Below are 72,089 nucleotides of genomic sequence, written 5' to 3' on the forward strand. Positions count from 1 at the left end.
TGGAGCGTATAAAAAGAAAAAAGTTATGCAAAAGTACAGATCCGGAAAGCTAAAGTCGTGGCAGAGACATCGTTTTAGTTGGTGCGATCCGGACTTTTGACGCTAAGAGAAATGTGTCCAGACTATTATTGGCATTTTCGACATAAATATACAAGACGGCGACATATACGTTTTCTGACGCGCCACAAAATCCATGAATTTAAATTAGATTACTTGGAGTAGTAAGAATGTCTATTGATTTTGTGTTCTTTACGAAATTCTGCAAATTGTTAGTGTCATGGTTAGTGTCATCCCATTCATTTTGTCTAACCATATCTGCTGCATAATTAACTTAGCAACCGCTATTATTATTGCTAGTCATGGGTCGAAAAATTTGGCAACTATAGATAGAACGTCTCTCTTTTTATACCCTCCACAATAGTATGGAGGGTATATTAAGTTTGTCATATCGTTTGTAACACCTCGAAATATACATTTTCAAGATCCGTCCGTCAGTCCGTCTGTGGAAATCACTCTAGATTCCGAACGAAATGAAGTAGATCGATATAATTTTACTCGAATGTGTATAATGTCTGCAGGACTTTTGGTATTGAAAATGGGCCATGCAGGTCCACATATAACGGAACCTCCCGATATCCGGAATTGTTTCAAATTTGGTATTTGAAGTTCGAAATGGAACTAAAGCCTAAGACAGAAAATTGTCTGTGCAGGTGCACGTCTTCGTATAGCCCCCATATAATGATACATTCCGATATTCGGTACATTGATGATTTTAGCGACATTATTCACCGGAATTGTTTCAAATTTGGTAATTAAAGTTCGTAATGGATACTATAGCCTATGACAGGAGATTGTCTGTGCAGATCCACGTCTTCGTATAGCCCCCATATAACGGTACCTTTTTTAAAGCTTTTTACTTGTTTTAATTGAGTTGATGTTCAATAGAAGACGATGTAACCGAAAAACAATCTCTTGAGATGTTCGATCTGATACCAACAATTTTAGTGGAACATTTTCAGATTAATCTAGCCAATTGAGGTGTAAAAGTTGATCCTTTGGTAAATCTTCTCTTATTTTGGGTTCATTTGATGTCCGTTTTCTAAGTTGAAAACCTGCCGAGTCGAAGGCACCAATTAGTTCTTTACATGAGTCAACTGCTTCTTCAATGGAATGGCCTCCGCAAGGACGTCATCCACATATACATTTTGTAAATTAATTTAGCAGCCTTAGGGTATGTGTCTTTAATATCATCAACTAATTGCATGAGTGTGCGAAGTTCTAAGAAGGGTCCGCACTTCACTCCGAAAGTGACTGTCAAAAGTTCAAAATCTTCCACAGGGTCGGAAGAAAATTTCATAAAAAGAATTCTTTGATATCAAGACTGGTTTCTATTCTATTCTATTTAAAGAACATCAATTTAAAATTTTGTAGAAAAAGGTCTTGCTGCAATATTGATCCAGCAAAAAGATTATCATTCAGACTTATTTTCTTAGAAGAGGGGCTTGAAACATTAAAACAACACGAATTTGCGTATTTAACCAATCTAGTTTGATGACCGCATATTGTGGAAAATAATAATTTGGAGTCTGATTTATTTCCTCAAGTGAAAGTTTTCTCAACTGTCCCAAATCTAGGTATTTTAAAATCTTTTCGTCATATGAGTCTGTTTGTCTTTTGAGGCAATTTGCAAGTGTTAATAAAACTCCAAATTTATGAAATTTAATAAAAAAGTTATTAAAACTTTATTTGCTATTGCAAAAACTATACAAAATTTCGAATATGAATTGAATTGTTCGAAAACGCGAAAATCCAATCCCGATACTGGGTATGTCTTTATTTTCATCAATATACAGGAATTCTAAAGTTCTCAAATATTTCTGCAGCGTTCCCGATTTTTTCGATCTTGGCATTGTCAGCTACTGTTATTGTAGATGTTATAAAACAAATTTGCTATTTAATTGACAAAATGTTTGGTTATTGGATTTGCAAAGTATTGTGTATAATTTTTTGCATTGCAAAATTTAACACTGGAAATCTCCGGTGTTGGCAACATCCTTTTTTATGCAGCTTGGTCATAAACCAAAACAACACTTCGCAGGCCTGAAAATTATCTTTTAGCTTTTGTCTAGACGACATATTAAAACTATTTTTTCTAGGTTCTTTTAAATTCGTCGGGCGTGGCGTACAGTTTGACGTCCAATGGGTTATAATAATTAGTTTCTTTCACCGTTTCGGAAGATTTATATGTGGTGGATTCACAATACAAATTGAGATCGTAATTGCCCCAAAACTACCATGGTTTGTTTAGGCAGCCGTCGTTCTTCAATGGAATGGGTTGGACTTACGAGAACTGCATTCATACTGTATTTGTTAATGGCACCTGTGACTGCATCAGTATGAATGACGGCCACTCAGACCTGCCTGATAGGTTTCTTGATCTAGAGGCTCTCTCTTTTAGCGTTGGACCTCCCTCTCTAGATCATGTATGTCCTTCTTCACACGCCTGGGTGGGGGAGTTTTATTCACTATTTGACAATGATATGTGGATGCAGGTATCTTATGCTTTGTTGGCCAGGATTAGCGAAAATGCTTTTCCACCAGTTAGATTTTGTTGAACGAATTTTTCACCCACTCTGATACGAGCAAAGCATTCTCTTCCTTATTCGAGCTTAAACGAATATTACTATCAATGCTTCAAGGTGTCCGGCAATGATTAAGTTAGAATTGAATTTTGCCAAAGGATCATGAGATCCGCTAAAACTTTGCATGTAATTCCCCTCGGAACCTACGTTTGCTTGGCACGGACCGTAAAGAGAAAGCCTTCCTAGTCTAAAGATTTTCCCTACAACCATTGTCATTTATCTTAATCTTTCTATGGGTGCTCTCTCAGCCCGTGTAGCTGTTACAGGTTTCCTGGAAGCATCAGTGTTTCCAGCCACCTCTTTACATTGCGACTTTGTTTTGCAAATAACACTCTTTTGCTAGCTACGGAGCTAACCGCTTAAGAAAGGTAATCTGTCAACTCGGGTTGACAACAATTTATAATAAAATTAAAACTAATATCTTTTGGTTTATTAATTTCATACGGAGGGAAATATTTGAAACATTAATTTCATATGGAGAGAAACAGTTGCTTCCAACTCTTGCTGCGCTAAAACACTTATGTTATTGTTACTAACTTTTTTGCTCATCTGGCATTTGTTATGTTCGAGAAAAGAACACAATTTTTCTACTATATCATTGAAATCAGGGTAGCCCAGTAAGACATTTTCACATGATACAGCGTCATTAACTTACTGAAAACATCTATTGTGTCACCATTTATATTCACCACAATTTTCAACATATTTGTTGATATACGATCATCGTTAGAGCTTCACAATTTTTACACAGCATTTTATAGAGCGCCTATAGAAATTTCCAAATGCATGGAAAGTCCTAAAAGCTAAAACAGATATATCGTGACTTCGGCGTGAAAGTACAGCACTGTTTTCATTCTTGGCTGCACTAAATGTAAAAATACAACACTGTTGTCAGGTACAACTGGAAACAGTGTTGTGTTTTCAGCCAAAGAAACGCTTTAAGCTGTGCTAATATTTTTAGTAGTCTCTTCGACAGAATACAGTGTTCATAAAGAAAATATCATTGTCAGAGTGTGAGAATAAAATGAAGAAATCTCTGTTTTGGTATTTTGTTAGAACGATATTTAAAAAAAATAACATTTCAATCTTTTCAAATCTCTAGATTTGCTCTGCATTTAATATAATGGACCAAGATCCAGCACTGAAGATTACCAATTTATAAAATTTAAATATTTTACGGTGATTAAAGTACTTAAAGTAAGAGTACATAGAACAAGTTTTTACTGACCTAAGTCATCGGCTGGTTTCTTCGTAAGAAACAAAGGAGTTTTAGGCTGACTTAGTTGGATCTCGGCCCATAATTTCAGTCTATGCGAGTAACTTAAGCCAACAAAACAGTTGTTTTTCGAGGTGCTGAGTTTCCTGTAGATGTGTATTAAAAGATAAATTGTATATTGAATCTTGTCGACTGTTAACTATTTCAATTTCTTTGTTCGCATAGTATCATTTGTTATTTGCAGATATTCTACCAAATTTGAGGAAACTTTTACTTTAAATTGGGACAAGTCGACTTTAGTATGCCATTTAAAACAATACATTTACATTAAAAGTTGAGATTTATTAACCTTTTGCGAACTGATTTCAATATTGGGAGTGTTCGTTTATTTGATAATTTGTACAAATTTGTATATTTTTTTTCTGATTCGTTTTCCCAAAAGTATAGTAAGTTAGAACGAAATAAGAGAGAAATTTTGTCATTTGAGTTACTGAGAGTTGGGAAAATTTCCCTAGCAAGAATTATCCAGCTTTTCAATAATCAGTTGTTTTGCAAACAAATCAACCAATCTATTTTTAAAGAAAAAGCTATTACATACATTTACTAACGACAATATATAAGGAAAATATTAGTAAATATGAATTTAAGAGCGGCTGATGAGCTATTTTGATAATTAGATGTCAAATCCATTTAAAAAAAATTGTGCATCCGTAGAACGCAATTGACCATGCCTATATAAATATAAATAATCGGTATTTGTTGAGGACGGTATCTTTGCGTATGGAAACGATTTATGTTTTTTTCGTTATTATTATTTTTCTGTGTAATGAAAACTGATAACAAAGCTCATCAGTAAATGTATTTACTGTTAAGATTTGTGCCAATGTTGTCTTGTAGGATCAGCTGTTAGGTTACAAATATTTTGCAAAATGCTGTTCGCTTACTCTTTGTCAAGCATGGCAATTTATTCATTATTAATGAGTAGACAACTTGGTAAAATTCTCGAATCAAGGTATTTCCCTGTATAAGGAAAGTCATTTGTTTTTTTTAGAGTAGACAAATTAATCTTGTCTGCATGATGTTTAAGAACCCTACAATATATTGGTCTGGGTCATTTGGCGTAAATAAGTTAAGGATTTGTCCAAATTGTTGTTGGAACGCATTATTTGGTCGCGGACGGAATTTAATTATGTACAATTTAAAACACGTAGATGGATTAGAGGTCTTGCTGCTCATTTACTCGTAGTCAAGCATGAAAATTTATTCATTATAAATGTCAATTGTAAGTAGACAACTTGGTAAAATTCTTGAATCGATGCATTTTTCTGTATAAGGAAAGTCATTTGTTTTTTAGACAAGACAAATTAATATTGTCTGCATGATGTTTAAGAATCCTACAATGCCTTTGTCTGTGTCATTAGGATTTTCCCCGTAACTCTCTTCAATATTCAGGCATTGACCTTGTGATTGGATCATTTTTTACTAATAAAAATTAAATTTTTGTCTGTGAAGGCCCTCAGCATGAACGGAACAATCCAAGTTCTTAAGGAAAGTACAATAATAAAAGTACAATAAAGACGTCGAATCAGTTTAACTGAACAAAAATATAATATTTTAATAAGTTAATTTTTTTTATTATTAATTATCCTTACAAAAAATCGGTATGCTAGCTGTTAGAACATGTCATACCGACAATTTGCAAGTGGTACCGACTACTGACAGAAAAGCATTATTTTAATAAAACTCCAAATTTATGAAATGTAATAAAAATTTATTAAATCGTTATATATTATTGCAAGAACTGCACAACATTTCGAATCTGAATAAATTAACTTTGTAATAATTGAAATGTTCCACTCAGAATGTTGAACGATTGAAAACGCAATAATCTTAATAATGTCGACAACAGGTACACCTACCCTATGTCATTTTTATCATGGTAGTGCATCATAAGGTATGTCTTTATTTTCCTCAATATACAGGAATTCTAATGGTCTCAAATATGGCTTCAGCGTTCCCGATTATTTCGATCTTGCCATTTTCAGCAATTGTTATTGTAACAACTACAATAAAAAAATTGTTATTTAATCGACAAAATGTTTGCATATCGGGGTTGCAAAGTATTGTATGTGTATTGTATGTGTATAAATTTTTGTCATGAAAAATTTAACACTGGAAATCTCCGGTTTTGGTAACATCCTTTTTTCAGCAGCTTCGTCATAAACCGAAAGAACACCTCGCAGGCCTAGGACATTACTATTTGGCTTTTGTCTATATCATATATTAAAACAATGGGTTATAATAATTAGTTTTTTTTACCGTTTTGGAAGATTTATATGTAGTGTATTTCCAATACAAATTGAGACGACTGAACCCTCCTGATCGTAATTGCCCCAAAACTACCATGGTTTGTCTAGGCAGCCGTCGTTCTTCAATGGAATGGGTTGAATTCCGAGAACGGCATGCATACTGTATTTGTTAATGGCATCTGTGACTGCATCAGTATGAAATTAATTGTTGGCTGTTGGAAATTACTTTTTGGCTTTTGTCTAGATGATATATCAAAACTATTTTTTGTAGGTTCTTTAAAATTTGTCAGGCGTGGCGTTAAGTTTGACGTCCAATGGGTTATAATAATTAGTTTCTTTCGCCGTTTTGGAAGATTTATATGTGGTGTATTTCCAATACAAATTGAGACGACTGAACCCTCCTGATCGTAATTGCCCCAAAACTACCATGGTTTGTCTAGGCAGCCGTCGTTCTTCAATGGAATGGGTTGGACTCCGAGAACTGCATTCATACTGCATTTGTTAATGGCATCTATGACTGCATTAGTATGAATGAATGCCACTCAGACCCACCAGATAGGCTTCTTGATCTAGAGGCTTTCTCTTTTAGCGTTGGATTTCCCTCTTTGGATCATGTATGTCCTTCTTCACACTCCTGGGTGGGGGAGTTTTATTCACCATTTGACAATGGTATGTGGATACAGGTATCTTATGCTTTGTTGGCCCAGATTAGCGAAAATGCTTTTCAACACGTTAGATTTTGTTCAACGATTTTTTTTTTCTTCCTTATTTGAGCGTAAACAAATATTAGTTTCAATGCTTCAAGGTGCCCGGCAATGGTTAAGATAGAATTGAATTTTGCCAAAGAATCAAGAGAGCCTACGTTCGCTAAGTACGGACTGTAGAGAGATGTTTTCTTGCGCTAAAAGTTTGCCTGAAAATCCCCTTGGAACCTACGTTCGCTTGGCACGGACCGTAATGAGAAAGCCGTCCTAGTCTAAAGATTTTCCCTACAACCATTGTCATTTATCTTAATCTTTCTATGGGTGCCCTCTCAGCCCGTGTTGCTGTTAAAGGTTTCCTGGAAGCATCATATTTCCAGCCACCTCGGTACATTGGGACATTGTTTTGCAAATAACACTCTTTTACTAGCTACGGAGCTAACCGCTTAAGAAAGGTAATCTGTCAACTCGGGTTGACAACAATTTATAATAAAATTAAAACTATATCTTCTGGTTTACTAATTTCATACGGAGAGAAATATTTGAAACATTAATTTCATATGGAGAGAAACAGTTGCTTCGAACTCTTGCTGCGCTAAAACACTTATGTTATTGTTACTAACTTTTTTGCTCATCTGGCATTTGTTATGTTCGAGAAAAGAACACAATTTTTCTACTATATGATTAAAATCAGGGTAGGTCAATAAGACATTTTCACATGATACAGCGTCATTAACTTACTGAAAACATCTATTGTGTCACCATTTATATTCACCACAATTTTCTCGGCATATTTGTTGATATACAATCATCGTTAGAGCTTCACAATTTTTACACAGCATTTTATAGAGCGCCTATAGAAATTTCTAAATACATGGAAAGTTTGTGCCAAAGTTGTCTTGTTGGATCAGCTGTTATGTTACAAATATTTTGCAAAATGCTGTTCGTTTACTCTTTGTCAAGCATGACAATTTATTCATTATACTAGGTAGACAACTTGGTAAAATTGAATCGAGGTATTTCCCTGTATAAGGAAAGTCATTTGTTTTTTTTTTTTAATCTTGTCTGCATGATGTTTAAGAACCCTACAATATATTGGTCTGGGTCATTAGCATTTTCCCCATTACTCTCTTCAATATCCAGCCATTGGCCTTGTGTTTGGATAATTTTTTATCAATAAAAATTAAATTTTTGTCTGTGAAGGCCCTCAGCATGAACGGGACAATCCAAATTCTTAAGTACAATAAAGACGTCGAATCCTCCAATCGTCATCAGTTCCCTCCAATCCTCATCAGTTCCCCTGCCTTACCCCCTGGTAAACATTACCATCGTTCTCCACAAATAAACAAACGTTGTTTTTATAAAAACAACAATAAAGGGATTAAGCCTGACCATTTTGCAACAACAAATATTATGTTATCCCGATCAAACAAGCCAACACTGTTTTAGTAATAGACAAGGCACGGTCAACGAAGGAGTTTTTGTTGTAACAGACAAAACCAACTTCCATGGTTATGGTACTTCGTTCAGGTGGAACGAAAGCATAACAAGTGGAGAAAGATGTTAATGTTTATAAGTGCGGTTGTAAGATTTAGAAGATTTTCCAAAATAATTTTAGTTTTATTTAATTCTATGGTTCCTCTTCTATTGAGCTTACGATCTCGTCACTTGGGTAAAAAATGTTTTAATACCACCACCTAGGAAAGGAGGATATAGTAACTTTGTCATTCCGTTTGTAACATGTCTAAATATTCATCATAGACCCCATAATTTATATATATTCATAATCAGCATAAAATTCTAAGTCGATTTAACGACGTCCGTCTGTCTGTTGAAATCTCGATACAGGACACATTATTTGACGTAGAGCGTCAAAATTTAGAAGAACAATTTGTATTGTGTCTAGGATGGTTGGTATTGAAAATGACATATATCGGTCCACGTTTTGGTATAGTCCCCATATAACGGTACCTCCCGATATTCGGTATTTTGATGGTTTTGTCACATTTTTTCACGGATTTGTCTAAAAATTGGAATTAGTTGGTCATAATAGGTTCTAGCTCCATTGCCAAACATTGTATGTATAGGTCCACGTTATAGTATAGCCCCCATATAAAGGTACCTCCCGATATTCGGTATTTTGATGATTTTTGCCGCATTTTTTCATAGATTTGTCTAAAAATTAGTATTTGTTGGTCATAGTGGGTTTTAGCTTCGGTGGCGAAACATTGCATTTATAGGTCCACGTTTTGATATAGCCCCCATATAACGGTATCTCACGATACTCGGTATTTGATGATTTTTGCCACATTTTTTCACGGATTTGTCTAAAAATTGGTATTTGTTGGTCATAATGGGTTCTAGCTCCGGTGGCGAAACATTGCATGTATAAGTTCACGTTTTGGTATAGCCCCAAATATAGCGGTACCTTCCCATATTCGCTATTTTGATGATTTTTGCCACTTTTTTTCACGAATTTGTCTGAGAATTGGTATTTGTAGGTCATAATGGTTACTTGTTCGTGTGGCGAAACATTGTATGTATAGGTACACGCTTTGGTATAGCCCCCATATAACGGTATCTCCCGATATTCGGTATTTTGATGGTTTTGTCACATTTTTTCACGGATTTGTCTAAAAATTGGAATTAGTTGGTCATAATAGGTTCTAGCTCCGTTGCCAAACATTGTATGTATAGGTCCACGTTATAGTATAGCCCCCATATAACGGAATCTCACGAAATTCGTATTTTGATGATTTTTGCCACATTTTCCCACGAATATATCTAAAAATTGGATTTTGTGGGTCATAATTGGTTCTAATGTTTTTATTACCCTAAGGTGGAGGGTATTTAAAGTACGGCCCGGCCGAACTTAATGTTTTTTTACTAGTTTGTCATAGAAGTTATTTTTAATATAACTTCTGGGGAGAATATCCCAGACAAAAAACAAGGGAACTGATGAGGATTGGTGGCTCTATGACAAACGAATTAATTATAAAACCGATACAGACCATTGTGCTCTCACTTACAGAAGCCTAGTTCATAAACACCAACGAAAGATAACTTAGTTTGATAGTTTTTTCATTTAAACTGAAAGCTTTTACTTTAAAAATTTATGTTATTTATTGTGTTATATATTGTTAAAATCAGTTTGTAATTTGTGTTTTTTGTAAAACAGAGTCCTGAAGATGATTTCCGGAGGAAATCCAAATATTGGATGAATAAAAAGGAAAAATTCAAAAATAAAAAACACAGATTTTTAAAGACCTTAAGCCAAGCAAATAACTAAATAAGTAAAATAATTAAAACAGGTCAACAATATACAACAACAACGGTCTCAAATATTGCTTCAGCGTTCCCGATTATTTCAGCTATTGTTATTGTAGATGTTATAAAAACAAATTTGTTATTTAATCGACAAAATTTTTGCATATCGGATTTGCAAAGTATTGTGTATACATTTTTGTCATGAAAAATTTAACACTGGAAATCTCCGGTGTTGGCAACATCCTTTTTTAAGCAGCTTCGTCCTAAACCGAAACAACACCTCGCAGGCTTGGGAAATTACTTTTTGAATTTGGTGTAGATTTGTCTGTTTTAATATATGATAAAACTATTTTTTGTAAGTTATTTTAAATTCGTCAAGCGTGGCGTAAAGTTTGACGTCCAATGTGTTATAATAATTAGTTTCTTTCACCGTTTTGGAAGATTTATATGTGGTGTATTTCCAATACAAATTGAGACGACTGAACCCTCCTGATTGTAATTGCCCCAAAACTATAATGGTTTGTCTAGGCAGCCATCGTTCTTCAATGGAATGGGTTGCACTCCGAGAACTGCATTCATACTGCATTTGTTAATGACATCTATGACTGCATTAGTATGAATGAATGCCACTCAGACCCTCCTGGTAGGCTTCTTGATCTAGAGGCTCTCTCTCTTAGCGTTGGACCTCCCTCTCTAGATCATGTATGTCCCTCTTCACACGCCGGAGTGGGGGAGTTTTATTCACCATAGTTGTGTTCCAGAACCTGCAAATTAGTACTAATTAGCACTAATTCTGCTACAACGCGTTCCCGTACTCCAAAAACTAGCAAAACTTGCAGCTCTCTCGAGAACAAAATGGCGCTGAGTGGTGCACATTTCTGCTTGTTTTAGCTACATGAATTTGGCCGAGCAGAAATGTGCATATTGTAAATTTGACATTTAATTGGCAGGGCTAACAAGGTTGAAAAATGTATTGATACATTTCAATAAAGAAAATGATCAACTTGAAAACTAAAGGAAAAACTAATATTTGTCGTGCAAAAAACAAAAAGAGAAAATATGGAGCAACTGATGTATTCACTTTTGGATGATTCCAGCAGTGAAGAGGACTGGCTGAATGAGGAATCAGATTATTAATTATTATTATAATTTATTAATTTTAACTTATCGTCTTCAATACTCATTTTTTAAATGTTGGCGCTCTTTTCAGTAAGGTTTCACCAGTCCGATTTAGGCTGTTTACTTTTGGAATTTTGAATTTTGACATTTTATCGCATTTCTGCTAATTTTCCGTTCCCTTACTTTTTGAGCAAACCTAAATGAGAATGACATTTCTAACTGTTCTCTCTTCTGCTAGTTTTACTACTAAAAAAGTACTGGAACACAACTCATATGATAATGGAATGTGTATACAGGTATCATATGTCGGCCCAGAGGCTCAGTTCTTGTTCTATGTAAATGTGAAATGAAAACTTTTAAAAGGAGAAAATGTCAAATGAAACAAATTTTAAAGAAAATATTTTTCATTTTATATTTTCATAGAACAAGAATCCAGCCCAGGATTAGCGAAAATGCTTTTCGACATGTTATTTTTTCTTGAGCGAATTTTTCTCCCACTCTGATACGAGCAATGAATGCTCTTCCTTATTTGAAATCGTGAAAATACAACAACATAACATAATAGTATATTAGAATGAAGGCCGACGTAATTTTACAGGTATCATGACAACCCTCATCATTATGCATTAACCAGGTAGTATAATGACTTGACATTAATGAATGCCTGTTGTGTGTTATTTCAGTGTGTAGATGAGAAACTCTTTTGAACTATATATATATATATATATATATATATATATATATATATATATATATATATATATATGTATATATATATATATATATATATATATATATATATATATATATATATATATATATATATATATATATGTATATATATATATATATATATATATATATATATATATATATATATATATATATATATATATATATATATATATATATATATATATATAGACTAGAATTAAAAATTTATAATGATTTTTTTTTCACAATGGCATCTTCATTCTAGGTTGAAAATAATAAAAAAAAATTAATTTGTAAATAATTTCGTGAAATAAATTTATAATATAATAATATAAAATTAATGATTTGTGTTATCCATTTCTTTACTTAAATACATTTTGCTGTTATTGTCCTATTATCAATATAAAATATGGCAACATGAAATCAGTAAACTTTACGTTAAAAGATAAAGGGAAGATGGTATGGCCTTTTGCTTATCGGACAGTTTTTTTTAATGAGACTTTGTAATAACGGGAAACGATTTATGTGTTCGACAACACCACTTTTTTATCTATCGGAAAGATGTTATAACGGGCCATAGTGTAATAACCTCCGATTGAAATCCTATAAAAGTTTACTTATTTAAAAAGGAGCATTTTAAACATTTTGACATATCATTGTTCACAAGCGTTGATGGCGAAAAACGTCGACCAAGTGTATCGAATTTTAAGTAACGCGGTAATGCAAGCTGCTGCTGGGACAATGAACTGTCAAACCAATTTTGGATTTGAAAATGTTGAATGAAAAATTATTTAAATTTGTAAAAATGTTTGAAAAAAACACCAATTATAATAGCCTCTGAATGACGTAGTATAAGCACAATATAAAAATCTACTTATATTTGAAAAAACATTTAATTTTTTTTGACATAATGCTCCCAAGCGTTGATGCATCTACCTGTATTCTTCTGCCATGCCACGGATATTGCAGCTGGCTGTACAACTTGGAGAGGTTGTATTCAAGATTGTATCGTCTGTGTCCCGGTTGTACGATGTTGTGTCTCAGTTGTACAAAAAATAAAATTTTTTGATATTTGGCATGTTGTACCAACCGATTGTAACGTTTGTGGACAATTTCATTTTGTGTTTGTTTTTTTTTTTTGAAGGGGCAACACCATTGTTTCGCACATCAATACAATACAAAATCCAATCAAATGTGTGACTTTAATGTACATATAAAATGGAATTTCAATTTATAAAATGGAATTTAAAAAATTAATAATAAATAAAAGCTATTGAGTCAATTATAGAGCATGCATTTTTTCCGGTGTCCTCTTAACTCAAATAAACTTTACGAAAAGTGAAATTGTACAAAGAGGTTATACACTAAGTTGTATCGTTTGTGACCGAAACACAAAAGTTGTGTTCCAGTACTTTTTATACCCTCCACCTTGGAAAGGAGGGTATATTAACTTTGTCATTCCGTTTGTAACATCCTTAAATATTCATCGTAGATCCCATAAAGTATATATATTCATAATCAGCATAAAATCCTAAGTCGATTTAACGATGTCCGTCTGTCTGTCTGTTGAAATCACGATACAGCCCACATTATTTAACGTAGAGCGCCAAAATTTAGCAGAGCAATTGGTATTGTGTCTAGGATGGTTGGTATTGAAAATGAGATATATCGGTCCACGTTCTGGTATAGTTCCCATATAATGGTACCTCCCGACATTCGGTATTTTGATGATTTATGCCACATTTTTTCACGGATTTGTCTGAAAATTGGTATTTGTAGGTCATAACGGGTCCCTGTAGGTGTGGCAAAACATTGCATGTATAGGTCCACGTTTTGGTATAGCCCCCATATAATGGTACCTCCCGATATTCTTATTTTGATTATTTTTGCCACATTTTTTAACGGATTTGTCTGAAAATTGGTAATTGTAGGTCATAATGGGTTCTAGCTCCTTTGGCGGAACTTTGCATGTGTAGGTCCACGATTTGGTATAGCCCCCATATAACGGTACCTCCCGATATTCGGCATTTTAATGGTTATTGCCACATTTCTTCTAATGTTTCCTTTACCCTAAGGTGGGGGGTATTAAAAGTTTGGCCCGGCCGAACTTAATGTTTTTTTTTTTTTACTTGTTTAGTAGTAAAACTAGCAGAAGAGAGAACTGTTCGAAATGTCATTCTCATTTAAGTGTGCTCAAAAAATAAGGGAACGGAAAATTAACAGCCAGTTTCACGATATCGAAAGAACACGTTCGCACAACTTTTACACGACAAACAGCTGATTTCCGTTCCACTAAAATCCATCAGAACGAAAATTTGCACGAAAATCAAAGCGAACGAAAAAGGTAAGCGTTTCAGTGTAATTTTGCGTTCCACTATATTTTTTCTTTCGTACGCATGCGAACACAAATGTCAAAATCAGTCACTTGTGTGTTTGCTGTCGTATGATAACAATTAAGGAAAATTGTTTTAACATAAACATTGCTTGATTAAAAATGGAAACAAAAATGTAAGTAAAAATAATGAATGCAATTTAATATGTGAACAACAAATATATTTTTTTTATTTTCTCAATTCCAGCACGAAAAAATCATCAACTATACAGCTGCGGTCACTAGTTGAGTATATGGAGGAGAATCTGAGTTCGCCAGAGGAGTGCAAATTTTTGGAAGCAGCAGAAGAAGTTTTAAATCTGGGCGGATTTGGGTAGTTCTGCAACCGGGCACCCACTTCTCTTCCATCATATCCAAAAGAGTCCGAAAAGCTTCCTTCAACACACGAAAATTGGCCACAAACCTAGAAAAAATCATTTTTTATTATTTCAAAAATGTAAAAATACAATAATACTTACTGGTTGTTAGGTACTTCAAATAAATTCGAAGCATCTCTTAAATGCCTCCGTGGCACATTTTGAACCTCCTCCACATCATCCATAAAAAATAGGGCTACGGAAATATTCATTTTTTTTTATTTTTTAAGAAAAATCATTAGAAATTTTATTTTGTTTGTTTATTTACAATTTGTTTGTTTACAACTGAACTGTCAGTTGAGACAGAGCCACTGTTGCTTTTTCGCATTTAAATTAGACATTTGGCGCTTTTTTGCCTTATTTCGCGATTATTTTTTTCAAAAAATATTTAGCAACACTGAATCACGTAAGGCTATGCGAAAGAAAGAACGAAAGTTAGTGGAACGCATTCTTATACGAAAGTGAGTGAGTAGCCTTCGTTCGCACAAGTTTTCTTTCGAGATCGTGGAACAGGCTGTAAAGGAAAAACTAATATTTGTCGTGCAAAAAACAAAAAGAGAAAATATGGAGCAACTGATGTATTCACTTTTGGATGATTCCAGCAGTGAAGAGGATTGGCTGAATGAGGAATCAGATTATAAATTATTATTATAGATTATTACAGCCTGTTCCACGATCTCGTATTTAGCTTCTTCAGAAAATGTAAATCGCAACATTTTTTCGATTTAAAACCACTTTTGTTTTTATACTCTCCACCATACATAGTATGGAGGGTATATTAAGTTCGTCATTCCGTTTGTAACTCGTCGAAATAATCATTTTAGACCCAACAAAGTAAATATATTTTTGATCAGCGTAAATATCTAAGACGATTTAGCCCTGTCCGTCCGTCTGTCCGTCTGTATTAATCACGCTACAGTCTAAACTTATTAAGATAGGAAGCTAAAATTTTGCACAGATCTCTCTTTTGTCTGCTCGGCAGAGAATTACTTATATAGGTCCACGATATTCGGTATTTTGATGATGTTAGCCACATTTTTCAACGGAATTGTCTGAAAATCCACACAAGGAGTTCCTTGTGGGTACTTTATACCTCGACAGAGAATTATTTATATAGGTCCACAATATCGTATAGCCTCCATATAACGATACCCCCACGGTATTCGGTATTTAGATGATTTTAGCCACATTTTTCAATGGAATTGTCTGAAATTCCACAAAAGGAGTCCCTTGTGGGCATTTTACCCCCTCAAAAAGAATTGTCTATACAGGTCCACGATATCGTATATCTCCCATATAACGGTAGCCCCCGATATTCGGTATTTTGATGATTTTACCCACATTTTTCAATGGAATTGTCTGAAAATCCACACAAGGAGTTCCTTGTGGGTACTTTATACCTCGGCAGAGAATTATTTATATAGGTCCACAATATCGTATAGCCCTCATATAACGGTACCCTCGATATTCGGTATTTTGATGTTTTTAGCCACATTTATCAACGGAATGGCCACAAGGGGTTCTTTGTGAGCACTTTACCCCCCGACAGAGAATTCTCTATATAGGTTAACGATAACGTATAACAGAACAGTGTGGCTTGTTTTTTCGGGATACCGTAGTATTTTGTTGTTGCAAAATTTTTAGGCTTTATCCCTTTATTGTTGTTTTTATAAAAACAACGTTTGTTTATTAGTGGAGAACGATGGTAATGTTTACCAGGGGTAAGGCAGGGAATACCTAGGTTTCGGAAAGAGCCACCAATCCTCATCAGTTCCCTTGTTTTTTGTCCGGGATATTCTCCCCAGAAGTTATTTTAAAAAATAACTTCTATGACAAAAAACATTTTTTACCCAAGTGACGAGATCGTAAGCTCAATAGAAGAGGAACCAAAGAATTAAGTCTTCTAAATCTTACAACCGCACTTATAAACATTTACATCTTTCTCCACTTGTTATGCTTCCCTGCCTTACCCCCTGGTAAACATTACCATCGTTCTCCACTAATAAACAAACGTTGTTTTTATAAAAACAACAATAAAGGGATAAAGCCTAAAAATTTTGCAACAACAAGATAACGTATAACTCCCATATAACGGTACCCAGCGATATTCGGTATTTTGATGATTTTAGCCACATTTTCCAATCGTATTGTCTGAAAATCCACACAAGGAGTTCCTTGTGAGTACTTTACACGCAGACATAGATTTGTCTTTATAGGTCCACAATATCGTATACCACCCCATATATCGGCACCTTCCTATATTAGATATTTTAAAGATTTTAAAAGAATTTTTAATGGATTTTATTTTTTTGAAAATTTTCTAATTCGTTCCAAATGGTGGAGGGTATTCAAAATTCGGCCCGGCCGAACTTACTGCTTTTTTACTTGTTAACAATTGGATACGTCAGTTGAGGGACCATTAAAATAATATTTTTGAATAAAAAGATTAAATATGTAAATTTAATTGTGTAACTGTCATTAAGACAACATTTTTATTACTTCAAAGTAGTTTGAGAATGTTTCAAAGTCACAAGCTTCCATAAAAATACAATTTCATTTGTAACAAGTAAAAAAGCAGTAAGTTTGGCCGGGGCGAACTTTCTTTTAAAATCATTAAAATACCTAATATCGGATGGTGCCGATATATGAGGGGATATACGATATTGTGGACCTATATAGACAAATAGCTTTCAGGTGCTCACAAGGAACTAAAGTGCTCACAAAGAACTCCTTGTGTGGATTTTCAGACAATACCATTGGAAAATATAGCTAAAACCATCCAAATACCGAATATCGGGGCACCGTTATATAGGGGCTATACGATATCGTTAACCTATATAGAGAACTCTATGTCAGGGGATAAAGTGCTCACAAAGAACCTCTTGTGTGGAATTTCAGACAATTCCATTGAAAAATTTGGCTGAAATCATCAAAATATCGAATATCGGAGGGTACCGTTATATGGGGTATATACGATATCGTGGACCTATATAGACAATTCTCTTTCAGGGGGTGAAATACTCATAAAGGACTCCTTGTGTGTTACGTACCACCTGATACGGCGTTATGGTGGGGTTCCATCTAGCTCAGTCGGGGCACCGCTTTAGGGGTGAATTCCCAACCCTGCCACCATCAGCTCTAGGGGTCGAACAATCAAAAGGAACAACATGAAAATTAAAACATAAAACATAAAAACATAAAACATAAAGCCTAAAAATTTTGCAACAACAAGATAACGTATAACTCCCATATAACGGTACCCAGCGATATTCGGTATTTTGATGATTTTAGCCACATTTTCCAATCGTATTGTCTGAAAATCCACACAAGGAGTTCCTTGTGAGTACTTTACACGCAAACATAGATTTGTCTTTATAGGTCCACAATATCGTATACCACCCCATATATCGGCACCTTCCTATATTAGATATTTTAAAGATTTTAAAAGAATTTTTAATGGATTTTATTTTTTTGAAAATTTTCTAATTCGTTCCAAATGGTGGAGGGTATTCAAAATTCGGCCCGGCCGAACTTACTGCTTTTTTACTTGTTAACAATTGGATACGTCAGTTGAGGGACCATTAAAATAATATTTTTGAATAAAAAGATTAAATATGTAAATTTAATTGTGTAACTGTCATTAAGACAACATTTTTATTACTTCAAAGTAGTTTGAGAATGTTTCAAAGTCACAAGCTTCCATAAAAATACAATTTCATTTGTAACAAGTAAAAAAGCAGTAAGTTTGGCCGGGGCGAACTTTCTTTTAAAATCATTAAAATACCTAATATCGGATGGTGCCGATATATTGAGGGGATATACGATATTGTGGACCTATATAGACAAATAGCTTTCAGGTGCTCACAAGGAACTAAAGTGCTCACAAAGAACTCCTTGTGTGGATTTTCAGACAATACCATTGGAAAATATAGCTAAAACCATCCAAATACCGAATATCGGGGCACCGTTATATAGGGGCTATACGATATCGTTAACCTATATAGAGAACTCTATGTCAGGGGATAAAGTGCTCACAAAGAACCTCTTGTGTGGAATTTCAGACAATTCCATTGAAAAATTTGGCTGAAATCATCAAAATATCGAATATCGGAGGGTACCGTTATATGGGGTATATACGATATCGTGGACCTATATAGACAATTCTCTTTCAGGGGGTGAAATACTCATAAAGGACTCCTTGTGTGTTACGTACCACCTGATACGGCTTTATGGTGGGGTTCCATCTAGCTCAGTCGGGGCACCGCTTTAGGGGTGAATTCCCAACCCTGCCACCATCAGCTCTAGGGGTCGAACAATCAAAAGGAACAACATGAAAATTAAAACAAAAGAGCTCTCTTATGTGGTCACATTCATATTCGATCCCACAATTAACTAATTTCTAATAGGATTTTCTGGGGTAACCCTACACTTGTCGCATTCTATCTGGCTTTAACAACTTTTACAATCACAAATAAAATCTTATATATTAATGACTAACTACTAACATATACTTAAACTAACATAACATTGTAGCCGATTAATTTCTTATTTATGAGTTCGATGTTATTTTTTTTTTAGATTTTCTAATGTTTCATTTCTTTTCTCCTTTTTAGATGTTTGTTAATAAGCACTCAGCCTCTGGGCATAGATACTCCAAAAAGAAATGCTGCTTAAGGCCGGTGAGTAGATCAGTTTTTCTTTTAAATATTGTTACCTGGTCAGCATATACTTATTTGGTTTTATATTATTCTAGGTCTTTGGACATCACGGACTTAGGCACAATGGATACTTCAATGGTGGTTGGTGCTGGACGGACACATCACTGATAGGACTAAATTTGCTGCCGTTCCAGTTGTCAGTTCACTTGGCTTGTACTAAACCTTGCCTTGGAAACAATTAATTCCGCCAAGGAATTCAACATAAATTTTTGGCTGACCTCCTCCGTTCATAGAATCGGAGGGGTCAGAGATGGTTTTAACGGTTGGTGTAAATGTTGGCGTTGCCTAAACAATATACAAAAGGACACACAAACATTTAAACACCATTAATATTGATTACGCTGGGAAGCTTTTTTCCTAGCGGAGTAACTACACCGCAGTAATAAACCCAATAAAGGAATCGCTAAATTAAAAAAACCTTCCAACAGTTTGCTTGTCGATGTTACACTAAATTTATTTCATATTCTTTGCTTAGTTCTAGGCATACATATTATGTTTCAATCATTGCTTGCTACTTCTACATTCTTGCTTTATTCATTGCAGTCATAAAAAACAAAAACAAATATAAAATGCAGTGGTTTCAGATATAACGGTATCTCTCATTATGCATATCTCACTGAAAATCAATTATTACAAATATTATTCTTTAATGACCATAGTAATATTTTATGTTAGAATTCAATTTTTCTTTACCGATAAATTAACTAAATAATAAAAATAGTGTTAATAGTTAAAGGCCGCAACATAGTCCCCACCTTGGAAACCTCTTCCAAACGATTAAAATTCATTGCGGCTATTCCAATGGCAAGGGGCATATACGTTGAATACTTCTTTTTAAGGTACCAGTCTTTGTTCGGAGCGTGACAACTCTTACTAATCCATCTTCTCCACTATGAGTCTCAACAACTCTTCCCAACATCCAATTAGTGGGTGGCATATTGTCTTCGGAAATGAGCACTAGTGTGCCAACACTAACGCTTTTCTCCTTGGTAAACCACTTCATTCGCACTTGCATCAATGTCAAATATTCCTTAGACCACCTTTTTCAGAACATTGCGTATACAGCCGAAATTCGTTTCCACCGGTTGAAGTGAGAGATGTTAAGCTCGTCTTCCTTTGTAACTTCAGGCAATGAAACAAGTGCCCTGTCAATTAAAAAATGCCAAGTCATTAGGATCGGACGACAAGGGACAGAGTGGTCTTGAATTCATAACGGCTTCAATCTGGGTGACCACAGTATTCAGCTCTTCGAAGGTTAAAAAGCAGCAGTGGTATGTCTTATAAGTAGCTGTTTGGCAACCTTTACGGCGCTTTCCCATAAGCCACCGAAATGGGGAGATCGTGGCGGTATAAAATGGAACTGCACTCCTCTCTGCGTACATTTATGATCGATAGCTCGCTTTCCAGATTCATTGAAAACAGTATTCATGGTAGTGCTCAGTTTTCTTGCAGCACCAACAAAATTGGTTGCGTTATCGCAATACAAGTTTGAGCATAAGCCCCTTCGTGCGAAGAAACGCTTCAGCGCTGCTATGAATGAATCTGTACTCAGATCAGTGACCACTTCTATGTGGCAGGCTTTCGTTTGAAAACAAACAAAAAATAGCTAAATACACTTTGTACGGCCTCTTACCTCTTATTTTGTAATGAACGGCAATGGGTCCAGTGAAGTCCATTCCTGAATGGACAAAAGGACTTGCGTTTCGAATCACTCGATGTGTCGGCAAATCTCCCATCAATTGAACAAGAGGTTTTGAATTGTGTCTGAAACAGCGCAAGCATTTTCGAACAACTTTGCGAGCTATTTTTCTAACATTAATTATCCAAAAGCGTTGGCGAACAAATGCCATTAAAGCTGTAACGCCTGGATGCAAATTCAATTTATGGATATGATCGACTAACGAAGTCAAAGCTTTGTGAGACCCTGGCAAAAGTATAGGATGCTTCACTTCATAAGGAAGCTCTGACTTCGTTAAACGCCCTCCGACTCTAATTAGACGCAATCTTTAATTGTCCAAGAATGGATTTAACTTCTGGATAGAAACCGAATTTACATTTTTATTTAAATTTAAATTAACTTTCTCCTCAAAAAAATGAATATTTTGTATATTAAATATTATGTATTCTAAACCGCCTTTCAATTCTGAAACAGTTAAGAAAGTTTTATTGCCGGAATCGACCTTCGGATTTATGCTCATGCGCCATCGGTATATGAAGGCAAACACCCTTTGTAATTTTGAAAAGTTATGCAAAAATTTACATGAGGAAACCAAGTCGATACGTTCATCACAATTGCCAGCAGTCAAAACAAATTCCGACCTACGTTCCTCCATTTCTTCACAAACATTCACTGGTACAAAGTTAGTAATCGGCCATGATTCCTTTGGATCCGAGAGATAACTAGGTCCCTTAAACCAAAGTTGGGACAATTTCAGCTCAGATGGGTACATGCCGAGGGACACAATATCCGAGGGGTTTTCTTTGCCATCAATCTTATACCAACGAGTACCGGCTGACGTATTATGAATCCTACTAACTCTGTTAGCAATGAACGTAGACCATCTAGATGGATGCGATGCTAACCACTGCAAAACAAGTGTCGAATCTGTCCAATAAAACTCACCGGAAATACTAATACAAACAGATTTTTTAACCCTATTCATGAGTTCGGCTAGTGAAACAGCACATTGGAGCTCTAATCGAGGCAAAGACATTGATTTCAAGGGGGCTACACGCGATTTTGAGGCCATTAATGTTACCGTGATATTACCTTTCGAATCACATGCCCGAGCGTATACTACGGCTCCATACGCCCTCATGGACGCGTCTGAAAATCCATGTAACTCTACAGAAATTATTTCGCCCTTTTTCCAAAATGATCTGTCAAATTCAATTTCACCTAATAGCGACATTTCTTTTCTGAATCTCATCCATTGCGTAGCTAATTCTTGTGGCAACGACTCGTCCCAGTCTAATTTTAAGATCCATAGGCGTTGTAAAAATATTTTCCCTAAAACAATAACGGGATTTACCAGTCCCAAAGGATCATACAACTTTGCCACGTCGGAAAAAACAACTCTTTTAGTACATTTAACATTTGGGAAGTTTAAATATGAAAACGAGAATACATCTTGCCCAGAGTTCCACATAATGCCTAATGCTTTAGCGCAGTCCTCAGTTTTTATATTAAGGCAAGTCGACACAATTCGACCTCCATTTATGCAGTTCAAATTTAGCTGAATTAAGAATTTCTTGTACCTCATTCTTCAAACGTATAAGCTCATCCATTGAATTGGATCCCGCAAGCATATCATCCATATAAAAATTATTCAAAATCGCCTGACTTCCTAATGGAAAACGGTCTTTAAACTGCTCCGCTAAAAAAAACCAGACACCGCACAGCTAAAAAGGGAGCTGAGCTGGTACCATATGTTACGGTTCTCAATTTCAAAACTCTAATAGCATCTGTCTTCTCTGCACGCCACAAAATACATTGATACATACAATCATCATCGTGAATAAGCACTTGCCTGAACATCTTGGCAATATCTGCTGTTATTACGTATCTATATGAACGAAAACGTAATAAAATATCGAAAATGTCTGGCTGAAGTCGAGCTCCAACCAGCAAATAGTCATTTAAAGAGAAACCGTTATCAGTTTTAGAAGATGCATCAAATACAACGCGCAACTTGGTTGTAGCGCTTTCTAAACGAACCACGGGGTGATGTGGCTTGACAATGCTGACATCAACTGACTCACTCATGACCTCTAAGTGTCCTAAAGATTCATACTCCGTTATGAAGTTAGAATATTCCTTTTTTAATTCTGGATCCAATTCAAGTTTACGCTCTAAGCTCAAAAAGCGTCGAAGTGCTACATTGTATGATTTGCCTAACGAACAATCAAGACCACGGAATGGTAAACGTACAATAAAACGACCGCATCCCGACTTTCGTACAGTGGCGAGGTATTTATCTTCACACAACTGATCAAGTGGGGAGAGTGGAGCGACGAATTCAGAAGAAAGCTCCTCACATTTCCAAAAACGCTCTACTAACTGGCGCAATTCCACGTTATCATCTTGAGACTTGTCACTTACCAAAAGAGTACTTAATTCGGAACTCATATTGCACTCTCCAACAACTATCCAACCTAGCAACGATTTTTGTAGCATTGGCAAATCGTCTGCCGGCTTAATTTGTCCAACGTATAACAGTTTGAAAAATACTACTACACCCAATAAAACGTCAATTCCACTACGCTGGTAAAAACAAGGATCGGCTAATTTTATATTCTTTGGCAAATTCCAATTATTTATATCTATTTTGCTACCTGGAGAGTAATCAGTAATAGCTGGTAGAATGTGCATATCTATATTACAACAAAAATCTGTAACTCTGGATTTTATCAACGTATTGACTTTTCCCTTATTTGGAGAATTAGTATTTCCAATACCACTAATTACTGTAGACGAGTCTTGGTGTGGCAACTTGAGAATGTCAACAAGTTTGGAAGTTATAAAATTTAATTGACTGCCTCAAAACGTTGACGCTTATCTAACTCATTTTCGTCGACAGATTCTTGTTCGATTGATAGTTGGATATTGCACAACTGAGAGAAAACCGATTCTATTAAACTTAATCGCGTTTCAAGTTCCGCTGTAGTCATTGAAGCATGGTTCTTAAAAACGTACGACTTACTGCGATTCAAAGAGTTAATTAAACATTCTCTCGACTTGGAGAGATCCTGTTCGCGCTTAGTACCTTTAACCATCTTTCTTTAGCGTGAGCCGAAAGAATGTTTTGCTATTTTTATTTGCTTTACCTGATTACCTTTTAATCTGGAAAGTTCCACCAGTAGCGATCGTCGTTTCAACTACGATTGGAACTGTATACTCACTACTTGTATTAGTCGGTACAGAGTGAATGCAGAAAACGGATTATATGCCAACTGTATTAACACTCTGCAAACAAAACGTCGATTCAATGTCTTCGCGGTAAGGCAGCAAGTCAAATCGGAATAGCAACAACAACCAGTCTCTTAAAATCCAACAGCAACCAAAGTAGCTCAACAGAATGCGAACAACACCTCAATCGCATAGAACCACCGCAACAGAAAAAAAATTACGAATTTTATAATTTTCTTTTTTAAATGGTTTATAAACGCTTTTTTCTCGTTTGGACTTAATAAGTCCCTGCTCGGGCGCCAATGATTACGCTGGGAAGCTTTTTTCCTAGCGGAGTAACTACACCGCAGTAATAAACCCAGTAAAGGAATCGTTAAACTAAAAAACCTTCCAACAGTTTGCTTGTCGATGTTACACTAAATTTATTTCATATTCTTTGCTTAGTTCTAGGCATACATATTCTGTTTCAATCATTGCTTGCTACTTCTACATTCTTGCTTTATTCATTGCAGTCATAAAAAACAAATATAAATTGCAGTGGTTTCAGATATAACGGTATCTCTCATTATGCATATTTCACTGAAAACCAGTATTTCTTGCAAAACCTATCTCAATTAATTGAGTCAAAGAGATCAAATGAGAGTGGGAAAAATAAATGTTAAGAGTACATCATGTGCATATGTACATACATATTGTTACGTTCTTGGATTTTACTTAATCCCGTGTAGACGTTGTTTTATTTCCCAATACAGCTCGTACCAAATAAAACGCGGGTTCTTTCGGATTACGATTATTACAATGATTTTATTCACACAACTTTACTTTGCACTTTACTTTACTCGACGGTTTCAATTCGCGATCTGATTCACAACTGACTAACTGCCTTTCCATTTCCCCTATTTATATGAGCCTCGCCTGTCGCTACAGAAGTTTCTAGACGATCTGGTAACGCCTAGATTACGAACAATCTACCAATGCAACGAACACATACAAACTTACATTGAGTGAACAATAACAACAACACATACAAACTTACATTGAGTGAACAATAACAACAACACATACACAGGCGAGGGGGTAACAAAGAAAGAGGAATTAAGCGATCATCAATGATGACGTTTAACAAGAATTGTACGTCAGCAACAAAATAGAAAATGAAAGAGGAAATGGAAGGATGTAGAAAAATCTATACAGTAGTTGTTGTTGTGAAGTTATTCAAATAAACTGCGTAGTAGAAATTTACGTTACAATTCAAATTCTTAAATTAACGGAATTCATCTAAATTAACTTAAATCTAAAGTTATATTCGTAACATTGCCCTCCGCTTAAGCCTGTTCGTCCCGAATAGGCACAGTTCCCGTTCCGTAGGGGGTCAGCCGCTCCAAATGTACAACTTTCATCTTCGACCTGGGACTGTCGCTCCTCTGGATGCGATAAACGACGTCATTTATTTTCGTGACAATCTTGTAGGGTCCTTCCCAGTGCGTTTGTAATTTGGGGCATAGTCCTTTCTTTCGTTGTGGGTTGAACAATAGTACCAGTTGCCCTTCTTGAAACCCATCGGTATTTGCCGCTCGATCGTACCTTGCCTTCATGCGGTTGCTAACCATTTTTATTCGATGTCGGACTGCATCGTGGACTTTACTAAAAGAGTTTTGACTGTCTTCATCTTGGTTCACATCGTCGTTTGGGGTAGCACCGAATATCAAATCGCCAGGTAGCTTTAATTCATTTCCGAACAGAACTTTGGCTGGGGTCCGGGATGTGGAATCATGAATGGCCGATCTATAAGCCAGTAAAAACTTGGGAATATGCTCATCCCAGTCTCGTTGGCCACTGTCCACCACTTTCCGTAGATGTTCTTCCAGGGTGCGATTGAATCTTTCCACCATGCCATCTGATTGTGGATGTAGGGGCGTCGTTCTGGTTTTCATGATTCCGTAGGAGTCACACATTTCCTTGAAGATCGCTGATTCAAAATTCCTCCCTTGATCGGAATGAACCTCAGATGGAACACCATAGCGACAAATCCAATTTCTGCTGAACACATCCACAATTGTCCTGGCTTCTTGATTTGGGATAGCATAAACCTCTGGCCATTTACTGAAGTAATCCATGACCACTAAGACATACCGGTTCCCAGAGTCGCTTGTTGGGAACGGTCCAGCTACATCCATTGCGATTCTTTCAAAAGGGGCTCCTGAATTATACTGCTGCATGTAGCCTTTTGCATGGCCGACGAGACAGGGCATCAGCATTACCGTGTTTTCCGCCTTTTCTGTGCTCGATTCTGAAGTCATAACTCTGGAGCCTCTCGATCCAACGGGCTAGTTGACCTTCCGGATTCTTAAACTGCAGCAACCATTGGAGAGCAGCGTGGTCGGTCCTCAGCAGGAAATGCTGGCCATATAGGTATTTGTGGAAGTGTTTAACGCACTCAAGGACAGCAAGCAGCTCTCTCCTCGTCACACAGTAATTCCTCTCAGGTTTCGACAATGTCCGGCTGTAGTACCCGATAACTTTTTCCTGTCCGTCGATTTCCTGGGAAAGGACGCCACCGATGCCGCACGCACTTGCGTCTGTGTCCAGGACAAACTTGCCGCCAGGTATAGGGTATGCCAAAATGGGGGCTCTGCATAGCATGTCTTTGAGCTTTCTGAATGCCTCCTCCTGGTCGTTGCCCCACTGAAACCTCTGGCCTTTTTGCGTCAAACGGTGTAGACAGGCGGCGATGTTGGCAAAATTTTGGACAAATCGACGGTAGTATGTGCAGAGACCCAGAAAGCTTCGCAGCTCATGGAGATTTCGGGGCTGCGGCCAATCTCTGACGGCTTGAATTTTCTCCTTATCCGTCGATATGCCCTCCGGAGTCACGTGGTGCCGCAGGAACTTCACCTCTCGTTGGAAGAGACTGCACTTCTTTGGGTTCAGCTTGAGGCCTGAAGACGAAAGCTGCTGTAGAACATCCTTTAAGTTCTTGATGTGTTCGTCGAAGTTGCGTCCCATGACTATGATGTCATCCAGGTATATGAGGCACGACTTCCACTTCAGCCCTTTTAACACACGCTCCATCAGCCTTTCAAATGTAGCCGGGGCGTTGCAGAGTCCGAATGGCATGACATTGAACTGCCAGAGACCCCCATTTACGCCAAACGCTGTTTTCTCCTTATCTTTCTCGGCGATCTCTACTTGCCAGTACCCACTCTGCAGGTCGAGGGTGGAGAACCATGACGTCACGGCTAATGTGTCCAATGTGTCGTCGATTCTTGGGAGCGGATAGCTGCCTTTCTTGGTGACATCATTCAACTTTCTGTAGTCCACACAAAATCGGGTGCTTCCGTCTTTCTTCTTGACCAAAACCACTGGGGAGCACCATGGACTTGACGATGGTTCTATTACACCACTCTTTTCCATTTCACTTATCAGCTTCTGAACCTGGTCTCTTTTTGCCAGGGGATCACTTCTTGGAGGCTGTTTAATGGGTCTCGCGTCTGCTGTATTGATTTCATGCTTCACCACTGATGTTCTTCCTTGGTGCTCTTTTGTCAACGCAAAGGTAGAGGCATATTTCCATAATAGCTCCTAAGCCTTGTTCCTCTCGGAAGGTGATAATTGGTGTGTCCACTCTTTTATGTAGCCGTCGAGGTGCTTCTTCTCCATGGCAGCTGGCTTTTCGGTGCTAGTTTCCAAATTAACTACAGCTTCAGCTGGTGTGCATTGTCCAACATCGGAAAATTGGCAAATTTGCTCTTGCTTGTTTGACAGGTTCAAAACTCTAACAGGAATTAATCCGTCCTTGTTGCTTTTCACCAGGGCATTCGCTATTAGGATGTTACTGTTTCTGTTTTCTGCTGGTTCCACCACCCACAACTTCTCGGCTCCACAATCTCCATTTATTGGTACCCATATTATTGCTTCGGCACAGGGCGGTATTATCTCTGGATGGTCCGTGGTCAGACGTTTAATGGGTGTACTTTCATCGTAGCCCACGTTTAACGGAATTTCGACGTTAGACCAGGTCATCACACGTTCTTTCATATCCAGATTGATACCAAAGGCAATCATAAAATCTGCGCCTATTATCACTTCGTCTACGATATCGGCAACTATAAACTCGTAATTCTCCGATTTATTGGCAATAGTTAGTCTCAGGGTAATCTTGCCGTGTACTGCCGCGGGCTCCCCCGTTGCTGTGCGCAGTCTGACTCCATTAAGTTGCGTTATTTTTCCCTTTACCAGATCTGATCTTACGATGGACTTTGATGCGCCAGTATCTAACGTCAGAACTCGCTTATCACCATTGATGTACCCAGTTGTTGTTAGGTTGTGACTTTCCTGTTGTACTATTGCTATGGAGATTGTGGGGCCATCGTCGATGGGAGCCAGTTCATGCCCCGCTGGACTGGCTCGATTTAGTTTAACTGTGACTCATTGGTGGACTGTTGGGCCATTCTTCTACCATCTTTCGTTGGAGGTGGTGACGATGACCTGGATCGTTTGCGCTTAGCTCTGCATTCGCGCGCAATATGACCTGCTTTATCGCAGTTGTAGCATCTAACCCTGGGCTTAGTCATCCCAACTAACTTTGTCTCTTCTATTACCCGCCTCATGGCGTCTTCGATCGAGTTAACGAGAGATTTGGGTTCGCAACCTTCGGTCTCCAGTTGGCGAATCTTGTGGGTCTGGGGCTTAACAACTATTCTTGCCGTCTCTTGGGCAAGGGCAAACGACACAGTTTCGGAAAATGATGCTTTTGGTGACGCATATGTTGCATACTTAATCTCAGGGTCACGTATGCCATTCACAAAGGTTTCGATTTTCATACGGTCCAGCAATGGGTGATCCTCTCCTGGATACGTCATTAGCACCAAACGTTCCACCTCAGCTGCAAAGTCTTGTAACGTCTCGTTTGCCCTCTGTACTCTTCCCCTTAATTCCATAAGGTAGATGTTTCGTTTATGTTCGCCACCGTACTTACGTTCCAGTGCAGCAATAACATCTTCATAGTTGTTTCTAGAAGCGACAGGAATACTCTGTATAACATCAGCAGCACTGCCCTTCAATGCCAGAAGTAGTGCAACCGCTTTGTCGCTGTCGTTCCACGAATTTCTAGAAGCCACTGTCTCGAACTGTAACTTGAAAACATTGAATGACGTAGAGCCATCGAATACAGGAGGTTTGATTTTTAGTGTGTTATCAGGAACTCGCACCGGACCACCTTTGATTTCCAGTTCCGAAATTTTCTTCTCCAGATTTGTAACCCTATGGTCGTGGGACAGAAATTTCTCGTCAACCGACTGCACTTTCTTATCCAACTCTTTAATTTGGACCTCCACGGTTTCCACTCTCCTTCCAATAACTTCTATAATGTACTCGAGTTTCTCGTTCGTTATTCTCGAATTTTCTTCGAACCTTCTGAAATTTTCCTCAAACATTTTGGCTAGCATTTCTCTGAAATCGTCACCCCTGGCAGCTACTGACGAGACTTCCCCACCGTTGGGTTCGCCCATTTCCGATAAATCCACTTCATCCTTACTGTCAAACTCATATGTATCGATGTTCATACCACGGCGCTCGAACTCATCCAACAGACGTTTTTGTAGTTCAGCCTTGTTGCCAGTAGAGGACAATTCCAATTTATTAAGTTCCTTCTTCAAGTCTTCCACTCGTAGATCCTTAAACTTCATCGTAGTATTATCGTAATCTCACTTCCGACACCAATTGTTACGTTCTTGGATTTTACTTAATCCCGTGTAGACGTTGTTTTATTTCCCAATACAGCTCGTACCAAATAAAACGCGGGTTCTTTCGGATTACGATTATTACAATGATTTTATTCACACAACTTTACTTTGCACTTTACTTTACTCGACGGTTTCAATTCGCGATCTGATTCACAACTGACTAACTGCCTTTCCATTTCCCCTATTTATATGAGCCTCGCCTGTCGCTACAGAAGTTTCTAGACGATCTGGTAACGCCTAGATTACGAACAATCTACCAATGCAACGAACACATACAAACTTACATTGAGTGAACAATAACAACAACACATACAAACTTACATTGAGTGAACAATAACAACAACACATACACAGGCGAGGGGGTAACAAAGAAAGAGGAATTAAGCGATCATCAATGATGACGTTTAACAAGAATTGTACGTCAGCAACAAAATAGAAAATGAAAGAGGAAATGGAAGGATGTAGAAAAATCTATACAGTAGTTGTTGTTGTGAAGTTATTCAAATAAACTGCGTAGTAGAAATTTACGTTACAATTCAAATTCTTAAATTAACGGAATTCATCTAAATTAACTTAAATCTAAAGTTATATTCGTAACAATATATAACAATAACTTTAGAGTGTACTTCATGTACATATGTATATTATTCTGTAATAACAATAGTACTATTTTATGTTTGATTTCAATTATTACAAATATTATTCTTTAATATCCATAGTAATATTTTATGTTAGAATTCAATTTTTCTTTACCGATAAATTAACTAAGTAATAAAAATAGTGTTAATAGTTAAAGGCCGCAACAAATATAATACAATACAACACAATACTCAACAATAAAACATAAGTGTTAATTAAACACAAAAACAAAATTTAGTTTAATTTTTTTGGGAGATTTTCTTCAAATATATTTTAATTAGCAAATAAAAATGTCTTCTTTGCTAATACACCAAACAAGCTGCCTCGATTTTCCCCTGTTATGCCTTTTATATGGCCGCAACCATTTACAATTTTCCAGGATTCTCGCGCAATTTTCCTGATTCATCAAATTACCTTTACCGTACCTACTGAGCCCTACATTAGAGTTGTATTTTACACCGGTTGGCAACACTGATTTCTTCAACCTCTGCACCCAGCTTAACATATCCGGTTCATTTTTCCTGTCGGCAGCAAGCAAACACGTCACATCGGGGAATTGATGCTAATTATTTTTTTAATTAAAATAAAAAACCACATGCAACATTTGTGGAATTATAGACCATTCCATTAGAAAATGTGGCTAAAATCATCAAAATACCGAATATCGGGAGGTACCGTTATATGGGGCCTATATAGATAATTCCGGAGGAGAATTAGGGAACTCCTTGTGTGGATTTTCATATAATTCCATAGGAAAAAGTGGCTAAAATCATCAAACTACTGAATATCGGAGTACCGTTATATGGGTGCTATACGATATCATTAACCTACATAGAAAATTCTCTGTCGATGGGTAAAGTGCAAAAGTGAGATATGTGCAAAATTTTAGCTTCCTATCTTAATTCGTTTAGACTTAGCGTGATTACAACAGACGGAAAAAAAGGTGTGACAAAGATGACCGTGGACTATTTGTGTCAGGAGTTTAGATTGTTTCTGTAATTGAGGCGCAAAGTAATCAACACAATACTGAAAAAATATGCTGGAGGAATTTAAGAGATGCTTCGGACCGAATTCCTTCCAAGATGGGCTATATCGGTCCACGATATCATATAGCCCCCATATAACGGTACCCCCGATATTCGGCATTTTAATGATGTTAACCACATTATCCACACAAGTAGTTCCTTGTGGGTACTTTATACCTCGGCAGAGAATTATCTATATAGGTCCACAATATCGTATAGCCTCCATATAACGGTACCCCCCGGTATTCGGCATTTTGATGATTTTAGCCACATTATATACTAAATCATCAAAATATCGAATATCGGAGGGTACCGTTATATGGAGTATATACGATATCGTGGACCTATATAGACAATTCTCTTTCAGGGGGTGAAATACTCACAAAGGACTCTTTGTGTGTTACGTACCACCTGATACAGCGCTATGGTGGGGTTCCATCTAGCTCAGTCGGGGCACCAATTTAGGGTTGAATTCCCAACCCTGCCACCATCAGCTCTAGGGGTCGAACAATCAAAAGGAACAACATGAAAATTAAAACAAACGAATCGAAATAAAACTTCAAAACGCATGCGACCATAACACGGGAAATTGATGTTAATAATTCCCACACATAGCCCACCCAACCTTGACCCTTAGATCCTCATCAAAGATTTCAATTCAATTTGTAAGGGCCCCGTTTTCCACACACATTTACCTCACTTCAACAACATCCTATTTTCCTCCCTAACAAAAAAAATTAGCAATTCATATTAATCTAAACACTTAGACATTAAAACAATTTATTGGTTTCATTATTTTCTTGTCAGAATTCTAAATTTCTAACACCTGACACATCGATAAGTCAATACCTCGGACTACCACCTTATCCTATTGAATTTCGGTCAAATCTGGCCGCTTTTCTTAATTATTTCCTCACCTAAAAGAGCTCTCTAATGTGGTCACATTCATATTCGATCCCACAATTAACTAATTTCTAATAGGATTTTCTGGGGTAACCCTACACTTGTCGCATTCTATCTGGCGTTAAAAACTTTTACAATCACAAATAAAATCTTATATACTAATCACTAACTACTAACATATACTTAAACTAACATATAAATATTTTAGCCGATTAATTTCTTATTTATGAGTTCGATGTTATTTTTTGTTTTTTTTTTAGATTTTCTAATGTTTCATTTCTGTTCTCCTTTTTAGATGTTTGTTAATAAGCACTCAGCCTCTGGGCATAGATACTCCAAAAAGAAATGTTCCTTAAGGCCGGTGAGTAGATCATTTTTTCTTTTAAATATTGTTACCTGGTCAGCATATACTTATTTGGTTTTATATTATTCCAGGTCTTCATATAAAAACACAAATTGGAACAATTTTCGACAAGAGTTAAATTTAATGTCAACGCAAATTATGCCGCCAATTAATAGGAACCTATCAAATGGACAAATCGACGATGTTATCGAAGACTTTAACTGCGAACTTCTTCGAATTCACAACAACCATTCACAAAAAATTGCCCTAAATATCCATAAACCGCCTTTCTCCGATAAGGTTCAGAATTTTCTCAAAGTTAAACATAGATGGCAGAAGGAACTAAAGAAGATTTACCACCGTACTGGAAATAGGATAAGCCCTGAATACGCTATACTTTCTAAGCAAATCCAACTTCTTAAAATTATCATTCAAAATCTAATCAATACTGAATCTGCGCAGGCGTTCAGTAATAAATTGAAAGCTATCAAACCCGGGCCATCAGCATTTAAAAAAGTAGCTCAACTTACCGGCAAAAATAAATCATCATTTTGCGAAAAACTTCAAATAGGAAATGAAACCATTACGGAAAGTTCAGAAATTGCTAATAATTTTAAACAATTTTATTCTGAAAATTTTCAAGAAAATGTGCCCACAAATCCTGTAGATGATCTTAGCTCTAGAGTCACAGCATGCATCAACGCCGTTCCACCGCACATCTACTTATTTGATGATAACTTCAATTCATTAAACAATCCAGACTCTGTTCACTTTACCAATCCTGAAAAGATAAAAATCGCAATTAATAATATCAATTGTAAAAAATCAAGCGGCCCTGATGAGATTTCCAATTTTCTCATTAAAAAGTTCCCAGATAATGTTATAAATCTGCTTACATGTCTCTTCAACAACTGCATTAACAATGGATATTTCCCATCACTGTGGAAATTGGCGAAAATTATTCCCATAAAGAAGAAAATAATTAATGACAACACTTTGAGCAATTTTCGTCCAATATCACTATTGTCCAACATCGGGAAGTTATTTGAGTCGGTCCTAAAAGAAAAAATGGAAAACGAATTACCAGTTAGTCCAATCTCAGCATACCAATTTGGGTTCAAGTCTGGCCATTCCACACAACACGCGCTCCTGAAACTCCACAGTGATATAACATCAAACCTAAGGAACCAAGTGTCTACTGTAGCGATTTCCTTAGACATACAAAAAGCATTTGACTCGGTATGTCACACAGGAGTACTTTACAAGTTAATCGAAATTGGTATAGATCCATACCTGGTCAAGTTGATGGCAAGTTTTTTCACTGCACGAAAGTTTTTAATTAATATTAAAAACACGACGTCAGCCACGGGTTTAGTAAACAGTGGGGTGCCGCAAGGAAGTATTTTAGCCCCTTACCTTTTCAATATTTTCCTGTATGACTTCCCCCATATCGGCCAAGGCTCTCAAGCGATTTTATATGCCGACGACTGCTTAATTTACGCACACAACATTTCGCCCAAGAACGCCTTACAAAACGCTAGAACTCATCTCCAGATCATCCATGAATTCTATCAAAAATGGGGAATCAAAATCAATGCCGATAAATCCGTAGCAATATGTTTCCGGAACGCTTCGGGAAAATGCCCTAGAAACGTTGTTCCAGAGAGTAAAGCGCTTCAGCTGTCTCTTGAAGGAGTTGAGATTCCCTTTAAAACATCTCTCAAATACTTGGGTATTACTCTCACCAATTTGATGAAGTTCAATAAACACGCACGGTCCGTCATGCAGAAGACAAAAGGTATATTAGTAAAGTTTTCATATCTATTAAATAGCAAATACCTACCACAAAACACGAAGTTACTTCTCTACAAAGTTGCAATTAGATCTATCTTAGCGTACGGGTTTCCGATCTGGTTCTCTATTTCCCCAATAGTGGCCAAGGAGTTAGAAATTCTAGAACGCAAGATTTTAAGAAAATGTGTCAACAAAAGCTACATTTCACAGGAAAAGAGATACTCACCAATAATTATTATTAAGCTCTAAACTGTACCTGAGCGTTCGATTTACTTAGAATCGCATTTCAAACCTGTGATACAATTTATACAAATTACATTTTAGTAATAGTCATTTAAATAATCTCCATAGACTACTATGATCCCTGTTAGTCAATTACTTAACAGAACTTTGTTTGTTATTTAGTTTTTATGTTTGTTTTTATACCTTTATTTATTTATTTACAGACATTCTCGCTCTGTTCGTAACATTTGAGGCCGTGAGCAAGCCTCTCTCATAATTTCAATCTGTTTTTACTTTTAACATTCTGCCTTTTCATTCAAGCAATGTAGCATAATCATATATGTCACGATTAAGTTAGAACAAGACAACAATAGTTCTAAGGGTATACTGTTAACCATTCGTATTGTAAACCTATCAAAGAAAGAAGAAGACTCAAATAAAGAATTACTTACTTACTTATTCCAGGTCTTTAGACATCACGGACTTAGGCACAATGGATACTTCAATGGTGGTTATTGCTGAACGGACACATCACTGATAGGACTAAATTTGCTGCCGTTCCAGTTGTCAGTTCACTTGGCTTGTACTAAACCTTGCCTTGGAAACAATATAAATTTTTGGCTGACCTCCTCCGTTCATAGAATCGGAGGGGTCAGAGATGGTTTTAACGGTTGGTGTAAATGTTGGCGTTGCCTAAACAATATACAAAAGGACACACAAACATTTAAACACCATTAATATAATACAATACAACACAATACTCAACAACAAAACACAAGTGTTAATTAAACACAAAAACAAAATTTAGTTAAATTTTTTTTGGGCGATTTTCTTCAAATATATTTTAATTAGTAAATAAAAATGTCTTCTTTGCTAATACACCAAACAAACTGCCTCGATATTCCCCTGTTATGCCTTTTATATGGCCGCAACCATTTACAATTTTCCGGGATTCTCGCACAATTTTCCTGATTCATCAAATTACCTTTATCGAACCTACTGAGCCCTACATTAGAGTTGTATTTCTCGGGTTTATATTTTACACCGGTTGGCAACACTGATTTCTTCAACCTCTGCACCGAGCTTAACATATCGGGTTCATTTTTTCCTGCCGGCAGCAAGCAAACACGTCACATCGGGGAATTGCTGCTAATTATTTTTTTTTTAAATTAAAATAAAAAACCACATGCAAAAAAATCATCAAAATACCGAATATGGGGAGGTACCGTTATATGAGGCCTACACGATATCGTCGACCTATATAGATAATTCACCTCCGAGGTATAAAGTATCCGCAAGGAACTCCTTATGTGGATTTTCAGACAATTCCGTTGAAAATGTGGGTAAAATCATTAAAATACCGAATATTGGGGGTACCGTCATATGGGGGCTATACGATATCGTGGACCGATATAGCCCATCTTCGAACTTGAGCTGCCTGCAGACAAAAGAGAGATCTCTGCAAAATTTTAGCTTCCTATCTTAATTCGTTTAGACTGTAGCGTGATTACAACAGACGGACAGACAGGGCTAAATCGATTTAGAAATTTACGCTGATCAAGAATATATACTTTGTTGGGTCTAAAATGATTATTTCGATGAGTTACAAACGGAATGACGAACTTAATATACCCTCCATACTATGTATGGTGGAGGGTATAAAAACCAAAAGTGGTTTTAAATCGAAAAAATGTTGCGATTTACATTTTCTGAAGAAGCTAAATACGAAATTAAAATCACTTTCGTACCGAATTTATTCTTGTGGCATGCCTGTATGATTATAAAACACTGTAGAAATGGAAATTGTGAAAAATATTCTGTTCAAAAGAGTTTTTTTGTGCGAAAAGAAAATCAATTTTGTTAGTTTTTACATAATGTCGAGTTTCGACTGTTTCTGCAATTGAGGCGAAAAGTAATAAACACAATACCGAAAAAATACGCATAAGGGTCCGAAACATCTCTGAATTTCCTCCGGCTTATTTTTTCAAAAATTTATTTTTTGAATATTTTTCACAATTTTCACATCTACATTGTTTCTAATCACGTGGTTTACTTTGATTCCTCCAAATTCGTTTTTTCATCCCTCTAATGTTGCCATATTTACACTAAATAATGAGATTTTCGTAGTTCACCAAATCGTACGGAATCTAAACGATCGATTTTGAAGTACGAAATTCGCATGGTACAATGAAGAGAAGGTAGGTCAACTTTGAAAAAATTGCACGTATAGAGGTCTACCTGTTTGGCTTGTAATGTCAGAAATAGTATCAAAACAATAACAAAATCAAACAACTTGTTGCATTTATTTTGAATAAATAATTGAAAACCGCGAAAACTGAATGAAAGGTCAACACTTCTTTTCAAAACCAGGTTCTATATATCTCTAAAGCATTATTTCGCTACAAAAACTCTAGATTTTGTCGATGCATACGATGAAATAAACATTTTGAAAACATCCGAATTTGAATGTTTTCTGAACAATTTTTTTGTTATTGAAAAGAAAACACATGCATAAACAAATAAATATGACATATTAAGCCAAGAAAATAAAAAAATTGAAATCATATGGTATCATAGCCCTACCTTGATAACATTGTACCATGGAAATTCGGACCATTCCGATTCTGACATGCCTGTATATACAGGTGAGATAAAAAAAATGCAACCAACTTCAGACTGCTGTCATTTCTATGTCACTCGTCCGACAGCTGTTTTTATTAATATTCCAGCATTTTGGTGAGAATTTTCCAGAAAAAAGTTATTCGTGATTTCTTTATATTTGGCTAGAAAACCACAAGTGGCTATCGTTAGAGCACTCGAGCATTTAAATGTGAATAAATCATCGCTCGTTACCGTGATACTGGCATCATATCCCGACGTCAAGGAAGTGGACGAAAGAAAACAGCAACAGAAAGAAAATAGACTCAAAAGAGCTAAGGAGTTGCTTCGCTTGGTCGAAAGTGGTGAACTGCTGAATTTGGTTTTCTCCGATGAGAATACATTAGTTGTTATACAGCAGTTTGTAAACAAACAAAATAATGATCGCGTTTACTTGCCAAAGAGGCCAGCTGAATATGTGCACCTTCGGTTGGCCACCAGAACTCAAGCGCCGGCCATGGTGGTGGTGTGAGCCGCCATAACTGATAGTCGCTCGATTAATACGAGCGAGACATCAGAATAAATATCAAATATTATCGCGAAAATATTCTGCTTGGGAACGCAAACATTTTGGCCGCAGACCTTGGACATTCCAAGAGGACTCAGAACGCGCCACTCAAGAATGGTTACAAAATGAGGCTCCTCGCTTCATTTCCAGCGCACGATGTCTACCAAAATCTCCGGATACCAATCCATTGGACTATTGTGTCTAGAGTATTTTGGAAAACAAGGTTGGCACTACAAAATACCAAAGTGTCGCTCACCTTAAGCAAGCGCTTCGCAGGGAATGCGCCAAAATACCGCAGAGCAACATTCGGGCAGCGTGTGACGGTTTCATTGGCCGTTTGAAGGTCATAAGTCGCGCCAAAGGTGACAAATTCGAATAAATCTAAACTTATTCTAAAATTCGATGCTATCCGACATTTTCTGTTTTTATTCAATTCTAAAAATTATGGCGTTTGACTTTGCTGCAGTTTTTTTTTAATTCGCCCTGTATGTTGGATGTTGACAAGTCTGTAAAGCACGGTCAATTTCATCAATGTTTTTTAGTCGCTTTTTGAATAAATTAATGGAATAAAATTCGAAAATAATTAAAAAGTGCTATATGTATTAATAACTAATCGAAAATATGGTATAACTTAGGCTTTGTTGTATATGATGTTACCTTTTGCGACAAACATCCTTTAGTTTTGAGTGAGATTTTGAGAACATTCTTAACACCTACGTTTTCTCCTTCGATTTTTTATGAAATCAATAAAGGAAAAAAAACATCTCTCATTGAATTATTCGAGATCGGACGGATAATTTAGCATCAGATATAGTAAAAGCTACTGATATTCCTAATAGTGTAGCCAAGTATTTAAAAGCTTAATATTCACCACAATATGTACAGAATATTTCCTTTTAACTTTGCGTTGAAATTATGTGTATACTTTATTTTGCATATAATCTTGGATTAGGGATATGAAGTTGTACAAAATGATTAAAATATGTATGTAAATGTTAAAAATGTATTTTAAATATTTTATAATATGAGATGTGGATTAATCGCATGATACGGAAGTGTCCTGTTTTAGTTCTGCTTCGGTAGCACATTCCTTAAGGTCAATAGGGGTTGACAATTCCTGCATAGAAAGAACAAAATAATAATTTACATTATAGAATAACAAGAATATGTGAATTAGAAATGTTTTACAAAAGTTGCAGTATACGTGCAATTATACTTTAAAAGAAAATAATTAAAAATTTAATGTAATGGCATATTGCATTGAGAGGAGTTAGTCACATATCGGTAACGACTTTTATTAATGCATTACGCAAATAAATTTTATTTAATAGAAGTAACTGAATTTGTCAGTACAGTTAGTCATTTTAGCTTTTCATGCAGATGAAAGAAAAATGCTCAACAACATGGGCAGTGTTATTTATACCAACCAACGTAGATATTGAGCCAACTGCCAATAATTTGGGTTGCATGAAACACGTTTTGATTTATTTTATCGACTGAATGTATTCACCTTTGATTCATCTGCAACAATATCTTCTGTATCACTAGAAAATGTATTGATATCGTCGGGTACTGCGTGTTTTTCTTCCAAAACCTCAGATGAACGCATTTCCAAAAAAATGGGATCAGATTCGATTACGGTAATTCCATCAGATATAATTACCTCTTGGTTTACCTTGCAGTCATCGAACGTTTCTGTAATGCCTATGGAACTTCTTTCTTCTTGGAAATCTACATTGCTCTTTTTTAACATTGGGGTTACATCATTAACTGTGGTCGTTTCCATAGTTTCTTTTTTTTCAAAAATTAAACCTCCTTGCTCGTTATTGTTTCCGATATCATTAGATCCTTCCTGAAGTTCAGCAAAATTATTGCATTCTTTGTTTTCTTCCACTAATTGAACTTGTACAGTTCTATCAGTGTATTCTTCATTGCTTTTTTTTTCAAGAATTCCCTTTTCGGAACTTTCTTCATATCCAGTAAATTCTATTGATTCTCCCACCGTTTTTTCACTTTCATCAGCAATATTATGTTTATTCTCAACTACTTCTTCATATCGCGTTTCTGCGATCGCTTCTGTGAGATTATTTTCGTTCTTTTCTATAGAATTAACTTGTTCGTTGTTGCTCGTGAAAGCAAATACAGAAACCTGGGAAGGGGGTGGAGATATTGGAAGAGGAGGAACAGAAAATTCATCTACTAATTTCTCAGAAGTTAAATTATCTGTCTTAACGAGTTCTTTTAGATCATATGTCTGCTCAGACTCTTTCAAATTGACAAAAACCTTGTTCGATGCATTAGATTCCACCTCTACATCATTGTTTGTTTCGTTCAATACAATAACATTTGTTTGGTCAATGGAAGGAATAGTGGATGTAGAAGAGGAATTGGATTTAAGGGTGTCTGCAGATACTTTGTTACCAGGGTTGTTGATTACCTCAATTTGTGGATTAGATTGTTTTTCTTCTTCGCATACTTCGTTGGTCCCATTCTGATGATTTTCGTCTACAATACCATTAAGAGAATTGGCTTCATTTGCCGGAATGCCTTTGTTTTCAGCAGTGTCCTTGAATGCTGATTGCTTCTCTATTCTTTCAACTTCTTCTGGGACATTACATATTTCATCTTTTATTGTATTTGTCTCTTCATCTTCATGTAGCGAAACAGTTTTTGAATTTATTTCGGTTGATTCTTCAGACTCTTGTGATGTTTTCAAAACGGTTGTATCATTTGCCGAAGCTCCCTTTTTTTTGTCAGTAGACTCTTTTAATTCAGTCTCTTCGTTTTCCTTAATCTCATCGCCATTGGTTTGGGTTTCCGTGGTATTTCCATTTTCATGGAAACCATCTACTTCTTGTGAATTCGAGTTAGGTAATGTTTCTTGTGATTTCACAGAATCCTAGACAATATACATATATATAAAAAAACAATAATTATTTTTCGAAAAAACCAACTATAGATAAATATTTACAGTGTTTTTATCGTTTTCAGAGCCGTTTACTGCGCCGGTTACATTTTCCAAGCTTCCATCGGTTTTACCAGGCTTTTGTTTATCTTTTTTTCCGAAAGAAATACTACGAAAAGACCATTTCTTTTTAACCTTTTCTTTTTTTGTCTTTTTTGAATTTTCTTCAGATAGAGGAGAGACATCTTCAATAGTCCCATCTTCTTTGCTTGTCTCCAATGCGGGGGATTTGATATCATCTGGGGCTAGTCCCACATCTTCAACATCACCTTTTTTTTCGGTTGTGATGTCTTTAACATTTTCCATCTCAACGTGTGAATCCTTTTTCTAAATTCATTAAAAATCGATTTTAAAGAAAAAAATTATAATTTTTGTAGTTACCTCGGAAGATGACGGTATATTTGCATCTCCATTTATATCCTTTTTATCAACATCTTCAATTTTTTCCAATTTTTCAGTGATTTCTTCCTCGACTCCCTTTTTGTTATCTGTAGTAATGTCAACCGATCGCTTACTTTGAGCTTTACCCATTTTGTGTTCCTAAAAAATAAACATTTATTGAAGTTTACGGTAGAAAATATGTATGTTTGCATATTACTGTGTCTATTTATATGTCGATCGAATAAAAATAGTTTGACCACCAATGCACAGTGGTCGCTGCCATTGGCCAAAATTCAAAAAATGAAAATCAGATATTTATTGTCAAATGTGTACAAATGAACTCTTAAGGGGCTAAGCTTTTTAGAAAACATAATAATCTTGGCTTCATTCTAACGGCCCACTTCAAAAAAAGCATCAAAAAAGAGAAAATGTGGTCAGCTGCTTTTTTCAGTGGGATCAGTGAAAAAGTGGAGCAAAAATAGAACTGTATTACAAAATTAAATACATTTTAAAATGACAAATCTTGGCATTATTATTGAAAAACAAGGTATTGACTTATTTTTAGTGCAGTAATTTGTGTGTTTAGTAGATGTGTATAATATAGATGATGTGAGTGTTCTGAGTTGCCTTTAAGATTAATTTTGAAAATAAAATTGGAGTTCAGTTAAAGTTTTAATTGTTTTCCCCCCTGAATCCTCCCATGTGACATTTTTAACGCCATAAGTAATGGCCTTAAGACTCTAAAACTGCTAATTTAACTTTCAGATTTTGTCAGATGTGTACGTTAGCCCAATAAACTGAAGTGACTTCGCTACAATTTTGTTTGTTCTATGGTGCTAGTGAAAAATTCTCGTGTTTCAACAAACACAGATCTTATTAACCGCCTTCTTCTGAGCTCTGACCCTTTTATAACGGGACAGCGAACGTTACCAAACAATAACCAGTAAAGAAAGTCTTAAAGTCGGGCGGTGCCGACTTCATGATACCCTACACCACTTTGCATATTTAGTAGAGCGTCAAATAAAGGTTTTAATGGGGAATTTGTGAGAATAAAATCATATCAACTATGATCATAGTAATAATTAAAAGTCCAAAGGAACTAATATATGAATCGATTTCTACTAAATTTGTCGATGCATTTGCGCCTTTTCAATTCGGGCTTGTATTATCCATTTGGTGCACAATTAACTTGAAATTGGATAGATGAGAGCTATATCTAAATTTGATTTGGGCTAATATTACACGTTTGGTGCACAATAAAAGGCAAATCGGACAAAGATATATATTTGAGCCATATCCAAATATTAACAGATCTCGATAAAATTTAGAAAGGGTATTTCTGAGTTATATTTGATATTTCTCCCCAAATTTCGTTATTACAGAGTGCATATTACGGCTGCGGAGGACAAAAATCGGATGAACAATATATATGGGAGCTATATCTGTATCTGAACCGATTTCGATCAAATTTTGCATACTTATTTTTAGGTCCAATCTGGTAGTACGTATATTCCATTTGGGCTGATATTACAAGTTTGGTGCACAATATAAGGCTAATTGGATGAATATATATGGGAGTTATAACTTAATTTTGACCGATCATCTCCAATTTCAATAGGACCTTAAGTTAAACAAATGATTTGTGCAAAATTTAACTTTATTTCAATTTTACATTAAATTGTTATTTTATTTTGTTTACAAAAAAATAATCAAATTTAGACTTGATTTGTATAAAAAATGCATCTATTTTTGGAGGTACCTTTACAGGGGGACTCTACCTGAAGGCGGGCTGTTCCCAGTTATTTACAGTAAGATTATTTTTTAACTCCTTAGAACGTAAAATGTCAAATAACATTACAATCTGGTGTAGAAATGTGACAAGAATTGGGCAAATAACCCTTATCCGGGAGGTACGTTGTAAGAGGACCATGCCAAAACATGCATCGACCATATCCATTTTGTCGGAATTTTTATTTTTATCCCATCAAGGTACCATAACCAAAGATTCATATTGATATCTGCACTGAAAGTATTTTTGGCCGCTGTTCCCATACGACCTCGACAACTGTGCAATGGGAGGTGATTCTGGCCAAAAAACATTATGGGAAAAGTTGGATAAACTAAATTAAATGGGGGACCATAAATAACCAATACCAGCAGGTGTCGTTGATGTGATCTTTGCAAAAACTGGTGTCACTAGAGAAAGAGCTCAAATTTCACGTAGCCTTATCATGAATCTGGGCGGAGCTCCTCCAATGAAAGGAAAATTATTAGTAAAAGGATGACAAACGCGAATGGGTAATTTTGCACCTTGTGTATCCTACTTGTTGTAGAAATTAGTCCAACATTTGGAGTGTTTTTTAATATTTTTTTATAAAAAATAAACAACTTAATCTAATTTTCGGAGTTAGGGTTCGAATATATGTGTGGATATTGATGAATCTATGGAACAACATAGAAGTGTGAAAACACAATCCTGAGCTGCCGAATTCATAAATAAAATGCAACAATAGTAAAAATCTAAAGCTTCTGCTTCTTATTACCTACTACACCGGAGTTGGGTCGAATCCAACCTTTCCGCTACGTGCAAATATTACCACGCGTCTCCAGCAGGTACTTCTGATAAAGGGTGTAGGGATTATTTATACCCTCCACCATACCATGGAGGGTATATTAACTTTGTCATTCCGTTTTTATCTCCTCGAAATACTCATATAAGACCCAACAAAGTATATTCATGATCAGCGTAAAATTCTATATATATATATATATATATATATATATATATATATATATTATATATATATATATATATATATATATATATATATATATATATATATATATATATATATATATATATATATATATATATATATATATATATATATATATAACTTTGTCATTCCGTTTTTATCTCATTTCATTTCATTTCATTTATTTCATACAATTCAATATAAATAAGCCAACATGGCCAAAATCTTATATTAATATGCAACAGTATAAACACAGCCTATAACTATATTAACATAAAAAAAAACCTTAATACATAACAACAAATTTACAAGAATTATACAAATTATCTCCTCGAAATACTCATATAAGACCCAACAAAGTATATTCATGATCAGCGTAAAATTCTATATATATATATATATATATATATATATATATATATATATATATATATATATAAAGAGACAACAGCCTTAATTTCAAGATGTTGGAAATTTTCCTGAAAATTGACTAGTGCCCTTCAAGTTCAAACGATCGCAAATATCTCGGAAACTAATAGACTTAGGACTCTAGGAATGGTTCCATTGTGTCGAGGAACATTTTTTTACACTAAAAACAGCTCTAATATTAGATGTATTTTATTAAAAAAAGAGATAACAGCCTTAATTTCAAGAATTTGGAAATTTTCCTGAAAATTGACTAGTGCCCTTCAACTTCGAACGATCGCAAATATCTCGGAAACTAATAGACTTAGGACTCTAGGAATGGTTCCATTGTGTCGAGGAACATTTTTTTACACTAAAAACAGCTCTAATATTAGATGTATTTTATTAAAAAAAGAGATAACAGCCTTCATTTCAAGAAGTTGTAAATTTTCCTGAAAATTGACTAGTGCCCTTCAACTTCAAACGATCGCAAATATCTCGTAAACTAATAGACTTACGGCTCTAGGAATGGTTCCATTGTGTCGAGGAACATTTTTTACACTAAAACCAGCTGTAATATTAGATGTATTTTATTTAAACAAAGAGATAACAGCCTTCATTTCAAGAAGTTGGAAATTTTCCTGAAAATTGACTAGTGCCCTTCAACTTCAAACGATCGCAAATATCTCGGAAACTAATAGACTTAGGACTCTGGGAATGGTTCCATTGTGTCGAGGAACATTTTATATATATATATATATATATACATATAAAATTCTATATATATATATATATATATATATATATATATATATATATATATAAAATTCTATATATATATATATATATATATATATATATATATATAGATTGGTGAATAATGTAGCTAAAATCATCATAAAACCGTACATAGGGAGGTACGTTACATCGGAGTTTTACAAAGACCTGGACTTGCATAGACAATTTTCTGTTACAGCCTGTAGCATCCATTGCGAACTTCAAATACGACATCTCAAACAATTTCGGTGAGTATCGTACCTAAAATCGGTAAAATAACGTTATATGTGGGGCCTATACAAAGTCGTGGACCTGCATAGACAACTTTCTGTCATAGGCTGTAGTATCCATTCCGAACTTCAAATACCAAATTTGAAATAATTCTTGTGAATAATGCTCTAAAATCATGGAAATATCGAATATCGGGCGGTAACGTTAAATGGGGGCTATACGAAGACGTGGACTTGCACACACAATTTTCTGTCTTAGTATCCCTTTGGAACTTCAAATACCAACTTTGAAACAATTCCGGTGAATAATGTCCCTAAAATCATCAAAATACCGAATATCGGGAGGTACCGTTGTATGGGGGCTATATGAAAACGTGGACCTAAATGGCCCATTTACAAACTTAACCTGCCTACTGGCAAAATAAACATGTCTTCTTATGTTATGTTAAGACATAGCTTTAAAATAGCAAACAAATTCAGATTTATTCTTAATCTTAAAAACATAGTTTTTTTACATTTTAAAACATAATAATAAACATTAAATTATATAATTAAAATGTCGTGCCCTGATGTGTGTGTTACCTGTTGGTTTTGTATTAATCAATGACATCCTTAATGTGCTATAATGCAAAAGTCGTAGACACAATAAGAAATAATGTTGGTGTTTCGTGCAATGTAGAAAACTCTAAGGAGACATTTACAATTTTGTAAAGGATTTGCAGTCGGAATTGACATCTATGAAAAAGGAATTTTTCACACTATCATTCCGATTTGAGAAATTCCAAAACTAGATGAATTTGCGTCGTCACCGTCAAACCGCCAAATAGGCACCAACTAAGGGAATGCCTAATCGCAGAGCCATAGTTTCTGTGGAGAACACTGTTCCAACGCCGGTTTCAGTTAATATCAGTGATAAAAGTGATTTTATGAGTATTGATAGTGGGTTCCCAAGAAAATTTCACAATCCACTCATGACATTCAGGAATTATTATTTCCCATATCTTATGATCGTCCCGAGACTGTTACTGGCAAAACTTAACCTGTCCAAAGACCATTAACTATGGCTCCCGTCATGAAAATGATATTTGCGACCAGATTGCTATCAGAATGTAAGGGGGCTTAACACAAAATTAAACAATTTATATACTGACAGCATTGGCTTTTCTTATAATGTATTGGTTTTCTCGAAACTTGATTAAAAACCTCTATATTAAATTTTATGTTTAAGATATCAAATACTCAGAAAAGATCGTGTTTGTAAAAAAGATGGTGGCGTCCTTTTTGCAGTCGATGCCACATATACCACTAACTTAATATATCTAAATGGTGACGACGCAAATTCATCTAGTTTTGGAATTTCTCAAATCGGAATGATAGTGTGAAAAAAAACTATGTTTTTAAGATTAAGAATAAATCTGAATTTGTTTGCTATTTTAAAGCTATGTATTAACATAAAATAAGAAATAGATCAACCTCAGGAATTTGCGTCGGAGCTGCCGCATTGGAGTGGCGTGCGATCCATCTCCACGAGCGCCCTCACTATGAATATAAAAGCTTCTGCTTCTTATTACCTACTACACCGGAGTTGGGTCGAATCCAACCTTTCCGCTACGTGCAAATATTACCACGCGTCTCCAGCAGGTACTTCTGATAAAGGGTGTAGGGATGTCAGAAGTCGGCATCGTTAATTCTATTTACTACTTGCAGGTTCATTATAATTATGATTATCTCTCTCTCCATCTCCGTTACTTCAACTACTGTACCAAACCATTCCAAGCGGATTATTTATACCCTCCACCATACCATGGAGGGTATATTAACTTTGTCATTCCGTTTGTATCTCCTCGAAATACTCATATAAGACCCAACAAAGTATATTCATGATCAGGGTAAAATTCTATGTTGATTTAACGATATTGGTCTCTCTGTCTGTTGTAATCAAACTATCTTTCGAACGAATCGAGAAAGAAAGCTAAAATTTCGCAGACATGTTTATTTTGCCAGTAGGCAGGTTAAGTTTGTAAATGGGCCATATAGGTCCACGTTTTCATATAGCCCCCATACAACGGTACCTCCCGATATTCTGTATTTTTGAGGGATAGTACAGCCTAAGACAGAAAATTGACTGTGCAGGTTCACGTCCCTGTATAGCCCCCATTTAACGTTACCCCCCGATATTCGATATTTCCATGATTTTAGAGCATTATTCACAAGAATTATTTCAAATTTGGTATTTGAAGTTCGGAATGGATACTACAGCCTATGACAGAAAGTTGTCTATGCAGGTCCACGACTTTGTATAGGCCCCACATATAACGTTATTTTGCCGATTTCAGGTACGATACTCACCGAAATTGTTTGAGATGTCGTATTTTAAGTTCGTAATGGATGCTACAGGCTGTAACAGAAAATTGTCTATGCAAGTCCAGGTCTTCGTATAGCTCCGATGTAACGTACCTCCCTATGTACGGTGTTATGATGAATTTAGCTACATCATTCACCGTTTATTTCAAGTTTCGAATTGGAAAATGTTTTCTGATATCGGAGCAACATTACCCGGAAGGTTTGCTCCGTATTCTCTTGGCCCGAGCCGGGATCGAGACGAACCCCGGACCATGGTTCTGATCCGTTTGTCATAATCGCATCCACCACAGATCGGTATCGCTGAGATGCAACGGATGCATGGAGTGTGTGCATTTCCGGAATTTTTCCGGCGTAAACCGTATACAGGAGTATAGCGATGGTGACTACATTGCTTCCTGCTACGCCAATGTAGACTCCAGTGAGTCGTCATCTTTGTCGTACACATCGTCGTCGCAGTACGAGACTTCCCCGCAATCTCCGCAACAGCAATTCATACAGCAGTTGACGCCACACATTGCTGTTCAAGTTCCGGAAAATGCATCTTTTATCCAAATCAACTGTGATGGTCTCCGAGGTAAGATCAACGAAATCGTAGGCTTTATGAGTCGGAAAAAAATCAAGGTCACATCGATCCAGGAAACGAAGCTAAGTACCACCTGCAGGCTTCAAAGTTGTGATGGATACAACGCATTAAGGAAGGATCGCGCCAGAGGTGGATGATTAGCTTTCCTTTGCACCACTCTGTCCAGTACAGACCTATCTCGTCTGAGCTTGACCCTAGTGACCCGTACATGGAATGTATGGGGGTAGCGGTAAAAATGTTGCAGTGAATGGGGACGCGCCCACCAGTAAGGAGAAACTGCCACAGCAAACCGAACGTATTGATCATGTTTCTAGGTTTTACAAATGACCTAAACTGGCAATCATTCATTTCTTTAGGCTTAGACCACCTGCCCATTATCGTCGCCATCAACAGACTACCCGATTTCATAGAATCTGAACGCCGCACTTTCCTTAAGCATGTTAAAGACCATTAGCAAGAATTCAGAGAATATACCAATCGCCGCTTCAGAGAACTGTCCAACCCATCTGATGTTCAGGTAGCAGATAGGTGTTTCCGAGACATAATCAAAGCTGCAGCCGCTCGCTATATACCTGCTGATCGATTACCTGAAATTAGACAAAATTTCCCAGCAGAGGCAGCGGGATTAGCAAATGAGCGAAATGAGCTTCGCTGTACTAACCCTAGAGTCAGAGAACGTACTCTGGAGGTAAACATGTTAGTCGGTGAGCATAAGCGAAAAAATGGCGAGAACATCTGAAGCATGTAACATCAGTACCGGATCGAGAAAGTTGTGGACAACGGCTAAGTCGCTCCGAACTCCGAAAGAAGGATGATCGGACATCTATCTCATTTAACGGCATAGAAGTGACAGGTCAAAAGAGATGCGAGTGTTTCTTCAACCGGCCATTTAGAGTCCACCCGAGAGTGACAGGGCTAAGAGAAGGATTCTACGCCGGGCACGACCTCTTCCAGCCGAGGAGGTACCACCACAATTTACGTTGGCAGATGTTGCACAGGTCATCCAAAGCGCTTGGTCCTGACGGAATCTCAATGGTGATGTTGAAGCAACTGGATGAACCAACTGAAGCTTCTCAATTTGTCGTTAGCCACCCTAGTAGTTCCCGATGCCTGGAAAATGGGCAGGGTGGTCCCGCTACTGAAGCAAGGCAAGGATGCCACCAAAAGTGATTCATACAGGCCGATATCACTTTTGTCTCCAGTAGCAAAGACGCTTGAGGCTTGAGCCTATCATCAACACGGATTCCGAAAATTGCACAGCACAACAACAGCTTTACACGCCATTTCCACACATGTCTGCAGAGGTCTCAACCAGAACAGGCCGTGCGATAGAACAGTTATGGTGGCACTTGATTTATCAAAAGCCTTTGATACAGTCAATCATGCCACACTGTTCGAGGACATTGAGCACACCACCCTCCGGCCAAGTTTGAAACGTTGGATAGTAAACTACATGTGTGGACGCCAGTCGAACGTGGAATTCAGAAACAAGAAGTCGAGCATCCGTTGAGTTAAACAGGGAGTTCCCCAAGGTGGGGTGATATCTCCGGAACTGTTTAACCTTTACCTTTCTGACATTCCACGCCCTCCAGACGGCATAGAGATTATAACGTACGCAGATGATTGTACGCTCGTGGCGTCCGGACCCATTATTGATGACATTTGTGATCGGTTAAACGCTTACCTTGTTGATCTTACCGCCTTTTTCACTGCGAGGAATATGAAGATATCCGCCACTAAGCGGATATCCAGGGCTATCCTGGAATGTGCAGGTCGATGGTGCTATTATTCCGACCACCAACTACCCCAAGCTATTAGGGGTCACATTCGATAGCCTCTTTAAGTCGTCCGCGCATACCCCAGCTATCTGCGACAAGATTAGAAGTAGGAAGAAGGTCCTCAAGTCTCTGGCCGGCAGTACTTGGGGAGCTGATAAGGAAACCTTGTTGACCTCTTACAACGCGATAGGCCGGTCTGTGGTAAACTATGCGGCTCCGGTGTGGTCCGCCAACGTCAGTGCTACGCAGTGGAAAAATGTTCAGTCCTGCCAGAATGCCGCCCTTAGAACCGCAACAGGGTGCCTTCTCATGACACCTGTCGATCACCTACATGAGGAGGCGAAGGTCTTACCGGTGCGACAGCATAACAAAATGCTGTCAATGCAATACCTGCTTGGGTGTTATAGACAAAGCCACCCAAATCACCATCTTGTGGATAGGCAACCTCCGCCCAGGCACGTTGGTAAAGACCTTCATGATCTATAGAAAGATGTACAGAGGTATAAGAGAGAGCCTCTAGATCAACAGACCTATCAAGCGGAATAGTATTCACTCTAATGCGGTCTCAGAAGCCATTGAAGGATATAGACTGAATACTGTGCTAGGAGACCATCCCCCTCCCGTTGCAGGTGAAGAACGAGAGCTGCCCCGACAAACCCGAGTAGTTTTGGCTCAATTACGATCCGGATGGTGCAGCCGCCTAAATTCCTACTGGGCCCGGATTAACAGCGACGTGCAGAACATCTGCCCAGCATGTGGCACAGGCCCACATGACACGCTGCACCTATTTCGCTTCCCAGCCAAGCCTACTCACCTAACCCCAGTCTCGTTATGGACACAACCCATACAGGCATACTTTTTGAGACTGGACTTAGAGGCAGAACCTGATTGAATTAAGTCAGAAAATGGAAACCGAACGAACACAGATGTATGAGCTGCTACAACAAATACAACCAGAATAGGCACAGTGACAGAACAGTGGGACATACCCAGAGGAGAATATGAAGATATACGCCTCTAAACCGACGGCCACACTTTTCAACACATGGACTGCGGAGATGAGGCTATCTTTGAATGACAGGTCGATGGTGTTGTAATTCCGAGCACAAACTACATAGCATATTAAAATGCTGTCAATGCAATACCTGCTTGGGTGTTACAGACAGACCCATCCGATTCACCATCTGGTGGATAGGAAACCTCCGCCCAGGTACATAAGGAAAGGAAAGAGAGAGGTGCAGTGTTATAGGAAACAGCCTCAAGATCAACAAGTCTATTAATCGGGAGTGAATAGTATTCACTCGGACGCGGTCTCAGTTATGGAAGGACGATTTCCTAGAACAGTATTCATTCTGTAGAATACTGTTCTAGGAAATCATCGCCCTCCCATCGCAGCTAAAGATCGAGAGCTGCCCCGACAAACCCGAGTAGTTTTTGACAATATTATTTGAACTTATTATAAACACAGATAATTAAGAATTAGAATTAAGTATTCCTCAAACTCTAAAAATTTATAATATTGTACGAAATAGCCTTCTATATGTTGCAGCACATTTAAATACAAATATATATATATATATATATATATAGATATATACATATAGATAGATATATACATATATATATATATATATATATATATATATATATATATATATATATATATATATATATATATAGATATATACATATATATATATATATATATATATATATATTTGTATTTAAATGTGCTGCAACATATAGAAGGCTATATATATATATATATATATATATATATATATATATATATATATATATATAGATATATACATATATACATATAGATATATATCTATCTATAGATATATACATATATACATATAGATAGATATATATATATATAACTTGTACATATATATAGCTTGTAAACATAAAAATATTAGCGGAAATCAATTATTGCTGCCATGTTTTATGCTGACTGCCACGCCAATTTATTTTCTTCAACTGGTGTACTCTGCTTGATAGACTACGCCCACTACAATTATTTTCACATTTATCACAATGAATTGTTGCGAAAACAAATCCTTTTTAATTAAATGATTTTTTCTGTATACTATTAAAAATTAAAATACTTTATGTCCAAAATATTGTCAGGAATTCAACACTGCACAATAAAATACGCCACTTTTGAACGCTCACACGTCAAGATAATGCTTAATAAGTTGGATAAAACCAATATTCCAAATCTAAAATAAGCAAAATATATCATTAATTCCGAACAAAGAAACAAAGGGCTAGCAATACTATTGCGGCCTCTGCCGCGTCGTCGCCTCGACAGTCACACCCAAAATCAACAGGAATTAGGAAAATATAAAATACAAATTGCTTAACTACGTTGCTTCCTGCAAAAGAGTAAAATTTTTTAAACTTCTTGTAGGAAAACCTTTTTGTTAAACTTACCACGAATAACAAAACTTGGTAGGGATAATAATTATGTATTCAACTACATGTTTCACATACATACTATAAAAGGATTTTTACTAGAGGAAGGATTAAAGCCCCACCACCAAAATAAACTTGGCTTATTGACGTCAGTTAAATTACCTGTTATTTGTTCTAGATTATTCCAATTCAAACGTTTAATTTTATTAATACAAATTACATACACAAAACAATTTCCCTTTAGCTTGATTCTAATTCCGTTTACGAATGCCAAATATGTCTTCTTTTTGAAGCGAGTGTAACTGAAGGAATAGATTGTTAGAGGCGGCACTCAGCGCACGCCCAGGGTTGTACCACAAGGGTACTTTCGATGGTGTTGCCAGACCATAACTATAGTTAAGTAATTGAAATACCTAAATTAAAACCTCACTATTGCCTAAACGCCAATTATAACATGTTTCTATTGACATTCGAACAACTTTGCGGATCACAAATTATCATCAGAATTAAAGAATACAACAAACCATGGTTGTTGGGACAATGAACTATCAAACCAATTTTGGAATTGAAAATGTTGAATGAAAAATGATTTAAATTTGTAAAAATTGTTGAAAACCACGAATTATAATAACCTCCGAATGACATCGAATAAGAAAACATATAAAAATCTACTTATATTTGAAAAAAACATTTTTTGAAAGACCAATGTTCCCAAGTGTTGATGCGTCTACCTGTATTTTTCTACCATACAACAAAACCAGCGTTTGCTATTGTGCTTCGCCTTGACCAAAAAAAGAGGATGAAAACCAAAATTTGGGTGTCAATCAAGGTAGCTCTAACAGGTAACCGCATCGGCGAATTGCTACAACAAAGCAACTTTTGTGGTCCCCTCAAATGTCAAAATTGGCATCTAAGGCGAAAAACATAGCTTCGCCATGACATTTAAAGGTTGCGGCATATTTTTTTCAACCAATCAGAAACGAGGTATTTGTTTACATTTTATTTTGTGTGCCTCTCGTTGTAAACGAACGTCGCAATAAAAGTTTTTATTGTAAAACAAATAAGAGAAAAATAAGTATTAATTGTAGTATTGCGATATTTTTTAAACCAAGAAACTTATTATGACTATATTTTACTGGTTTAAACCGAAAGTTTTCCGGAACTGCAAATGGCAAGAGTCGAATTCTTGCACTACTTCCCGTGATGTGCTTTGGGAATCTTAGATGTTGAGGCTAACTTAATTCTTAAAGCTACACTCCATTCTAACCTCCTTCCTTCATTTTCTTTTACAGCCTGTTCCACGATGTCGAAAGAACACGTTCGCACAACTTTTACACGACAAACAGCTGATTTCCGTTCCACTAAAATCCATCAGAACGAAAATTTGCACGAAAATCAAAGCGAACGAAAACGTAAGCGTTTCAGTGTAATTTTGCGTTCCACTATCTTTTTTCTTTCGTACGCATGCGAACACAAATGTCAAAATCAGTCACTTGTGTGTTTGCTGTCGAATGATAAAAATTAAGGAAAATTGTTTTAACATAAACATTCCTTGATTGAAAATGGAAAGAAAAATGTAAGTAAAAATAATAAATGCAATTTAATCTGTGAACAACAAATATACATTTTTTTATTTTCTCAATTCCAGCACGAAAAAACTACACAGCTGCGGGCACTAGTTGAGTATATGGGGGAGAATCCTAAGTTCGGCAGAGGAGTGCCAATTTTTGGAAGCAGCAGGCAATCCCATGAAGACCACTGGAAGACACAAACCTAGAAAAAATCATTTTTTTATTATTTCAAAAATGTAAAAATACAATCATACTTACTGGTTGTTAGGTACTTCAAATAGATTCGAAGCATCTCTTAAATGCCTCCGTGGCACAATTTGAACCTCCTCCTCATCATCCATAAAAAATAGGGCTACAGAAATATACATTTTTTTCTTTTTTAAGAACACAAATAATCTGAACACAATCACTAGAAATTTTATTTTGTTTGTTTATTTACAATTTGTTTGTTTACAACTGAACTGTCAGTTGAGACAGAGCCACTGCTGCTTTTTCGCGTTTAAATTAGACATTTGGCGCTTTCTTGGCCTTATTTCGCGATTAATTTTGCCAAAAAATATTTTGCAACACTGAATCACGTAAGGCTATGCGAAAGAAAGAACGAAAGTTAGTGGAACGCATTCTTATGCGAAAGTGAGTGAGTAGCCTTCGTTCGCACAAATTTTCTTTCGAGATCGTGGAACAGGCTGTTAATTTTTTTTACTGGTTTCACTCTTCGTTCTCTTTTGAACTATATATATATATATATATATATATATATATATATATATATTTATATATATATATATATATATATATATATATATATATATATATATATATATATATATATATATATATATATATATATATATATATATATATATAGTTCAAAAGAGAACGATAAAAAATGCCACAAGTCAACTTGACTAGTCTAAATGATGAGTAACAGACATTAACGCCGAGCGTTATCAATGTTGGCCTTGTTTTTTAACAAGATTTGATGTATCCCTTCCACGTTTTTACAACGTGAATGCTATTCATAAAGAAACGAATTTTAATTGACAGAATTTTTCGGTTTGAACAGGACCATTTAGAGTGTTCGGTTTGAACAACACCAACTTCAACATAAATTTTATTAAACGTGTAAATTTCCTTTGACGAGATGAAGAGAGCGATGAAAATACCAAATTTATTTAAAAATTATTAAATTATTAATTAAAAAATTATCCAATTAATTTAAAAATTATATATATAGATCAAAGATTAATAAAATGCCTGGATTTCTCTAAAAAATATGATGCAAACTGTTCAATTTTTCAATTTCATGGCTAAACTGGTTAATAGCATTAAAGCGCGAGCCGCGAAGTCTTCCAATCATTGATTTTGAAAATATTTTGTTTTTATTTTTCAAAACAATAAATACATACACAAAATTGGGAGAAGTCGGGCACACTTTAAAAAAGTTATAATCAGCTGGTAGCCCTACCTTACATTTTTTTTGTACCATGGGTGTCAATATGTGTTAAGGCATGAACTTCCAATATGCGTTATGCAAGCCACACACGATACAACTGGTTGTACAACTTGGAGAAGACTCAAACTTTAGTTGTGTTCCAGAACCTACAAATTAGTACTAATAAGTAATAATTCTGCAACAACGCGTTTCTGTACTCCAAAAACTAGCAAAACTTGCAGCTCTTTCAAGAAAAAATGTCGCTGAGTGGTGCACATTTCTGCTTGTTTTAGCTACGTGAATTTGGCCGAGCAGAAATGTGCATATTGTAAATTTGATATTTAATTGGCAGGGCTAACAAGGTTGAAAAATGTATTGATACATTTCAATGTTCGCGCGTCACAACAAAAATAAAGAAAATGATCAACTTAAAAACTAAAGGAAAAACTAATATTTGCTGTGCAAAAAACAAAAAGAGAAAATATGGAGCAACTGATGTATTCACTTTTGATGATTCCAGCAGTGAAGAGGACTGGCTGAGTGAGGAATCAAATTATTAATTATTATTATAGATTATTAATTTTAACCTATCGTCTTCAATACTCATTTTTTTAAATTTTGGCGTCCTTTTCAGTGATGTTTCACCAGTCCGATTTAGACTGTTTACCTTCGGGATTTCGAATTTTGACATTTTATCGCATTTCTGTTACAGCCTGTTCCACGATCTCGAAAGAAAATTTGTGCGAACGAAGGCTACTCACTCACTTTCGTATAAGAATGCGTTCCACTAACTTTCGTTCTTTCTTTCGCATAGCCTTACGTGATTCAGTGTTGCTAAATATTTTTTGAAAAAATTAATCGCGAAATAAGGCAAAAAAGCGCCAAATGTCTAATTTAAACGCGAAAAAGCAACAGTGGCTCTGTCTCAACTGACAGTTCAGTTGTAAACAAACAAATTGTAAATAAACAAACAAAATAAAATTTCTAGTGATTGTTCTTAAAAAATAAAAAATGTGGAGGAGGTTCAAAATGTGCCACGGAGGCATTTAAGAGATGCTTCGAATTTATTTGAAGTACCTAACAACCAGTAAGTATTACAGCCTGTTCCACGATCTCGAAAGAAAATTTGTGCGAACGAAGGCTACTCACTCACTTTCGTATAAGAATGCGTTCCACTAACTTTCGTTCTTTCTTTCGCATAGCCTTACGTGATTCAGTGTTGCTAAATATTTTTTGAAAAAATTAATCGCGAAATAAGGCAAAAAAGCGCCAAATGTCTAATTTAAACGCGAAAAAGCAACAGTGGCTCTGTCTCAACTGACAGTTCAGTTGTAAACAAACAAATTGTAAATAAACAAACAAAATAAAATTTCTAGTGATTGTTCTTAAAAAATAAAAAATGTGGAGGAGGTTCAAAATGTGCCACGGAGGCATTTAAGAGATGCTTCGAATTTATTTGAAGTACCTAACAACCAGTAAGTATTATTGTATTTTTAAATTTTTGAAATAATAAAAAATGATTTTTTCTAGGTTTGTGGCCAATTTTCGTGTGTTGAAGGAAGCTTTTCGGACTCTTTTGGATATGATGGAAGAGAAGTGGGTGCCCGGTTACAGAACTACCCAAATCCGCCCAGATTTAAAACTTCTTCTGCTGCTTCCAAAAATTGGCACTCCTCTGGCGAACTCAGATTCTCCTCCATATTCTCAACTAGTGACCGCAGCTGTGTAGTTAATGATTTTTTCGTGCTGGAATTGAGAAAATAAAAAAATATATATTTGTTGTTCACATATTAAATTGCATTTATTATTTTTACTTACATTTTTGTTTCCATTTTAAATCAAGCAATGTTTATATTAAAACAATTTTCCTTAATTGTTATCATACGACAGCAAACACACAAGTGACTGATTTTGACATTTGTTTTCGCATGCGTACGAAAGAAAAAAGATAGTGGAACGCAAAATTACACTGAAACGCTTACCTTTTTCGTTCGCTTTGATTTTCATGCAAATTTTCGTTCTGATGGATTTTAGTGGAACGGAAATCAGCTGTTTGTCGTGTAAAAGTTGTGCGAACGTGTTCTTTCGATATCTTGAAACTGGCTGTTAATTTTAACTTATCGTCTTCAATACTCATTTTTTTTTTAATTTTGGCATCTTTTTCAGTAATGTTTCACCAGTCCGATTTAGACTGTTTACTTTTGGAATTTTGACATTTGACCTAAATGAGAATGACATTTCGAACTGTTCTCTCTTCTGCCACTTTTACTACTAAAAAGTACTGGAACACAACTAATGTGGTATTACGAATAATAAACTGAAACTAATAAACAAAAACAAAAAGAACACAAAAAAGAATTTTGTACAAAAATGTATCTTAAAATATGTGTAATATGTATTCTGGAATGCTGTTTAATCAATTAATCAGTAAACACCAATTAATATTTTAGGAAGCATCTCTTAAATTCCTCCAGCATATTTTTTCAGTATTGTGTTGATTACTTTGCGCCTCAATTACAGAAACAATCTGAACTCCCGACACAAATAGTCCACGGCCATCTTTGTCACACCTTTTTCCGTCTGTTGTAATCACGCTACAGTCTAAACGAATTAAGATAGGAAGCTAAAATTTTGCACATATCTCACTTTTGCACTTTACCCCCCGACAGAGAATTCTCTATGTAGGTTAATGATATCGTATAGCACCCATATAACGGTACCCCTATATTCAGTAGTTTGATGATTTTAGCCACTTTTTCCTATGGAATTATCTGAAAATCCACACAAGGAGTTCCTTGCGGGTACTTTATACCTCGGAGGAGAATTATCTATATAGGTCGACGATATCGTATAGGCCCCATATAACGGTACCCCCCGATATTCGGTATTTTGATGATTTTAGCCACATTTTCTAATGGAATGGTCTATAATTCCACACATGTTGCATGTGGTTTTTTATTTTAATAAAAAAAAATAATTAGCAGCAATTACCGATGTGATGTGTTTGCTTGCTGCCGGCAGGAAAAACTGAACCGGATATGTTAAGCTCGGTGCAGAGGTTGAAGAAATCAGGACCACATAAGAGAGCTCTTTTAGGTGAGGAAAAATTAAGAAAAGCGGCCCAAGTTGACCGAAATTCAATAGGATAAGGTGGTAGTCCGAGGTATTGACTTATCGATGTGTCAGGTGTTAGAAATTTAGAATTCTGACAAGAAAATAATGAAACCAATAAATTGTTTTAATGTCTAAGTGTTTAGATTAATATGAATTGCTAATGTTTTTTTTTTTGTTAGGGAGGAAAATAGGATGATGTTGAAGTGAGGTAAATGTGTGTGGAAAACGGGGCCCTTACAAATTGAATTGAAATCTTTGATGAGGATCTAAGGGTCAAGGTTGGGTGGGCTATATGTGGGAATTATTAACATCAATTTCCCGTGTTATGGTGGTATGCGTTTTGAACTTTTATTTCGATTCGTTTGTTTTAATTTTCATGTTGTTCCTTTTGATTGTTCGACCCCTAGAGCTGATGGTGACAGGGTTGGGAATTCACCCCTAAAGCGGTGCCCCGACTGAGCTAGATGGAACCCCACTATAGCGCCGTATCAGGTGGTACGTAACATACAAGGAGTCCTTTATGAGTATTTCACCCCCTGAAAGAGAATTGTCTATATAGGTCCACGATATCGTATATACCCCATATAACGGTACCCCCGATATTCGGTATCTTGATGATTTTAGCTATATTTTCCAATGGTATTGTCTGAAAATCCACACAAGGAGTTCTTTGTGAGCACTTTAGTTCTTTGTGAGCACCTGAAATCTATTTGTTTATATAGGTCCACAATATCGTATATCCCCCCGTATATATGGGCCCCATCCGATATTAGGTACATTAAAGATTTTAAAAGAAAGTTCGACCCGGCCCAACTTACTGCTTTTTTACTTGTTACAAATGTATTGTATTTTTATAGAAACTTGTGACTTTGAGACACTCTCAAAATACTTTAAAGTAATAAAAATGTTGTCTTAATGACAGTTACACAATTAAATTTACATATTTAATCTTTTTATTCAAATATAAATAAAATATTATTTTAATGGTTTCTCAACTGACGGATCCAATTGTTAACAAAGTATTGCCAAATCACTTTTTTCGTCAAAAAAAAAAAAAAAAAAAAAAAAAAAAAAAAAAAAAACTATTTATCTGTGAAAACCAAACAATAGTTGTGTTCCAGAACATACAAATTAGTACTAATTCTGTAACAACGCGTTTCCGTTTTTCAAAAACTAGCAAAAACATTTAATTGACAGGGCTAACAAGGTTGAAAATGTATTGATACATTTCAATGTTCGCGCGTCACAATAAAAATAAAGAAAATTATCAACTTAAAAACTAAAGGAAAAACTAATATTTGTCGTGCAAAAAACAAAAAGAGAAAATATGGAGCAACCGATGTATTCACTTTTGGATAATTCCAGCAGTGAAGAGGACTGGCTGAATGAGGAATCAGATTATTAATTATTATTATAGATTATTAATTTTAACTTATCGTCTTCAATACTATTTTTTTTTTAATTTTGGCGTCTTTTTCAGTAATGGTCTGGTGAAGTCCGATCTAGGCTGTTTACTTTTAGAATTTTGACATTTGACCTAAATGAGAATGACATTTCGAACTGCTCTTTCTTCTGCCAGTTTTACTACAAAAAAGTACTGGAACACAACTAATGTGGTATTACGAATAATAAACTGAAACTAATAAACAAAAACAAAAAGAACACAAAAAAGAATTTTGTACAAAAATGTATCTTAAAATATGTGTAATATATATTCTGGAATGCTGTTTAATCAATTAATCATTAAACATCAATTAATATTTTAGGGACAGGCACAGGAATTCGGTCCGAAGGATCTCTTAAATTCCTCCAGCATATTTTTTTAGTATTGTGTTCATTACTTTGCGCCTCAATTACAGAAACAATCTAAACTCCCGACACAAATAGTCCACGGCCATCTTTGTCACACTTTTTTTCCGTCTGTCCGTCTGTTGTAATCACGCTACAGTCGAAACGAATTAAGATATGAAGCTAAAATTTTGCACATATCTCACTTTTGTCTGCAGGCAGGTCAAGTTCGAAGATGGGGTATACCTGTCCACGATATCGTATAGCCCCCATATAACGGTACCCTCCGATATTCGGTATTTTGAAGATGTTAGCCACATTTTTCAATGGAATTGTCTTAAAATCCACACAAGTAGTTCCTTGTGAGTACTTCACCCCCTGAGAGAGAATTGTCTATATAGGTCCACGATATCGTATATCCCCCATATAACGGTACCCCCGATATTCGGTATTTAGATAACTTTACCCACATTTTTCAACGGAATTGTCTGAAAATCCACACAAGGAGTTCCTTGTGGGTACTTTATACCTCGGCACAGAATTATCTATATCGGTCCACGATATCGTATATCCCCCATATAACGGTACCACCGATATTCGGTATTTAGATATCTTTACCCACATTTTTCAACGGAATTGTCTGAAAACACAAGGAGTTCCTTGTGAGTATTCTGCACCCCGAAAAAGAGTTGTCTATATAGGTCCACGATGACATGCCACATTTTTCAACGGAATTGTCTGAAAATCCATACAAGGAGTTTCTTATGGGTACTTTATACCTCGGAAGAGAATTATCTATATCGGTCCACGATATCGTATATCCCCCATATAACGGTACCCCCGATATTCGGTATTTAGATAACTTTACCCACATTTTTCAATGGAATTGTCTGAAAATCCACACAAGGAGTTCCTTGTGGGTACATTATACCTCGGCATAGAATTATCTATATAGGTCCACGATATCGTATATCCCCCATATAACTGTATCCCCCGATATTTGGTATTTTGATGATTTTAGCCACATTTTCAAATCGTATTGTCTGAAAATCCACACAAGGAGTCCTTTGTGAGCACTTTACCCCCTGAAAGGGAATTGTCTATATAGGTCCACAATATCGTATATCCCCCATATAACGGTACCCCCCGATATTCAGTAGTTTGATGATTTTAGAAAGTTTTTCTTATGGAATTATCTGAAAATCCACACAAGGGGTTCCTTGTGAGTACTTTACACCCAGACATAGATTTGTCTTAATAGGTCCACAATATCATATATACCCCCATATATCGGCATCTTCCTATATTAGATATTGTAAAGATTTAAAAAAAAAAATTAATGGATTTTATTTTTTTTGAAAATTTTCTAATTCGTTCGAAATGGTGGATTGTATTCAAAGTTCGGCCCGGCCGAACTTACTGCTTTTTTACTTGTTTACAATTGTGTTTGTGAACACACAGACATCCCATGGGATACTCTTTGTCTATACAATTCAAAATTGATCGTTTTTTTAGATTCTTCAGATTCCTTCCCGAAGACTCTTCAAAAAATATTCTTTTAAAATCTACGTCCCGAAGACTTTTTAAGAAATATTCTTTAAAAATCCATGTCCCAAAGGCTCTTCAAAAAAATATACTTTAAAAATCCACGTCTTGTAGGCTCTTTAAATAATCCACTTCTCGAAAGCTCTTTAAAATATATGAAATCAGATATACTGGTAGACAAAATCGTATCGAAATGGTTTGAATTTCATGATTCAAAATCGTTCGATTTTGTGTTAGCTTCCTCAGATTTCCAACGATTTGGTGAACTACGATTTCAGTGCAAATATGGCAATATTATGTATTCAATATGGTAACATTAGGGGAATGAGAGAACGTATGTTTGAGGAATCAAAACAAAACACATGATTAGAAACATTGTAGAAGTGTAAATATTCTGTTTAACAGGCATGACACTGAAATGAATTCGGTTCAAAAGTGATTTTAATTTCGTATTTAGCTTTTTCAGAAAATGTAAATCGCAACATTTTTTCGATTTGAAACCACTTTTGTTTTTGCAAGTGAAATTGTATTTTTATGGAAACTTGTAACTTTAAAACACTCTCAAAATACTTTTTAAGTAATAATGACAAATACAAAATTAAATTTAAATTTTCTTTATTTTATTTAAAATAATTAGCAAATTTTAATGGTTTCTCAATTGGCGAAGGCCAAAAATTATACATCTGTGAAAACCAAACAATGCGGTATTAAAAATAATAAACTAAAGCAAAGAGAAAACGAAACGAAACTCAAAAAAAAGATGAAAGAATTTTGTACAAAAATGTAATAATTTTTTTTTCTTCTGGTTTTTCGTTTGGCTCGAGGTCAGAATTTATAAAAACAGACGAATTTGTTTTTTTATATATTAATTTATTTGTCCGATATTTCGACTATCTTCGATAGTCATCATCAGGGATTTGAATTGGATTTTAACTCTTCTGTTTTTAAGTTCTCTGATGCAGCTTTTCCATCCTTTCCTTTTTACTCGAATTTTCCAATTCAAATCCCTGATGATGACTATCGAAGATAGTCGAAATATCGGACAAATAAATTAATATATAAAAAAACAAATTCGTCCGTTTTTTTAAATTCTGACCTCGAGCAAAACGAAAAACCAGAAGAAAATATATTGATCAAAGGTCAATAATAACTATACAAAGTAATAATATTAAAATATGTGAAATATGTATTGTGGAATGCTGTTTAATTATTAATTAATATTTTAGGGGCAGGTACAGGAATTCGGCGCAAAAAACAATTGTCATAGATTTTATGGAGAGCCACCAAGACCTAGCGAGGGGCTATATCAAATGTGATCGAGTGGTTGCCGAAACAAGCCCATCAAAGATTGAAATGGGTGGAAAAAGACATGATCAGACTGGACAGTATACGTTAAAAAATTGTGTTACAATAAAAAAGGAAATGCAAAAACTGTTGGTGGTTCTTTCAACAAATATGTACTTTTTTCTTTTTGCACAAAAAACTATTTTGAACAGAATATTTACACTTCTACAATGTTTCTAATTATTTGTTTTGTTTCATTCATTCGTTCTTTCATTCCCCTAATGTTATCATATTGAAAATATATTTTTTAATTAATGATGAATTGGTTAAACAGCATTCCACAATATATATTTCGCATATCTTAAGATAATTATATTTTTGTACAAAATGTGTTCTTTTGGTCGTGTTTTTTTCCCTTTGCTTCAGTTTATTATTCGTGACACAACATTATTTGGTTTTCACAGATGAATAATTTTTGTTTGAAGAAAAATTTAGTTTTTCGTCAATTGAGAAACCATTAAAATTTGCTAATTATTTAAAAAAAGGTAAATTTAATTGTATATTTGTCATAAAGACAACATTTTTATTACTTAAAAGTTCTGTGAGAGTTTTTTTTTTACATTCAAAAGTTTCCATAAAAATACAATTTCACTTGCAGAAACAGAAGGGGTTTCAAATCGAAAAAATTTTGCGTTTTACATTTTCTGATGAAGCTAAATACGACATTAAAATCACTTTCGTACCGAATTCGTTCCTGTGACATGCCTGATAAAAATGAAAAAGCAACAAAGTATTTCTGATTGTGTATAGCTCTGCCAGGGCTAGGCAAAGAAAGTACCATGGGATATCTGTGTGTTCACTAACACCCATGTAACAAATAGTTTTGGATTTTCTGTCAAAAGGGGTTTGGAAGAATATTTAGTTTTGTTCGAGCAGTCGATGAGGAGGGTGCTGTTGGATATTTTTATTAATACACCGTAAGAAATTTGGAGCACATAAATATATCTTACGAAGTATTTTAAAAAATATATATCCAAAATTGTAAAAATTGCAACTGTTAAGATATATCTTTTTTGATTGAATTCTATTTGACAGAATTTGTATACGAACTCACATGTTAGGAATATAAATTCATTTCATATTGATCGACAAATTTATTGTCCTTCCAAATTAGTGGACATTTTCATATCTCTTGATTTCTATGAAGTGATATGTACGTTCTTATTCAATTTTGGGGAAAATAACAGGTTGTGATGTTTGTCATTCTGTTTGTAATTCATAGAAATAATCTTTTAAGACCCAACAAAGGATATGGGTTTTTGATCAACTGTACTGATCAGTATGCCAGCCTATGGCATATTATGTCCGAAATTATTTAACACAAATTTCATCTAAATTCATAAAATTGCTGAAGATGTCTACTTATATATTTTTGAAGGACATTTACATATATTTTTTTAATGAATCATAGTTGAAATAATTGTGCATATACAACTCCGAATTGTCTGATCAAAATTTTAATTTTTACCGACGAAGTTGTTTTGAAAACAGAAAATTTAAAATTGAAAAATTAAAGCTACCAAATTATGTTTATAGAGAGACAAAAACACTTGCGATATTTTTTATTTCAAATCACATACAATCACAAAATAATTTTGAATTTCTCTTCCTAGCCCTTTTTTAAAGCTACAAGTTCTCATGGTATAATTACAGAAGGTAGAACTAAGCTACCCCCTAAATACAATTATTTTCTTTTCGTGCCCTTATTCTGTCCAAACACATACACATTTTGTGTATGCGTGGGTATTGATTTCAATAAAAAATATAATTTGGAATTATTTCAAGTTCGGTTGCAAAATAAATGCATACTTCCGATGTTAATGGGAAATACATTGTACAATATTGGGATAAAACTGTATTGTCCTACTATTTTAGATTCAATCTTGTGGAATAACCCCAAAATTCCATTCTTGTTTTGCAGGTTTTTCCCAATATAAGACTTTTGTGAAAAATGAACGAAACTAACTGTTGCATATTTAAAAGTCTATTTTACACTATAAGACTCCAGAACAGAGTTGCATTTTTCTAGATTCTTTGAAGATGTGCAACCTTTCTTATTGAGCCATGCAAGTTCTCATAAAAATACAATTTCACTTGCAAAATCCAAAGTATTTGTACGGAATTCGTTCCTGCGACATGCCTGATATTCTAAGCCTAATGCAAGCCACGCACGATGCCACTGGTTGTACAACTTGGAGAGGCTGTATTCAAGATTGTATCGTTTGGTGGCCGGTTGTTCGAAGTTGTGTCTCGGTTGTACAAAAAATCAAAATGGTTTGATATTTGGCATGTTGCATGGCAGAAGAATACAGGTAGATGCATCAACGCTTGGGAGCATTGATATGTCAATAAAATTCAAAAGTAGGTAGGTAAGTAGGTTTTTATATGTTTTCTTATACTACGTCATTCGAAGGCTATTATAATTCGCGTTTTTCAACAATTTTTACAAATTTAAATAATTTTTCATTCAACATTTTCAATTCTAAAATTGGTTTGACAGTTCATTGTCCCAACAACTGTGTCGACGCGTCCACCTATATTCTTCTACCATGGCATGTTGTACCAACCGATTGTAATGTTTGTGGGCATGTCCCATACAATATCATTTTGTGTTTATTTTCAAACAGGCAACACCATTGTTGCGCACATCAAAACAACAGGAAATCCGATCAAATGTGTGATTTAAATGAATGTTATTAAAATTATTGACAAAACAATAAAAAATATAAGCTATTGAGTCAATTATATAGTACGAAATTATTTCCGGTGTCACCTTAACTCAAATGAACTCTTCAAAAAGTGAAGTTGTACAAAGAGCTTGTACACAAAGTTTTATCGTTTGTGGTCAAAGCATACCACATGACCACCCTCCAAGTTGTAAAAACGGTTGTCACTGAATAAAAAAATTTCCTACCCAAATTTCCGGAAAAACTTACCAAAAAATTACCAACAATTTTATATTATTATAACAAAAACAACAACTTTCATTAATAACAAGGCATGACATAAATGATTTCAATTCATTTCAGAACAAAAAAAAAAAATATATTTTAATTCATTATATTTACGAATTTAAATAAATTAATATTGCAGTCAGTTTCTAAAGAAATCTTTTTCTGGCCAAACATAATATTGGTTATTAGCTAAAGCCAGTTCTTTAGCCATTGTTACATTGTTTAAAGAATTAAATTATATTCTATTTCTATGTTTGGTTTTTGTTAAACTTAAGTTAAATATGTTTTTTCTACAGCTGCTATGCTATGTTGAAGGCACATTAAATTAAAAATAAAGTCAGTCAATTCTTTACAGCTAAATTCATTAAGTCCGTTTTTATGGAACTTATTTTTTGTCAGAATGATGATGAGTTCTGGTTCTCTGTATTTTTCTCATAATTCCTCTAAGAAATATACACCTTGTCAAATATTTTGTTTTACGCATTCAATATTTTTTATCGATGTTCCTTGGAAGTTTTAGGTTGACAATTTCCAGGTCAATTTCCAAAGATAGCGTGTATTAACAAATACATTTAATAATTTGGTGTAACTTCACATAGTTGTTGATGAGAAATTCGGAAAATGGTAAAATCGTGATTTTACTTCTTAAAAGTTACTAAAACAAAAGCGAAGTTACCAAGTTACCATTACTGAAAAAAGTTACCAATTTTGGCAGAATTCTACCAACTGTGACAACCGTGGTTGTATAGTGTGTGTCTTGCATAATATTGAAAACTACTTTGATTTGCTTGATTTTTAAATAAAGAAGAAGAACCACAAACTTGCACAAATTTGCAGTATTTAAATTTGCTGCAAATTTTTGTTTTTATTTTTACGGCGTTAAGTTCGGAAGCGTCCTATTTTCGTTGTTAAGGGATTGTTTTTGTCCACAAGTAAAACAATATAAATAATATAAAAGCGAGCTGATTTACTTAACAAGAATTTTGGAAAATAATTTTTTTCTTTTTTTATACTCTTGTCTCCAAGCAGGAGAAACTAGCAAATATATCAACCCATTATAAAATGATACGAATGTTGATTGACGGGTTGTTACAGTATTAACAATAGGTTGATATGCCACTCTCTCATACGGAAGAGAGAAATGTAAGTAAGAACGGGCAAAACGTAAACCATGGCAAAATAAATTTTAAATCTTCAATTTGTTCTGGGATTATAACATTATCTGTTTATCTTTAGTTCTACGATTTCAATCACAATAATGCATTTTGGCATAGCATTTTTAGATTAAATGAAAGCTTTTGCAATTGAAATGAAACTTTTGCAGCGGAAATGAAACTTTTTGCAGTGAAAATGAAACCTTTTGCAGTGGAAATGAAACCTTTTGTAGCGAAAATGAAACCTTCTGCATTTGAAGTGAAACCTTTTGCTACCGAAATTAAACTTTTTACAAATCAAATGAAACTTTTAGATTTATAGAAAGAAACATAACAAAACACTTTTATTTTTAGTAGGTTCAAAATTAAATCAACTTATTATAACTAATAAATAGATAAAGAGGATTTTTTGTTGATTATCAAAATATATATGTTTTTATAATAATATTTCTTAAATTTTTAGTGTGTCACACGATGCCATAAAACGTAAGTGTCGATGCAGAAAAATTAAAAAATGTTTTTTCAAGCTATTTTCTCCACAAGACCCGAATTGGATACCTTTTTATGACCTCTTCCATGGAAAGGTGGGTATATTAAATTTGTCACTTCCTTTGTAAAACCTCTAAATATTCGTTGTATTAAGGCCACCTGTATGTCTGATGTAGTTATGATCTTGATATGAAATTTGATGTTGAGATTTGAAATTTGGCACAATATGGTATTGTGTCTATGGTGTTTGGTATTGAAAATGATACCGGGATGTTTCAACAAGGTATTACTTTGCGAATCATTTAATAGAGCACATAACAAGACTGCTCTACCTCCATAATGGATCTGCTGTTAAAAATCAAACAAGTTGCGATTTGGGAGTCCTTTAGGTAAGATTAATAGTATGTTATAATTATAACACTTCATAGTAAAGCTTAATTACGCATTTCAGTCCTGCCCATACAATTTATAGTAATAAAGACCAAAATTTGTTTCAATTTCTCTTTTTAGCGTTAAGTATTAAGAATATTGAATATGGAAATATTTTTTATTAAATCAATAAAGAACAATTTGTTATTACAATAATTGAAAATTTAATATATAATGTAGAAATATAGATGTTAATAATCAATAACAATTATTTTTTAACCATATATTAGTTATAATTAGTTGATTTAATTTTGAACCTGCTAAAAATTAAAATGTTTTGTTATGTTTCTTTCTATAAATCTAAAAGTTTCATTTCGATTGCAAAAGGTTTCACTTTAAATGCAAAGGATTTCATTTCCGCTGCAAAATGTTTCATTTCAATTGCACAACGTTTCATTTAATCTAAAAATGCTATAATACATTTGGTAGTCAGCTGGCTTGGCAGGCGACCTTGTACTTGGGCCATGACGTACTCTCTAAGTTAACTTCTACGAATTTCGGTGGATCAATAAGAATGTTTGGTCAACTTCAAAGAAACTAGAAAAATGCAACACTGTGCTGGAGTCTTATAGTGCCAAATACACTTTTAAATTTGCATAGTTGATTTTGTTTATTTTTAACTTTTTTAAACAAAATCCTTATATTGGAAAAAACCCGCAAAACAGGAATGAAATTCAAGGGTTATTCCACAAGATTTAATCTAAAATAGTAGGGCAATACAGTTTTATTACAGAATTGTACAATTTGTTACCTATTTACGTCGAAAATTTGCATTTATTTTGAAACCAAATTTAAAATAGAACACATTATATATTTGTTTGCTGCCTTAGCACTCGCCGCTGCAAAAATGTTTATACCCTCCATCACAGCAACAATGTTTGTACCCCCCATTATATGTCCGTCCGTCTATTTGTCTGTGGAAATCACTCTAGCTTCCGAACAAAATGAAAAAAAGTTACGAATTTAAATAATATTGCAGTCAGTTTCTAAAGAAATCTTTTTCTGGCCAAACATAATATTGGTTATTAGCTAAAGCCAGTTCTTTAGCCATTGTTACATTGTTCTGTTGTATGGGATCCTCAATATGCAATATACTCAAATAAAATAGAATCCGTGCAAAAACAATTTCTGCTATTTGCCTTACGAGGTTTACATTGGAATAGTGATTTTGTTTTGCCTTCTTATGCTAGCAGGCTAAAATTAATTAGATTGCCTACACTTAAAAGCAGACGTATTATGTTGAACTTCATGTTTGTACTAAAAATATTAAATGGTAATATACCTTCAGATTTGCTAATCTCATCTATTAGAATAATTGTTCCGGTTAGATCTAGTAGATACTACCAATTATTATATACTGATATTCACCGCACAAATTACTCAATGGGCGAACCTCTTAGTAAAATGTGTGTTGACTTTAATTCTGTGTACTGTAATGTAGATTTTGGTATGAGTTTAGAAGTTATTAAATCTAGATTTTTTTTTTTTAAACAATTAACATATATGTTTTATTATTTGACAAACTAGCAGATGAATTAGATTCCGTAGCTGGTTTTCAATTTCCTACTAAATTCCCATTATGATGCGGATCATGATGTGTACGCGATCCCTTCGTAAAGGGAGTTCGCCCCCTCGGTCGGCAAGGGTAAGAATGTGAGGCGTGGGAACGTTCAAAAAAAAAAAATTAAATTATACTCTATTTGTACATGAATGTACCCAACATATTTTAGATGTTGTTATTTTTTTGCCCAACAATGTGCGTGCTATTTATTTGGCGCACCACTGTACCGTAGCGGTACGCATTTAATATGCACACATACATGCATACGCAAACGGTACCAAACTATTATGTATTTACAAGTCTTCGTTCTCTTTTCCAGTCAGCATTGGAAAAGTCAAAGCAAAAATGCAGTTGGTGACGGCTTTGATGAGAACGAGATATTGAGTCGAAGTTTTGCGTAAAATCGATCAACACGATACTTGACCCCGCCGCCGTGATAGAGTGAAGTGAAAGTTAAATTTTAAAGTACAAAAAAAAAAAAAACAAAATAATTTATCGTGAATTGTGATATTATTTAAAACCTGAAAATAATACATTTATTTTTAAAACTATTTTTATCTTTGAAAACTATACTTACCTTTGAAAACTGTAATTAACTAAAGTGAAAAAATATACTTACCGTAGAAAAAATATTGGAAAAAAATACTTACCTGTGAAATACTATACCTGCCCTTGAAATTGTAACCTTTACTTACCATATTAAAAAACCCAAAATTAAGTGAAATAAAGAACTAAATAAATTGTTTTAAAAAAAGAAGGTTTCAACATTTTGGTCCTAGTCGAGCCGAATAGGTGTGGTTAAGGAAAAACTTAACATTAACAAATTGTGAGAGTGAAGTTTAACGAATTTAGAAAAATTCTTGCAACAAAAAATAACGTAGAACAGTGAAAATTTTAAGAATTGAAAAAAGAGACTAGTGACAATTAACACCAAAATATAGACACTTCATATAACAATAATATCAAACGCAGTACACGGTACGGAATAAATAACAACAACAATAACAAGAAAGGTGAAAACTGGGATAGGAGAAAGCGGACGGACAGACGTAAGCTGAGAAACCCAACACTTTTTTGACACACACACCCTTTACCAAGAAGATCAAAGTGAGTACAAATACAGTTTTTTCTACACAACCAGAAAGCATTGGAGGAAATTATTCGAAAACAAATACAAAGACCCTCGTGCTTTCTTTGGTTCCCAAATCATTTGACACATTGACACCTTTTGTAAATCTAATTTGGGGACCCTTCATACAAATGGAAAAGAACATAAATTAATGGGAAAGACTCTATTAACAAAATATATACAACTTTGTCCGCCATAATTTTTTTGGAAAAAATTTTTGGAATTTCTGGAAAACAATTGGAAAATAGTTGGGAATTTTTTGGAATTATTTGGAAAAATCGACTCACACATCGAAACACATACATTTATCGCCATATTAATTTGGGAAATTTATAAAAAAAAAAACTTCGAGAATGGAAAATAATCTCAATCCTAAAGAGGTTCAAATTTTTTAAACAACAAAATATTCAAAAGAAATAAAATTTCGTTTTGACAACAGCCAATATATACAAAAAAAAAAAAAAAAAAAAAAAAAAAATGTATATATATATGTACACATTTAAAATTTTGCAAATTCTAAAAAACATTTTTGTAATATTGAATAAGATTTTGATTTACGAAAGATAATTTTCATCATCTTTAGTTGGCTGAAATACCTTTTTGAAATCTTTGGATATTTTTCTCTACGGTTGATTCCAAACTATTAACAAAATTGTTTGATGTTGTTTGTACAAACCATGTTTGGTTGACAGACGCCAAAAAGTTTAAGGTTAGTTAACCTAAAAATTCTACCT

General features: G+C 35.2%; 1 protein-coding gene and 4 long non-coding RNA genes across 8 annotated transcripts; 3 read left to right on the plus strand and 2 right to left on the minus strand.

The window, feature by feature from the left end:
* The first annotated feature begins 19,327 nt into the window (after nt 1-19,327).
* LOC131805014 (uncharacterized) lies at nt 19,328-19,719 on the plus strand. The gene is made up of 2 exons (XR_009343466.1): nt 19,328-19,395; nt 19,470-19,719. It is a non-coding gene; the product is annotated as an uncharacterized LOC131805014 (long non-coding RNA).
* Nucleotides 19,720-31,941: 12,222 nt separating this feature from the next.
* LOC105262372 (uncharacterized) lies at nt 31,942-33,956 on the plus strand. The gene is made up of 3 exons (XR_009343499.1): nt 31,942-32,416; nt 32,950-33,015; nt 33,090-33,956. It is a non-coding gene; the product is annotated as an uncharacterized LOC105262372 (long non-coding RNA).
* A 5,112-nt stretch (nt 33,957-39,068) lies between these two features.
* LOC101896310 (A-kinase anchor protein 200) lies at nt 39,069-53,190 on the minus strand. Of its 4 annotated transcripts, XM_005190829.4 has the most exons (6): nt 53,005-53,167; nt 41,526-41,684; nt 41,151-41,471; nt 40,617-41,078; nt 39,690-40,328; nt 39,069-39,296 (listed from the first exon to the last, which is right to left on the minus strand). In XM_005190829.4, the coding sequence occupies exons 2-6, from the start codon at nt 41,673-41,675 to the stop codon at nt 39,216-39,218; spliced, it is 1,653 nt and encodes a 550-aa protein (XP_005190886.2). In that variant the 5' UTR covers nt 41,676-41,684; nt 53,005-53,167; the 3' UTR covers nt 39,069-39,215. The 4 variants fall into 4 exon arrangements, with proteins under 4 accessions (XP_005190886.2, XP_011295573.2, XP_011295574.2 ...); XM_011297271.3 differs by having other exon boundaries at nt 39,690-41,078; nt 53,067-53,190; XM_011297272.3 differs by having other exon boundaries at nt 39,690-41,078; nt 41,151-41,465; nt 53,005-53,168.
* Nucleotides 49,298-54,829, plus strand: LOC131805069 (uncharacterized). The gene is made up of 3 exons (XR_009343500.1): nt 49,298-51,628; nt 54,135-54,418; nt 54,491-54,829. It is a non-coding gene; the product is annotated as an uncharacterized LOC131805069 (long non-coding RNA).
* Nucleotides 54,420-55,106, minus strand: LOC131805070 (uncharacterized). Its single transcript, XR_009343501.1, has 2 exons — nt 54,672-55,106; nt 54,420-54,615 (listed from the first exon to the last, which is right to left on the minus strand). It is a non-coding gene; the product is annotated as an uncharacterized LOC131805070 (long non-coding RNA).
* Nucleotides 55,107-72,089: the final 16,983 nt, after the last annotated feature.

The sequence above is a fragment of the Musca domestica genome, unplaced genomic scaffold (assembly GCF_030504385.1).
Source record: "Musca domestica strain aabys unplaced genomic scaffold, Musca_domestica.polishedcontigs.V.1.1 5, whole genome shotgun sequence".
NCBI classification, from domain to species: domain Eukaryota; kingdom Metazoa; phylum Arthropoda; class Insecta; order Diptera; family Muscidae; genus Musca; species Musca domestica.

Bases quoted from the DNA above. Each gene is read 5' to 3' on its own strand.
- LOC101896310 (XM_011297271.3), bottom strand. From the start codon at position 41,675: ATGGGTAAAGCTCAAAGTAAGCGATCGGTTGACATTACTACAGATAAC. The intron at 41,472-41,525 runs GTAACTACAAAA...TAATGAATTTAG, and splicing joins ATATACCGTCATCTTCCGAG to AAAAAGGATTCACACGTTGA. The intron at 39,297-39,689 runs GTGAATACATTC...CTTTCTATGCAG, and splicing joins TTGTTGCAGATGAATCAAAG to GAATTGTCAACCCCTATTGA.